General features: G+C 41.3%; 3 protein-coding genes across 3 annotated transcripts; 2 read left to right on the top strand and 1 right to left on the bottom strand.

Annotated features, from left to right (window-relative positions):
* Positions 1-30652: 30652 nt before the first annotated feature.
* LOC128209930 (ribosome-releasing factor 2, mitochondrial-like) lies at positions 30653-42894 on the top strand. Its single transcript, XM_052914197.1, has 10 exons — positions 30653-30954; positions 34244-34372; positions 34494-34574; positions 35903-36714; positions 36875-36986; positions 37119-37249; positions 37522-37644; positions 38001-38235; positions 38522-38688; positions 38974-42894. Exons 1-10 carry the CDS (start codon positions 30708-30710, stop codon positions 39244-39246), a joined length of 2310 nt encoding a protein of 769 aa, XP_052770157.1. The 5' UTR covers positions 30653-30707; the 3' UTR covers positions 39247-42894.
* A 2575-nt stretch (positions 42895-45469) lies between these two features.
* LOC128209424 (testis-specific expressed protein 55-like) lies at positions 45470-47589 on the top strand. Its single transcript, XM_052913449.1, has 2 exons — positions 45470-45734; positions 46435-47589. The coding sequence occupies exons 1-2, from the start codon at positions 45561-45563 to the stop codon at positions 46534-46536; spliced, it is 276 nt and encodes a 91-aa protein (XP_052769409.1). The 5' UTR covers positions 45470-45560; the 3' UTR covers positions 46537-47589.
* Positions 47590-48191: 602 nt separating this feature from the next.
* Positions 48192-71353, bottom strand: LOC128209285 (echinoderm microtubule-associated protein-like 6). The gene is made up of 37 exons (XM_052913256.1): positions 71075-71353; positions 70574-70733; positions 70284-70382; positions 69973-70081; positions 69593-69738; positions 69267-69402; positions 68735-68936; positions 68418-68555; positions 67385-67641; positions 66665-66877; positions 66266-66433; positions 65766-65982; positions 65371-65557; positions 64927-65032; positions 64639-64732; positions 64197-64297; positions 63775-63977; positions 63329-63568; positions 62786-62987; positions 62353-62445; positions 62031-62162; positions 61493-61758; positions 61002-61203; positions 60629-60749; positions 59304-59403; positions 58971-59100; positions 58200-58466; positions 57725-57945; positions 57207-57364; positions 56762-56879; positions 56296-56484; positions 53155-53324; positions 51824-51986; positions 51244-51347; positions 50869-51022; positions 49969-50069; positions 48192-49625 (listed from the first exon to the last, which is right to left on the bottom strand). Exons 1-37 carry the CDS (start codon positions 71269-71271, stop codon positions 49601-49603), a joined length of 5889 nt encoding a protein of 1962 aa, XP_052769216.1. The 5' UTR covers positions 71272-71353; the 3' UTR covers positions 48192-49600.
* Between the last annotated feature and the right edge of the window lie 736 nt (positions 71354-72089).

Raw genomic sequence — 72089 nt, 5'->3', positions numbered from 1 at the left:
TTTATATATATATTATATATATATATATATAATATATATATATATATATATATATTATATATATATATATATATATATATATATACATAGGGTATTACTGTTGTGAACATTTTCAGACCATAACTGTTTAAATTCATCGAGCACTCTATTCTTAAACACAATATGAAACTTGTCAAATTAACATAGTTTTGGTTTATCCACTCATACGAAAAAACAACATTTGACAAAGTCTTTACATCATTAAACCAATTATTACGATTAGCAAGACTGCCTAACATATCATTGTATAGCTTATTTATAATAATGCTATCTGAAATAGTCTTTCACCAAAAGTTTATTATTCTAGCATATCTATGTACATATAATGGATATCTACCTAATTCACCAGAAACGGCCATATTGCATGAGCTCATTTTAACCCCTTGTATGTTTGCCAAATATTAAGTGAATACGCTTCTTTTGATATGGAAAAACCCCACACTGCACATCCATAATTCAAGGTGATACTTACAAAGCGTCAAACAATTTGACCAAGGTAATAAAAAATATCAACCGTTTAAAGGTATTTATTGTCGTATAACCATTTTTTATTGTTACGTAGTTTCCTTAATACGAAAAGCCAAGACCTTTTTTATCTTAAATAACTTCTAGGCCCCATTTAACACAATATTCATGTAACGTAAAGTTATCAATGAAAAGGGCCAATAGTATTTGGGACATTAGCTCCCATTGCTTAAGGCCGACGGCACAATCAAAATATTCGGACAGCTTCATTTTTTACACATGAATTGACAATTGCATACATATTCTTATCAATTCCGAGCATTTTTCCATCAACTCCTGATCTACATGTATATAACTTTAACCAGAAGCTATTTAAGCTAGCACTTCAATGCGCGTTTCATATCAATGAAGGAAAAATCCAATCTTTGTTTATCAATTAACATATTTTGCACAATTGCATTGAAAACAAAAACTGCATCTGATGTAGACCGACCCTTGCGAAATCCAAATTGAGAATCGCTCAGTACGTCATGATTTTCTGCCCAAAATTATCCAGTTCCTCAAACCTGCGATTTAAGTTTTCAAAATCATGATTGTAAAATCGCCTGCTTCATAGTTTTCAGCAGAAGGTTTATCATTTTGCAATGATGAAAATAATTGTCAAAATCTCCCATACAAACATTTGTTATTTATATCCAAGCACGAGGCTTAGAATATCTTAGCCTTTTTATTTCTTAATTTTTATTTTCATATTGTCTACGTTTTCGCTTAACCAAACGCTAGTAGGATAGTCTGTAGTCTAACATAAAAAGCCTGTTATCATCATTTTTTGTTACAGTTTAGTACATTCAAAACATTTTTATACAAGGTTTTTGCCTCACTGCACTTTAAGTAAAACCAGTCAGACTATTTTTAAATGACTATTTTGTGGGCGGGTTATCTTAGGTCTGGTTGTGTCTTGTAATATGACTGGGAAAGATAAACAGGCACAGTTATTTTGATGCATGTCCCGAATAACATAATAAATTATGTCGTTTATATTTGTTTTCTAAAACATAATCGACTAATAGTATTTCCTTCTGTTGATCACAATCCCTTTCTGTAACAGGTATTAATTGTGATTATTCAATACAATTGCATTGAAATTAATTATTTTATTATAATAAATTAATGGCTTAAGTAACATGTGAATGGGCGTGTTTGTTTTACCAGAACCACTATTTCTAGATGTATTGTTCTGAAAGAAATTTCCAAGTTATTAAAAATCACTAATATCTGAAATGCAGGACAAAATGCGCATGGATAAAAGATAGAATACAACAAAATGAGGCATTACAAACATATTGGACATAATAGTACATATATTTTTTTCAGAGTTTCTAATACTTACTACATTTTTGAAACTTATTATTTCTGTTCAAACATTATTTACTTATGGAGGAGGACATAGTGTTACACTCTTAATGAATTTACATATTTATATGATTTTGTATTATCTTTTTCAATGTTTTTCATAATTTCTTTAAATTTCAAACCATTAGGATATTTCTATAATTTTCTCTCGATAAATCTTATTCTGTATTCTGTAAAAAGCTACATTCTAGTACATTATGGAATTCTTCACCAATACTGTTTTTATCACAATGTCCACATTTCCTTTCATTTAGTTGTATATTATTCCAGCTTCCTACTTCAGATTGTAGTCGATTATTTTTTTGTTTTCAACTTTACTAAATATTTCCAAAAAATGCAGTTTTTTTACTAAATATTCTTCCAATTGGAAGCGTTTTTATACAGTCTATAGCTACTTTCTTAATGTATTTAAAGTAGAATACCAATCATTTATTTATAAATCATATAGTTTCATTTGACCGGACCTTTGAATATGTATGTGAAAAATTACAGAAACAAGTTCAGTAGCCAAAATATTAATCATAAACCTCGTTTATTGGCGTAATGTGCTTGGGAATTTATGATTATCCCAAATATTAATCATACAACAGTTTCCAGATATATTTTTATGTGTTTTATCCATAGTTTTTTCTATCATCATGCATATACATGTATCTACTAAGCATACCAAAATATATCAACACTGGGAGTTGAGTATGGGTAATGTGGGACTATTAGCTTTGACCTATAACTGATCGTTTGTGTATCAATTTCCATTTGGTATCGCAATAAACCATACACTTTAGTATACTGCTTAACATATTCAATACATACTTAAAAAAATAACAGTACTTTTTCTAATATATGATTATTTCCGTAGCTACGCACTTCACATACATATACTGTAATCGTTTGTTCATTTTTCTTTAAAACATCATTTTGTAAGGCAATATATAGACATAATTGTTTTGCTTTTGTGAACAAACTTAACGTGGCTTTTTTAGCTTGCTTTGCACTATATTCTTAAGCTTTACAAAAAGAGCCAATTCTAGCAAATAACACTTCTAGGTACTTATATTCAGACTCTATCAACGTTAAAAATAGCATTACAAGAGTGAATTCGTGTCGAGAAAATCTACCTCTAAACTCAAAACTCTTGGTTTGAGAGGTAATAACTGTGAGTCTATTTTTCGTCTGTATCGTTGCGGGGGCCTTTCACTTAAGTCTCTTCATTGGCGTGAAGATACCTGAAAAGGGGTTTGTTTCTCACTGGGACGTCACTTATATTGGCAGAAAGTGTTGCATATCTGTTAGGCGTCGTGAATTCAAGGTCCTCCCGTGTGTTATATGTTCTTTTAGGCAACACGAGCGTATCACTTTCTGTGTCATTCCGTTTATTCCCAACTTATAGATTAAAGAGAACTATTTTGCATTTTTCTCTGCAATTTGGATTCAATTAAAATCATTTCATGACGGGGAATAAATATCTTCGACGTTCCTCTATTTCTGAAGGAAACTGCTCGTTAATGTAAAGTCCTATTCGACGTTGGTTGAGTCTTTCTCCTGCACCAGGCACAACCTCACGATCACTGTATCGCTCTAACTTTGCAGTATTGGGTCTCGGTTTTCCCTGTTCAAAACAAGACTGAGGATGTAAAAAATGATTTGTTTAATGTGATAGTTATAATAATAAGTGACGGATGAGATTAAATATTATTGTACGTTAATAAACATGGCAGATTGTATTCAATATGTCGGTCACATGGGAGTTGATTGAATGTTTTAAGTTTGCTAGTGTGAAAGCGCAAAATAAGTAGATTCACAAATCAATCACATGGCATAGTAGCAAGTCAGAAAGGGATTCACAGGGCAGTTGTCGCTCAATACAAGTGAATTCAAAATGGATCAACTGGTCTTTGACAAACATATTGAATACTACTAATCCGTGTGCATTCTAAGTCATGAAATTTAAAAAAATGCCATAAAGAGGCTAATATCAGTAATTTAAATGATCATTTCTATGGGTATGAAACAGTTTTATGGGGGATGGGGTCTCGGCCAAGGGCACTGACAATAAAAAATGAAAAAATGGTGTCCGCCTAATAACTTCAGTAAGAATTGATGGATAGTCTGAAAGTTGGAGTTATGAAGATTATGTGAAGAGCTAGCTTGGAACTGCTTTTGAGAGGCTTAAGGTCAAGGTCACTGTTACTGGAATTGGTTTCCGTACAATTGCTAAAGTATGTATTGATTGATAGTTGTTAAAGTTGGTTTGTAGGTAGCTTATGTGTTAAGCTAGCTTGGGATTGCTTTTGAGGAGCGGGGTGAGGTAAAACTGAAGAACACTGTAAAAATATAAAAAGTTTCCGCCCGATATCTTAAGTGAGAATTGATGGTTAGTCTTGAAAGTTGGTGTGTAGATAGAAAATGTAAAGAGCTAGCTTAAAAATGCTTTTGAGGGGATAAAGGTCAAGGACACTGTTACTGAAATTCGTTTCTGTCCAATGATTTAAGTAAAAAATTAAGGATAGTGATGAAAGTTGTTGTGTACGTAGCTATGTTAAGAGCTAGTTTGGGATTGTTAAGTAGGGGGTAAATGTAAAGGTCACTCTTACTAAAATAGAAGAAACCGATTTCCGCTCAATAACTTAAGTAAGAAGTGGATAGATAATAATGCAATTAATGTGTAGATAACTTTTGTGTTAAGCTAGATTGCTTTCAAGGGAGCGAGGTCAAGGTGAAGGTAACAGTTACTAAAAATTAAGGCATGGTTTCCGCCCCAAACTAAAGTAAGAAATGATGGATATTTATTGATCAGTTTAAGTGTAATGAAGGTTGATGTGTCGGTACATTATGTGACAAGCTCGCTTAGGATTGCCTTTGACGGGGTGGGGTCAGGGTCAGATTAAAAGTCACTGTAACTTAAGATAGAAAAAATGGTTTTTGCCCGATTGCTTTAGGTTAATTCATACAAGAAAATAATTAGCTATAAATAATGACCGCAGATATTAAAGTCTTGATATCGCATTGCGGCGTTTTAAGTTCAATAACAACATGGTTGGCCAACTAAACAAAAATATGTGTAGAATTATTTTTGTTTATGATTGTTTTTGGAAATATTGTTTCTTATTTATGGATGTTCAATAAGAAACATGACAGACATACGCTATGAACTATCCCGGGTAGGAAATGTCGTTTAGCGTTCATTGATGTCATATCCTGGATTACAACACGGTTTATGTGACAAAACACATATATCTATATATATATATATATATATATATATATATATATATATATATATATATATATATATATATATATCCATGTATAACGAAAGTCATAATGCATGTATGTATATTAATGTCAAAGTCTTTGAACTATCCGGGACTACGGCGATGATCTTTAGCGATCCATGATGTCATATCCCGGATTACAATGCTGATTTGTGATATCTACATATGTATACACTTGATGAAAGATTATTAATGACAGAGGCTTTGATAAATTACCGCTTCAAATGGCAAAATTCGGGAAATGATACTTACACATTTATAGCTTTACAAAATATTATTCTATTTATTTTATTTAATTTAAATAATTAATTAAATTTATGAAAATATGTACATAATTATCTGTGACACTAGTTTATAAACCTAAAAATAAAAGCTATGTTAGCTCATTCAAACTAAAAGTAAACATATTCGATACTCAACAATACTTCTTATCGAAAAAACCTTGTTCCCCTCAAAGTTACCACTATTTACTCTAAGGTACCTCTTATCCTAACCTAAATGTTACCCCTGTGTAGCCTCCGATGATACGGACATCTGCTAGCACTCAATAGTTTGGTCATAGTAAGATGCTTTAATATTGGGGATCATTAGATGCGATTTGGGGATCCCAAATTTCAATCTAAAAAGAATTTGAGGTAAATTTGGGGATTTTCTGTTTCTAAAAACTATATAATGCGACTGTTTCTGCTAAACAACTACTCTTTTGCTATTGTTTATTTTATTTTGGGCAATTTTTATTCGAAATTGGTGGACACACCCTCAAATACAAATCTGCGTCTAGGCTTCAAACCTGTTGTCTGCTAGCCGGTGTAAATCAATCTCCTACGCAGTATTCCCCCTTGACAAGCAGAAAAGATATCTGCTAGGGATGCAAACGAATGGCAAAATTGATATTCGAATATTCGGTTATTCTTTCGAACGAATATTCGATTATTTGATTACCAAAATATACCTTGTAAAAGTTGTTGTAAACTATTACAATATTCGCTAAAGTACTAGACGGGGCATTTCAGCTCTACTTTGTCGCAACCACTAAGCGCGGCGGACCCTGAATTTCACCAATTGAGCCTCTGAAATTCCTCATTTCAGAAAAATAAAAAGTAATACTTTATAAACAAAGAAAAACACAAAGAACTTTTAATTTATATTCCCCTGCCTTCATGTTTGTAAAAACGTGAACTAAGATGGATTTCTGGTCAATTGGCGTTATGCGCCAATCGATGGTCTTTCCGTACGACGAGCATCCTCGTTCTGGGCTTGACCTCTAATTAAAAAAAATGGAAAAACCAAACCAACTTGGGAATTAGTTTATTTTAGAAATTTTAATTGATAGAGGCAATTTATCGAAAATAATTGATTTTTTTTTTGTGTCAAGTGTCTTTCAGCCGGTTATTGTAAAGTTACGGGGACTTTTTATAGGACCCGACGATATGACGCGTGTTAAGTGTATTGTCATCATTTTCACACCTCTGGCATTATGGACCAATCGTAAAACAAGACAACCGAATCTTAAAAACAACAACAGCGTTGTAGGCAAAATATTCATTACTATATTTATTAAACAAAAAAAACACCTAACCGATTTTGACATTCGAATACCAAAAAAACCCCATCGAATATTCAAATATTCGAATATTCGTTTGCATCCCTAATATCTGCATAAAGCTGGAATTCAGCGACATACACCTTTCAAATGCTTTTTCTTCCCCCTTTTCTTCCCCCTTCATTTGGTAGTTTTGACCAACTTGCAATTAGCCAAAGGATTTAGTTTAACTACAGATAGAAATACATAATTTACAAATAATTTCATTTATCGAAAAAATATTCTATTTTTTGTCCTTGGTCACGGGATTTGCATAGTGTATGTTCAAACAATATAGCATTGCATAAAAAATGATAATATGTTTAATGTGGTCAAACCAAACTTTTTCGACCACAATAGCCCATGTGTGATTGAAGAAATTCCAAATGCCTACCAACCTTGGAAAGTGGCATTACCAATCATTGTTTTATATGTACGTGTCAATGCTTCGACTACTCAAAAGTAAGCTCCAGCGATCACATCGCCACCTTCTGGTCGTAACAGCCACCCAAAGTAGGTCCATGTGCTTGTTTTACCCAAATAGGGGGTCCTGGACGTTGGGGGTCAATTTTGGTCAAGCTCACCCCAAGATGGAAGTTATTGGGCGGTGCTAGGTGATAGCCCTGGATGTCCCCTACATGCCAGTACCCGGTCTTGGGGCGTCACATCGCCTCCTTCTGGTCGTAACAGCCACCCAAAGTAGGTCCATGTGCTTGTTTTACCCAAATAGGGGGTCCTGGACGTTGGGGGTCAATTTTGGTCAAGCTCACCCCAAGATGGAAGTTATTGGGCGGTGCTAGGTGATAGCCCTGGATGTCCCCTACATGCCAGTACCCGGTCTTGGGGCGTCACATCGCCTCCTTCTGGTCGTAACAGCCACCCAAAGTAGGTCCATGTGCTTGTTTTACCCAAATAGGGGGTCCTGGACGTTGGGGGTCAATTTTGTCAAGCTCACCCCAAGATGGAAGTTATTGGGCGGTGCTAGGTGATAGCCCTGGATGTCCCCTACATGCCAGTACCCGGTCTTGGGGCGTCACATCGCCTCCTTCTGGTCGTAACAGCCACCCAAAGTAGGTCCATGTGCTTGTTTTACCCAAATAGGGGGTCCTGGACGTTGGGGGTCAATTTTGGTCAAGCTCACCCCAAGATGGAAGTTATTGGGCGGTGCTAGGTGATAGCCCTGGATGTCCCCTACATGCCAGTACCCGGTCTTGGGGCGTCACATCGCCTCCTTCTGGTCGTAACAGCCACCCAAAGTAGGTCCATGTGCTTGTTTTACCCAAATAGGGGGTCCTGGACGTTGGGGGTCAATTTTGGTCAAGCTCACCCCAAGATGGAAGTTATTGGGCGGTGCTAGGTGATAGCCCTGGATGTCCCCTACATGCCAGTACCCGGTCTTGGGGCGTCACATCGCCTCCTTCTGGTCGTAACAGCCACCCAAAGTAGGTCCATGTGCTTGTTTTACCCAAATAGGGGGTCCTGGACGTTGGGGGTCAATTTTGGTCAAGCTCACCCCAAGATGGAAGTTATTGGGCGGTGCTAGGTGATAGCCCTGGATGTCCCCTACATGCCAGTACCCGGTCTTGGGGCGTCACATCGCCTCCTTCTGGTCGTAACAGCCACCCAAAGTAGGTCCATGTGCTTGTTTTACCCAAATAGGGGGTCCTGGACGTTGGGGGTCAATTTTGGTCAAGCTCACCCCAAGATGGAAGTTATTGGGCGGTGCTAGGTGATAGCCCTGGATGTCCCCTACATGCCAGTACCCGGTCTTGGGGCGTCACATCGCCTCCTTCTGGTCGTAACAGCCACCCAAAGTAGGTCCATGTGCTTGTTTTACCCAAATAGGGGGTCCTGGACGTTGGGGGTCAATTTTGGTCAAGCTCACCCCAAGATGGAAGTTATTGGGCGGTGCTAGGTGATAGCCCTGGATGTCCCCTACATGCCAGTACCCGGTCTTGGGGCGTCACATCGCCTCCTTCTGGTCGTAACAGCCACCCAAAGTAGGTCCATGTGCTTGTTTTACCCAAATAGGGGTCCTGGACGTTGGGGGTCAATTTTGGTCAAGCTCACCCCAAGATGGAAGTTATTGGGCGGTGCTAGGTGATAGCCCTGGATGTCCCCTACATGCCAGTACCCGGTCTTGGGGCGTCACATCGCCTCCTTCTGGTCGTAACAGCCACCCAAAGTAGGTCCATGTGCTTGTTTTACCCAAATAGGGGGTCCTGGACGTTGGGGGTCAATTTTGGTCAAGCTCACCCCAAGATGGAAGTTATTGGGCGGTGCTAGGTGATAGCCCTGGATGTCCCCTACATGCCAGTACCCGGTCTTGGGGCGTCACATCGCCTCCTTCTGGTCGTAACAGCCACCCAAAGTAGGTCCATGTGCTTGTTTTACCCAAATAGGGGGTCCTGGACGTTGGGGGTCAATTTTGGTCAAGCTCACCCCAAGATGGAAGTTATTGGGCGGTGCTAGGTGATAGCCCTGGATGTCCCCTACATGCCAGTACCCGGTCTTGGGGCGTCACATCGCCTCCTTCTGGTCGTAACAGCCACCCAAAGTAGGTCCATGTGCTTGTTTTACCCAAATAGGGGGTCCTGGACGTTGGGGGTCAATTTTGGTCAAGCTCACCCCAAGATGGAAGTTATTGGGCGGTGCTAGGTGATAGCCCTGGATGTCCCCTACATGCCAGTACCCGGTCTTGGGGCGTCACATCGCCTCCTTCTGGTCGTAACAGCCACCCAAAGTAGGTCCATGTGCTTGTTTTACCCAAATAGGGGGTCCTGGACGTTGGGGGTCAATTTTGGTCAAGCTCACCCCAAGATGGAAGTTATTGGGCGGTGCTAGGTGATAGCCCTGGATGTCCCCTACATGCCAGTACCCGGTCTTGGGGCGTCACATCGCCTCCTTCTGGTCGTAACAGCCACCCAAAGTAGGTCCATGTGCTTGTTTTACCCAAATAGGGGGTCCTGGACGTTGGGGGTCAATTTTGGTCAAGCTCACCCCAAGATGGAAGTTATTGGGCGGTGCTAGGTGATAGCCCTGGATGTCCCCTACATGCCAGTACCCGGTCTTGGGGCGTCACATCGCCTCCTTCTGGTCGTAACAGCCACCCAAAGTAGGTCCATGTGCTTGTTTTACCCAAATAGGGGGTCCTGGACGTTGGGGGTCAATTTTGGTCAAGCTCACCCCAAGATGGAAGTTATTGGGCGGTGCTAGGTGATAGCCCTGGATGTCCCCTACATGCCAGTACCCGGTCTTGGGGCGTCACATCGCCTCCTTCTGGTCGTAACAGCCACCCAAAGTAGGTCCATGTGCTTGTTTTACCCAAATAGGGGGTCCTGGACGTTGGGGGTCAATTTTGGTCAAGCTCACCCCAAGATGGAAGTTATTGGGCGGTGCTAGGTGATAGCCCTGGATGTCCCCTACATGCCAGTACCCGGTCTTGGGGCGTCACATCGCCTCCTTCTGGTCGTAACAGCCACCCAAAGTAGGTCCATGTGCTTGTTTTACCCAAATAGGGGGTCCTGGACGTTGGGGGTCAATTTTGGTCAAGCTCACCCCAAGATGGAAGTTATTGGGCGGTGCTAGGTGATAGCCCTGGATGTCCCCTACATGCCAGTACCCGGTCTTGGGGCGTCACATCGCCTCCTTCTGGTCGTAACAGCCACCCAAAGTAGGTCCATGTGCTTGTTTTACCCAAATAGGGGGTCCTGGACGTTGGGGGTCAATTTTGGTCAAGCTCACCCCAAGATGGAAGTTATTGGGCGGTGCTAGGTGATAGCCCTGGATGTCCCCTACATGCCAGTACCCGGTCTTGGGGCGTCACATCGCCTCCTTCTGGTCGTAACAGCCACCCAAAGTAGGTCCATGTGCTTGTTTTACCCAAATAGGGGGTCCTGGACGTTGGGGGTCAATTTTGGTCAAGCTCACCCCAAGATGGAAGTTATTGGGCGGTGCTAGGTGATAGCCCTGGATGTCCCCTACATGCCAGTACCCGGTCTTGGGGCGTCACATCGCCTCCTTCTGGTCGTAACAGCCACCCAAAGTAGGTCCATGTGCTTGTTTTACCCAAATAGGGGGTCCTGGACGTTGGGGGTCAATTTTGGTCAAGCTCACCCCAAGATGGAAGTTATTGGGCGGTGCTAGGTGATAGCCCTGGATGTCCCCTACATGCCAGTACCCGGTCTTGGGGCGTCACATCGCCTCCTTCTGGTCGTAACAGCCACCCAAAGTAGGTCCATGTGCTTGTTTTACCCAAATAGGGGGTCCTGGACGTTGGGGGTCAATTTTGGTCAAGCTCACCCCAAGATGGAAGTTATTGGGCGGTGCTAGGTGATAGCCCTGGATGTCCCCTACATGCCAGTACCCGGTCTTGGGGCGTCACATCGCCTCCTTCTGGTCGTAACAGCCACCCAAAGTAGGTCCATGTGCTTGTTTTACCCAAATAGGGGGTCCTGGACGTTGGGGGTCAATTTTGGTCAAGCTCACCCCAAGATGGAAGTTATTGGGCGGTGCTAGGTGATAGCCCTGGATGTCCCCTACATGCCAGTACCCGGTCTTGGGGCGTCACATCGCCTCCTTCTGGTCGTAACAGCCACCCAAAGTAGGTCCATGTGCTTGTTTTACCCAAATAGGGGGTCCTGGACGTTGGGGGTCAATTTTGGTCAAGCTCACCCCAAGATGGAAGTTATTGGGCGGTGCTAGGTGATAGCCCTGGATGTCCCCTACATGCCAGTACCCGGTCTTGGGGCGTCACATCGCCTCCTTCTGGTCGTAACAGCCACCCAAAGTAGGTCCATGTGCTTGTTTTACCCAAATAGGGGGTCCTGGACGTTGGGGGTCAATTTTGGTCAAGCTCACCCCAAGATGGAAGTTATTGGGCGGTGCTAGGTGATAGCCCTGGATGTCCCCTACATGCCAGTACCCGGTCTTGGGGCGTCACATCGCCTCCTTCTGGTCGTAACAGCCACCCAAAGTAGGTCCATGTGCTTGTTTTACCCAAATAGGGGGTCCTGGACGTTGGGGGTCAATTTTGGTCAAGCTCACCCCAAGATGGAAGTTATTGGGCGGTGCTAGGTGATAGCCCTGGATGTCCCCTACATGCCAGTACCCGGTCTTGGGGCGTCACATCGCCTCCTTCTGGTCGTAACAGCCACCCAAAGTAGGTCCATGTGCTTGTTTTACCCAAATAGGGGGTCCTGGACGTTGGGGGTCAATTTTGGTCAAGCTCACCCCAAGATGGAAGTTATTGGGCGGTGCTAGGTGATAGCCCTGGATGTCCCCTACATGCCAGTACCCGGTCTTGGGGCGTCACATCGCCTCCTTCTGGTCGTAACAGCCACCCAAAGTAGGTCCATGTGCTTGTTTTACCCAAATAGGGGGTCCTGGACGTTGGGGGTCAATTTTGGTCAAGCTCACCCCAAGATGGAAGTTATTGGGCGGTGCTAGGTGATAGCCCTGGATGTCCCCTACATGCCAGTACCCGGTCTTGGGGCGTCACATCGCCTCCTTCTGGTCGTAACAGCCACCCAAAGTAGGTCCATGTGCTTGTTTTACCCAAATAGGGGGTCCTGGACGTTGGGGGTCAATTTTGGTCAAGCTCACCCCAAGATGGAAGTTATTGGGCGGTGCTAGGTGATAGCCCTGGATGTCCCCTACATGCCAGTACCCGGTCTTGGGGCGTCACATCGCCTCCTTCTGGTCGTAACAGCCACCCAAAGTAGGTCCATGTGCTTGTTTTACCCAAATAGGGGGTCCTGGACGTTGGGGGTCAATTTTGGTCAAGCTCACCCCAAGATGGAAGTTATTGGGCGGTGCTAGGTGATAGCCCTGGATGTCCCCTACATGCCAGTACCCGGTCTTGGGGCGTCACATCGCCTCCTTCTGGTCGTAACAGCCACCCAAAGTAGGTCCATGTGCTTGTTTTACCCAAATAGGGGGTCCTGGACGTTGGGGGTCAATTTTGGTCAAGCTCACCCCAAGATGGAAGTTATTGGGCGGTGCTAGGTGATAGCCCTGGATGTCCCCTACATGCCAGTACCCGGTCTTGGGGCGTCACATCGCCTCCTTCTGGTCGTAACAGCCACCCAAAGTAGGTCCATGTGCTTGTTTTACCCAAATAGGGGGTCCTGGACGTTGGGGGTCAATTTTGGTCAAGCTCACCCCAAGATGGAAGTTATTGGGCGGTGCTAGGTGATAGCCCTGGATGTCCCCTACATGCCAGTACCCGGTCTTGGGGCGTCACATCGCCTCCTTCTGGTCGTAACAGCCACCCAAAGTAGGTCCATGTGCTTGTTTTACCCAAATAGGGGGTCCTGGACGTTGGGGGTCAATTTTGGTCAAGCTCACCCCAAGATGGAAGTTATTGGGCGGTGCTAGGTGATAGCCCTGGATGTCCCCTACATGCCAGTACCCGGTCTTGGGGCGTCACATCGCCTCCTTCTGGTCGTAACAGCCACCCAAAGTAGGTCCATGTGCTTGTTTTACCCAAATAGGGGGTCCTGGACGTTGGGGGTCAATTTTGGTCAAGCTCACCCCAAGATGGAAGTTATTGGGCGGTGCTAGGTGATAGCCCTGGATGTCCCCTACATGCCAGTACCCGGTCTTGGGGCGTCACATCGCCTCCTTCTGGTCGTAACAGCCACCCAAAGTAGGTCCATGTGCTTGTTTTACCCAAATAGGGGGTCCTGGACGTTGGGGGTCAATTTTGGTCAAGCTCACCCCAAGATGGAAGTTATTGGGCGGTGCTAGGTGATAGCCCTGGATGTCCCCTACATGCCAGTACCCGGTCTTGGGGCGTCACATCGCCTCCTTCTGGTCGTAACAGCCACCCAAAGTAGGTCCATGTGCTTGTTTTACCCAAATAGGGGGTCCTGGACGTTGGGGGTCAATTTTGGTCAAGCTCACCCCAAGATGGAAGTTATTGGGCGGTGCTAGGTGATAGCCCTGGATGTCCCCTACATGCCAGTACCCGGTCTTGGGGCGTCACATCGCCTCCTTCTGGTCGTAACAGCCACCCAAAGTAGGTCCATGTGCTTGTTTTACCCAAATAGGGGGTCCTGGACGTTGGGGGTCAATTTTGGTCAAGCTCACCCCAAGATGGAAGTTATTGGGCGGTGCTAGGTGATAGCCCTGGATGTCCCCTACATGCCAGTACCCGGTCTTGGGGCGTCACATCGCCTCCTTCTGGTCGTAACAGCCACCCAAAGTAGGTCCATGTGCTTGTTTTACCCAAATAGGGGGTCCTGGACGTTGGGGGTCAATTTTGGTCAAGCTCACCCCAAGATGGAAGTTATTGGGCGGTGCTAGGTGATAGCCCTGGATGTCCCCTACATGCCAGTACCCGGTCTTGGGGCGTCACATCGCCTCCTTCTGGTCGTAACAGCCACCCAAAGTAGGTCCATGTGCTTGTTTTACCCAAATAGGGGGTCCTGGACGTTGGGGGTCAATTTTGGTCAAGCTCACCCCAAGATGGAAGTTATTGGGCGGTGCTAGGTGATAGCCCTGGATGTCCCCTACATGCCAGTACCCGGTCTTGGGGCGTCACATCGCCTCCTTCTGGTCGTAACAGCCACCCAAAGTAGGTCCATGTGCTTGTTTTACCCAAATAGGGGGTCCTGGACGTTGGGGGTCAATTTTGGTCAAGCTCACCCCAAGATGGAAGTTATTGGGCGGTGCTAGGTGATAGCCCTGGATGTCCCCTACATGCCAGTACCCGGTCTTGGGGCGTCACATCGCCTCCTTCTGGTCGTAACAGCCACCCAAAGTAGGTCCATGTGCTTGTTTTACCCAAATAGGGGGTCCTGGACGTTGGGGGTCAATTTTGGTCAAGCTCACCCCAAGATGGAAGTTATTGGGCGGTGCTAGGTGATAGCCCTGGATGTCCCCTACATGCCAGTACCCGGTCTTGGGGCGTCACATCGCCTCCTTCTGGTCGTAACAGCCACCCAAAGTAGGTCCATGTGCTTGTTTTACCCAAATAGGGGGTCCTGGACGTTGGGGGTCAATTTTGGTCAAGCTCACCCCAAGATGGAAGTTATTGGGCGGTGCTAGGTGATAGCCCTGGATGTCCCCTACATGCCAGTACCCGGTCTTGGGGCGTCACATCGCCTCCTTCTGGTCGTAACAGCCACCCAAAGTAGGTCCATGTGCTTGTTTTACCCAAATAGGGGGTCCTGGACGTTGGGGGTCAATTTTGGTCAAGCTCACCCCAAGATGGAAGTTATTGGGCGGTGCTAGGTGATAGCCCTGGATGTCCCCTACATGCCAGTACCCGGTCTTGGGGCGTCACATCGCCTCCTTCTGGTCGTAACAGCCACCCAAAGTAGGTCCATGTGCTTGTTTTACCCAAATAGGGGGTCCTGGACGTTGGGGGTCAATTTTGGTCAAGCTCACCCCAAGATGGAAGTTATTGGGCGGTGCTAGGTGATAGCCCTGGATGTCCCCTACATGCCAGTACCCGGTCTTGGGGCGTCACATCGCCTCCTTCTGGTCGTAACAGCCACCCAAAGTAGGTCCATGTGCTTGTTTTACCCAAATAGGGGGTCCTGGACGTTGGGGGTCAATTTTGGTCAAGCTCACCCCAAGATGGAAGTTATTGGGCGGTGCTAGGTGATAGCCCTGGATGTCCCCTACATGCCAGTACCCGGTCTTGGGGCGTCACATCGCCTCCTTCTGGTCGTAACAGCCACCCAAAGTAGGTCCATGTGCTTGTTTTACCCAAATAGGGGGTCCTGGACGTTGGGGGTCAATTTTGGTCAAGCTCACCCCAAGATGGAAGTTATTGGGCGGTGCTAGGTGATAGCCCTGGATGTCCCCTACATGCCAGTACCCGGTCTTGGGGCGTCACATCGCCTCCTTCTGGTCGTAACAGCCACCCAAAGTAGGTCCATGTGCTTGTTTTACCCAAATAGGGGGTCCTGGACGTTGGGGGTCAATTTTGGTCAAGCTCACCCCAAGATGGAAGTTATTGGGCGGTGCTAGGTGATAGCCCTGGATGTCCCCTACATGCCAGTACCCGGTCTTGGGGCGTCACATCGCCTCCTTCTGGTCGTAACAGCCACCCAAAGTAGGTCCATGTGCTTGTTTTACCCAAATAGGGGGTCCTGGACGTTGGGGGTCAATTTTGGTCAAGCTCACCCCAAGATGGAAGTTATTGGGCGGTGCTAGGTGATAGCCCTGGATGTCCCCTACATGCCAGTACCCGGTCTTGGGGCGTCACATCGCCTCCTTCTGGTCGTAACAGCCACCCAAAGTAGGTCCATGTGCTTGTTTTACCCAAATAGGGGGTCCTGGACGTTGGGGGTCAATTTTGGTCAAGCTCACCCCAAGATGGAAGTTATTGGGCGGTGCTAGGTGATAGCCCTGGATGTCCCCTACATGCCAGTACCCGGTCTTGGGGCGTCACATCGCCTCCTTCTGGTCGTAACAGCCACCCAAAGTAGGTCCATGTGCTTGTTTTACCCAAATAGGGGGTCCTGGACGTTGGGGGTCAATTTTGGTCAAGCTCACCCCAAGATGGAAGTTATTGGGCGGTGCTAGGTGATAGCCCTGGATGTCCCCTACATGCCAGTACCCGGTCTTGGGGCGTCACATCGCCTCCTTCTGGTCGTAACAGCCACCCAAAGTAGGTCCATGTGCTTGTTTTACCCAAATAGGGGGTCCTGGACGTTGGGGGTCAATTTTGGTCAAGCTCACCCCAAGATGGAAGTTATTGGGCGGTGCTAGGTGATAGCCCTGGATGTCCCCTACATGCCAGTACCCGGTCTTGGGGCGTCACATCGCCTCCTTCTGGTCGTAACAGCCACCCAAAGTAGGTCCATGTGCTTGTTTTACCCAAATAGGGGGTCCTGGACGTTGGGGGTCAATTTTGGTCAAGCTCACCCCAAGATGGAAGTTATTGGGCGGTGCTAGGTGATAGCCCTGGATGTCCCCTACATGCCAGTACCCGGTCTTGGGGCGTCACATCGCCTCCTTCTGGTCGTAACAGCCACCCAAAGTAGGTCCATGTGCTTGTTTTACCCAAATAGGGGGTCCTGGACGTTGGGGGTCAATTTTGGTCAAGCTCACCCCAAGATGGAAGTTATTGGGCGGTGCTAGGTGATAGCCCTGGATGTCCCCTACATGCCAGTACCCGGTCTTGGGGCGTCACATCGCCTCCTTCTGGTCGTAACAGCCACCCAAAGTAGGTCCATGTGCTTGTTTTACCCAAATAGGGGGTCCTGGACGTTGGGGGTCAATTTTGGTCAAGCTCACCCCAAGATGGAAGTTATTGGGCGGTGCTAGGTGATAGCCCTGGATGTCCCCTACATGCCAGTACCCGGTCTTGGGGCGTCACATCGCCTCCTTCTGGTCGTAACAGCCACCCAAAGTAGGTCCATGTGCTTGTTTTACCCAAATAGGGGGTCCTGGACGTTGGGGGTCAATTTTGGTCAAGCTCACCCCAAGATGGAAGTTATTGGGCGGTGCTAGGTGATAGCCCTGGATGTCCCCTACATGCCAGTACCCGGTCTTGGGGCGTCACATCGCCTCCTTCTGGTCGTAACAGCCACCCAAAGTAGGTCCATGTGCTTGTTTTACCCAAATAGGGGGTCCTGGACGTTGGGGGTCAATTTTGGTCAAGCTCACCCCAAGATGGAAGTTATTGGGCGGTGCTAGGTGATAGCCCTGGATGTCCCCTACATGCCAGTACCCGGTCTTGGGGCGTCACATCGCCTCCTTCTGGTCGTAACAGCCACCCAAAGTAGGTCCATGTGCTTGTTTTACCCAAATAGGGGGTCCTGGACGTTGGGGGTCAATTTTGGTCAAGCTCACCCCAAGATGGAAGTTATTGGGCGGTGCTAGGTGATAGCCCTGGATGTCCCCTACATGCCAGTACCCGGTCTTGGGGCGTCACATCGCCTCCTTCTGGTCGTAACAGCCACCCAAAGTAGGTCCATGTGCTTGTTTTACCCAAATAGGGGGTCCTGGACGTTGGGGGTCAATTTTGGTCAAGCTCACCCCAAGATGGAAGTTATTGGGCGGTGCTAGGTGATAGCCCTGGATGTCCCCTACATGCCAGTACCCGGTCTTGGGGCGTCACATCGCCTCCTTCTGGTCGTAACAGCCACCCAAAGTAGGTCCATGTGCTTGTTTTACCCAAATAGGGGGTCCTGGACGTTGGGGGTCAATTTTGGTCAAGCTCACCCCAAGATGGAAGTTATTGGGCGGTGCTAGGTGATAGCCCTGGATGTCCCCTACATGCCAGTACCCGGTCTTGGGGCGTCACATCGCCTCCTTCTGGTCGTAACAGCCACCCAAAGTAGGTCCATGTGCTTGTTTTACCCAAATAGGGGGTCCTGGACGTTGGGGGTCAATTTTGGTCAAGCTCACCCCAAGATGGAAGTTATTGGGCGGTGCTAGGTGATAGCCCTGGATGTCCCCTACATGCCAGTACCCGGTCTTGGGGCGTCACATCGCCTCCTTCTGGTCGTAACAGCCACCCAAAGTAGGTCCATGTGCTTGTTTTACCCAAATAGGGGGTCCTGGACGTTGGGGGTCAATTTTGGTCAAGCTCACCCCAAGATGGAAGTTATTGGGCGGTGCTAGGTGATAGCCCTGGATGTCCCCTACATGCCAGTACCCGGTCTTGGGGCGTCACATCGCCTCCTTCTGGTCGTAACAGCCACCCAAAGTAGGTCCATGTGCTTGTTTTACCCAAATAGGGGGTCCTGGACGTTGGGGGTCAATTTTGGTCAAGCTCACCCCAAGATGGAAGTTATTGGGCGGTGCTAGGTGATAGCCCTGGATGTCCCCTACATGCCAGTACCCGGTCTTGGGGCGTCACATCGCCTCCTTCTGGTCGTAACAGCCACCCAAAGTAGGTCCATGTGCTTGTTTTACCCAAATAGGGGGTCCTGGACGTTGGGGGTCAATTTTGGTCAAGCTCACCCCAAGATGGAAGTTATTGGGCGGTGCTAGGTGATAGCCCTGGATGTCCCCTACATGCCAGTACCCGGTCTTGGGGCGTCACATCGCCTCCTTCTGGTCGTAACAGCCACCCAAAGTAGGTCCATGTGCTTGTTTTACCCAAATAGGGGGTCCTGGACGTTGGGGGTCAATTTTGGTCAAGCTCACCCCAAGATGGAAGTTATTGGGCGGTGCTAGGTGATAGCCCTGGATGTCCCCTACATGCCAGTACCCGGTCTTGGGGCGTCACATCGCCTCCTTCTGGTCGTAACAGCCACCCAAAGTAGGTCCATGTGCTTGTTTTACCCAAATAGGGGGTCCTGGACGTTGGGGGTCAATTTTGGTCAAGCTCACCCCAAGATGGAAGTTATTGGGCGGTGCTAGGTGATAGCCCTGGATGTCCCCTACATGCCAGTACCCGGTCTTGGGGCGTCACATCGCCTCCTTCTGGTCGTAACAGCCACCCAAAGTAGGTCCATGTGCTTGTTTTACCCAAATAGGGGGTCCTGGACGTTGGGGGTCAATTTTGGTCAAGCTCACCCCAAGATGGAAGTTATTGGGCGGTGCTAGGTGATAGCCCTGGATGTCCCCTACATGCCAGTACCCGGTCTTGGGGCGTCACATCGCCTCCTTCTGGTCGTAACAGCCACCCAAAGTAGGTCCATGTGCTTGTTTTACCCAAATAGGGGGTCCTGGACGTTGGGGGTCAATTTTGGTCAAGCTCACCCCAAGATGGAAGTTATTGGGCGGTGCTAGGTGATAGCCCTGGATGTCCCCTACATGCCAGTACCCGGTCTTGGGGCGTCACATCGCCTCCTTCTGGTCGTAACAGCCACCCAAAGTAGGTCCATGTGCTTGTTTTACCCAAATAGGGGGTCCTGGACGTTGGGGGTCAATTTTGGTCAAGCTCACCCCAAGATGGAAGTTATTGGGCGGTGCTAGGTGATAGCCCTGGATGTCCCCTACATGCCAGTACCCGGTCTTGGGGCGTCACATCGCCTCCTTCTGGTCGTAACAGCCACCCAAAGTAGGTCCATGTGCTTGTTTTACCCAAATAGGGGGTCCTGGACGTTGGGGGTCAATTTTGGTCAAGCTCACCCCAAGATGGAAGTTATTGGGCGGTGCTAGGTGATAGCCCTGGATGTCCCCTACATGCCAGTACCCGGTCTTGGGGCGTCACATCGCCTCCTTCTGGTCGTAACAGCCACCCAAAGTAGGTCCATGTGCTTGTTTTACCCAAATAGGGGGTCCTGGACGTTGGGGGTCAATTTTGGTCAAGCTCACCCCAAGATGGAAGTTATTGGGCGGTGCTAGGTGATAGCCCTGGATGTCCCCTACATGCCAGTACCCGGTCTTGGGGCGTCACATCGCCTCCTTCTGGTCGTAACAGCCACCCAAAGTAGGTCCATGTGCTTGTTTTACCCAAATAGGGGGTCCTGGACGTTGGGGGTCAATTTTGGTCAAGCTCACCCCAAGATGGAAGTTATTGGGCGGTGCTAGGTGATAGCCCTGGATGTCCCCTACATGCCAGTACCCGGTCTTGGGGCGTCACATCGCCTCCTTCTGGTCGTAACAGCCACCCAAAGTAGGTCCATGTGCTTGTTTTACCCAAATAGGGGGTCCTGGACGTTGGGGGTCAATTTTGGTCAAGCTCACCCCAAGATGGAAGTTATTGGGCGGTGCTAGGTGATAGCCCTGGATGTCCCCTACATGCCAGTACCCGGTCTTGGGGCGTCACATCGCCTCCTTCTGGTCGTAACAGCCACCCAAAGTAGGTCCATGTGCTTGTTTTACCCAAATAGGGGGTCCTGGACGTTGGGGGTCAATTTTGGTCAAGCTCACCCCAAGATGGAAGTTATTGGGCGGTGCTAGGTGATAGCCCTGGATGTCCCCTACATGCCAGTACCCGGTCTTGGGGCGTCACATCGCCTCCTTCTGGTCGTAACAGCCACCCAAAGTAGGTCCATGTGCTTGTTTTACCCAAATAGGGGGTCCTGGACGTTGGGGGTCAATTTTGGTCAAGCTCACCCCAAGATGGAAGTTATTGGGCGGTGCTAGGTGATAGCCCTGGATGTCCCCTACATGCCAGTACCCGGTCTTGGGGCGTCACATCGCCTCCTTCTGGTCGTAACAGCCACCCAAAGTAGGTCCATGTGCTTGTTTTACCCAAATAGGGGGTCCTGGACGTTGGGGGTCAATTTTGGTCAAGCTCACCCCAAGATGGAAGTTATTGGGCGGTGCTAGGTGATAGCCCTGGATGTCCCCTACATGCCAGTACCCGGTCTTGGGGCGTCACATCGCCTCCTTCTGGTCGTAACAGCCACCCAAAGTAGGTCCATGTGCTTGTTTTACCCAAATAGGGGGTCCTGGACGTTGGGGGTCAATTTTGGTCAAGCTCACCCCAAGATGGAAGTTATTGGGCGGTGCTAGGTGATAGCCCTGGATGTCCCCTACATGCCAGTACCCGGTCTTGGGGCGTCACATCGCCTCCTTCTGGTCGTAACAGCCACCCAAAGTAGGTCCATGTGCTTGTTTTACCCAAATAGGGGGTCCTGGACGTTGGGGGTCAATTTTGGTCAAGCTCACCCCAAGATGGAAGTTATTGGGCGGTGCTAGGTGATAGCCCTGGATGTCCCCTACATGCCAGTACCCGGTCTTGGGGCGTCACATCGCCTCCTTCTGGTCGTAACAGCCACCCAAAGTAGGTCCATGTGCTTGTTTTACCCAAATAGGGGGTCCTGGACGTTGGGGGTCAATTTTGGTCAAGCTCACCCCAAGATGGAAGTTATTGGGCGGTGCTAGGTGATAGCCCTGGATGTCCCCTACATGCCAGTACCCGGTCTTGGGGCGTCACATCGCCTCCTTCTGGTCGTAACAGCCACCCAAAGTAGGTCCATGTGCTTGTTTTACCCAAATAGGGGGTCCTGGACGTTGGGGGTCAATTTTGGTCAAGCTCACCCCAAGATGGAAGTTATTGGGCGGTGCTAGGTGATAGCCCTGGATGTCCCCTACATGCCAGTACCCGGTCTTGGGGCGTCACATCGCCTCCTTCTGGTCGTAACAGCCACCCAAAGTAGGTCCATGTGCTTGTTTTACCCAAATAGGGGGTCCTGGACGTTGGGGGTCAATTTTGGTCAAGCTCACCCCAAGATGGAAGTTATTGGGCGGTGCTAGGTGATAGCCCTGGATGTCCCCTACATGCCAGTACCCGGTCTTGGGGCGTCACATCGCCTCCTTCTGGTCGTAACAGCCACCCAAAGTAGGTCCATGTGCTTGTTTTACCCAAATAGGGGGTCCTGGACGTTGGGGGTCAATTTTGGTCAAGCTCACCCCAAGATGGAAGTTATTGGGCGGTGCTAGGTGATAGCCCTGGATGTCCCCTACATGCCAGTACCCGGTCTTGGGGCGTCACATCGCCTCCTTCTGGTCGTAACAGCCACCCAAAGTAGGTCCATGTGCTTGTTTTACCCAAATAGGGGGTCCTGGACGTTGGGGGTCAATTTTGGTCAAGCTCACCCCAAGATGGAAGTTATTGGGCGGTGCTAGGTGATAGCCCTGGATGTCCCCTACATGCCAGTACCCGGTCTTGGGGCGTCACATCGCCTCCTTCTGGTCGTAACAGCCACCCAAAGTAGGTCCATGTGCTTGTTTTACCCAAATAGGGGGTCCTGGACGTTGGGGGTCAATTTTGGTCAAGCTCACCCCAAGATGGAAGTTATTGGGCGGTGCTAGGTGATAGCCCTGGATGTCCCCTACATGCCAGTACCCGGTCTTGGGGCGTCACATCGCCTCCTTCTGGTCGTAACAGCCACCCAAAGTAGGTCCATGTGCTTGTTTTACCCAAATAGGGGGTCCTGGACGTTGGGGGTCAATTTTGGTCAAGCTCACCCCAAGATGGAAGTTATTGGGCGGTGCTAGGTGATAGCCCTGGATGTCCCCTACATGCCAGTACCCGGTCTTGGGGCGTCACATCGCCTCCTTCTGGTCGTAACAGCCACCCAAAGTAGGTCCATGTGCTTGTTTTACCCAAATAGGGGGTCCTGGACGTTGGGGGTCAATTTTGGTCAAGCTCACCCCAAGATGGAAGTTATTGGGCGGTGCTAGGTGATAGCCCTGGATGTCCCCTACATGCCAGTACCCGGTCTTGGGGCGTCACATCGCCTCCTTCTGGTCGTAACAGCCACCCAAAGTAGGTCCATGTGCTTGTTTTACCCAAATAGGGGGTCCTGGACGTTGGGGGTCAATTTTGGTCAAGCTCACCCCAAGATGGAAGTTATTGGGCGGTGCTAGGTGATAGCCCTGGATGTCCCCTACATGCCAGTACCCGGTCTTGGGGCGTCACATCGCCTCCTTCTGGTCGTAACAGCCACCCAAAGTAGGTCCATGTGCTTGTTTTACCCAAATAGGGGGTCCTGGACGTTGGGGGTCAATTTTGGTCAAGCTCACCCCAAGATGGAAGTTATTGGGCGGTGCTAGGTGATAGCCCTGGATGTCCCCTACATGCCAGTACCCGGTCTTGGGGCGTCACATCGCCTCCTTCTGGTCGTAACAGCCACCCAAAGTAGGTCCATGTGCTTGTTTTACCCAAATAGGGGGTCCTGGACGTTGGGGTCAATTTTGGTCAAGCTCACCCCAAGATGGAAGTTATTGGGCGGTGCTAGGTGATAGCCCTGGATGTCCCCTACATGCCAGTACCCGGTCTTGGGGCGTCACATCGCCTCCTTCTGGTCGTAACAGCCACCCAAAGTAGGTCCATGTGCTTGTTTTACCCAAATAGGGGGTCCTGGACGTTGGGGGTCAATTTTGGTCAAGCTCACCCCAAGATGGAAGTTATTGGGCGGTGCTAGGTGATAGCCCTGGATGTCCCCTACATGCCAGTACCCGGTCTTGGGGCGTCACATCGCCTCCTTCTGGTCGTAACAGCCACCCAAAGTAGGTCCATGTGCTTGTTTTACCCAAATAGGGGGTCCTGGACGTTGGGGGTCAATTTTGGTCAAGCTCACCCCAAGATGGAAGTTATTGGGCGGTGCTAGGTGATAGCCCTGGATGTCCCCTACATGCCAGTACCCGGTCTTGGGGCGTCACATCGCCTCCTTCTGGTCGTAACAGCCACCCAAAGTAGGTCCATGTGCTTGTTTTACCCAAATAGGGGGTCCTGGACGTTGGGGGTCAATTTTGGTCAAGCTCACCCCAAGATGGAAGTTATTGGGCGGTGCTAGGTGATAGCCCTGGATGTCCCCTACATGCCAGTACCCGGTCTTGGGGCGTCACATCGCCTCCTTCTGGTCGTAACAGCCACCCAAAGTAGGTCCATGTGCTTGTTTTACCCAAATAGGGGGTCCTGGACGTTGGGGGTCAATTTTGGTCAAGCTCACCCCAAGATGGAAGTTATTGGGCGGTGCTAGGTGATAGCCCTGGATGTCCCCTACATGCCAGTACCCGGTCTTGGGGCGTCACATCGCCTCCTTCTGGTCGTAACAGCCACCCAAAGTAGGTCCATGTGCTTGTTTTACCCAAATAGGGGGTCCTGGACGTTGGGGGTCAATTTTGGTCAAGCTCACCCCAAGATGGAAGTTATTGGGCGGTGCTAGGTGATAGCCCTGGATGTCCCCTACATGCCAGTACCCGGTCTTGGGGCGTCACATCGCCTCCTTCTGGTCGTAACAGCCACCCAAAGTAGGTCCATGTGCTTGTTTTACCCAAATAGGGGGTCCTGGACGTTGGGGGTCAATTTTGGTCAAGCTCACCCCAAGATGGAAGTTATTGGGCGGTGCTAGGTGATAGCCCTGGATGTCCCCTACATGCCAGTACCCGGTCTTGGGGCGTCACATCGCCTCCTTCTGGTCGTAACAGCCACCCAAAGTAGGTCCATGTGCTTGTTTTACCCAAATAGGGGGTCCTGGACGTTGGGGGTCAATTTTGGTCAAGCTCACCCCAAGATGGAAGTTATTGGGCGGTGCTAGGTGATAGCCCTGGATGTCCCCTACATGCCAGTACCCGGTCTTGGGGCGTCACATCGCCTCCTTCTGGTCGTAACAGCCACCCAAAGTAGGTCCATGTGCTTGTTTTACCCAAATAGGGGGTCCTGGACGTTGGGGGTCAATTTTGGTCAAGCTCACCCCAAGATGGAAGTTATTGGGCGGTGCTAGGTGATAGCCCTGGATGTCCCCTACATGCCAGTACCCGGTCTTGGGGCGTCACATCGCCTCCTTCTGGTCGTAACAGCCACCCAAAGTAGGTCCATGTGCTTGTTTTACCCAAATAGGGGGTCCTGGACGTTGGGGGTCAATTTTGGTCAAGCTCACCCCAAGATGGAAGTTATTGGGCGGTGCTAGGTGATAGCCCTGGATGTCCCCTACATGCCAGTACCCGGTCTTGGGGCGTCACATCGCCTCCTTCTGGTCGTAACAGCCACCCAAAGTAGGTCCATGTGCTTGTTTTACCCAAATAGGGGGTCCTGGACGTTGGGGGTCAATTTTGGTCAAGCTCACCCCAAGATGGAAGTTATTGGGCGGTGCTAGGTGATAGCCCTGGATGTCCCCTACATGCCAGTACCCGGTCTTGGGGCGTCACATCGCCTCCTTCTGGTCGTAACAGCCACCCAAAGTAGGTCCATGTGCTTGTTTTACCCAAATAGGGGGTCCTGGACGTTGGGGGTCAATTTTGGTCAAGCTCACCCCAAGATGGAAGTTATTGGGCGGTGCTAGGTGATAGCCCTGGATGTCCCCTACATGCCAGTACCCGGTCTTGGGGCGTCACATCGCCTCCTTCTGGTCGTAACAGCCACCCAAAGTAGGTCCATGTGCTTGTTTTACCCAAATAGGGGGTCCTGGACGTTGGGGGTCAATTTTGGTCAAGCTCACCCCAAGATGGAAGTTATTGGGCGGTGCTAGGTGATAGCCCTGGATGTCCCCTACATGCCAGTACCCGGTCTTGGGGCGTCACATCGCCTCCTTCTGGTCGTAACAGCCACCCAAAGTAGGTCCATGTGCTTGTTTTACCCAAATAGGGGGTCCTGGACGTTGGGGGTCAATTTTGGTCAAGCTCACCCCAAGATGGAAGTTATTGGGCGGTGCTAGGTGATAGCCCTGGATGTCCCCTACATGCCAGTACCCGGTCTTGGGGCGTCACATCGCCTCCTTCTGGTCGTAACAGCCACCCAAAGTAGGTCCATGTGCTTGTTTTACCCAAATAGGGGGTCCTGGACGTTGGGGGTCAATTTTGGTCAAGCTCACCCCAAGATGGAAGTTATTGGGCGGTGCTAGGTGATAGCCCTGGATGTCCCCTACATTCCAGTACCCGGTCTTGGGGCGTCACATCGCCTCCTTCTGGTCGTAACAGCCACCCAAAGTAGGTCCATGTGCTTGTTTTACCCAAATAGGGGGTCCTGGACGTTGGGGGTCAATTTTGGTCAAGCTCACCCCAAGATGGAAGTTATTGGGCGGTGCTAGGTGATAGCCCTGGATGTCCCCTACATGCCAGTACCCGGTCTTGGGGCGTCACATCGCCTCCTTCTGGTCGTAACAGCCACCCAAAGTAGGTCCATGTGCTTGTTTTACCCAAATAGGGGGTCCTGGACGTTGGGGGTCAATTTTGGTCAAGCTCACCCCAAGATGGAAGTTATTGGGCGGTGCTAGGTGATAGCCCTGGATGTCCCCTACATGCCAGTACCCGGTCTTGGGGCGTCACATCGCCTCCTTCTGGTCGTAACAGCCACCCAAAGTAGGTCCATGTGCTTGTTTTACCCAAATAGGGGGTCCTGGACGTTGGGGGTCAATTTTGGTCAAGCTCACCCCAAGATGGAAGTTATTGGGCGGTGCTAGGTGATAGCCCTGGATGTCCCCTACATGCCAGTACCCGGTCTTGGGGCGTCACATCGCCTCCTTCTGGTCGTAACAGCCACCCAAAGTAGGTCCATGTGCTTGTTTTACCCAAATAGGGGGTCCTGGACGTTGGGGGTCAATTTTGGTCAAGCTCACCCCAAGATGGAAGTTATTGGGCGGTGCTAGGTGATAGCCCTGGATGTCCCCTACATGCCAGTACCCGGTCTTGGGGCGTCACATCGCCTCCTTCTGGTCGTAACAGCCACCCAAAGTAGGTCCATGTGCTTGTTTTACCCAAATAGGGGGTCCTGGACGTTGGGGGTCAATTTTGGTCAAGCTCACCCCAAGATGGAAGTTATTGGGCGGTGCTAGGTGATAGCCCTGGATGTCCCCTACATGCCAGTACCCGGTCTTGGGGCGTCACATCGCCTCCTTCTGGTCGTAACAGCCACCCAAAGTAGGTCCATGTGCTTGTTTTACCCAAATAGGGGGTCCTGGACGTTGGGGGTCAATTTTGGTCAAGCTCACCCCAAGATGGAAGTTATTGGGCGGTGCTAGGTGATAGCCCTGGATGTCCCCTACATGCCAGTACCCGGTCTTGGGGCGTCACATCGCCTCCTTCTGGTCGTAACAGCCACCCAAAGTAGGTCCATGTGCTTGTTTTACCCAAATAGGGGGTCCTGGACGTTGGGGGTCAATTTTGGTCAAGCTCACCCCAAGATGGAAGTTATTGGGCGGTGCTAGGTGATAGCCCTGGATGTCCCCTACATGCCAGTACCCGGTCTTGGGGCGTCACATCGCCTCCTTCTGGTCGTAACAGCCACCAAAAGTAGGTCCATGTGCTTGTTTTACCCAAATAGGGGGTCCTGGACGTTGGGGGTCAATTTTGGTCAAGCTCACCCCAAGATGGAAGTTATTGGGCGGTGCTAGGTGATAGCCCTGGATGTCCCCTACATGCCAGTACCCGGTCTTGGGGCGTCACATCGCCTCCTTCTGGTCGTAACAGCCACCCAAAGTAGGTCCATGTGCTTGTTTTACCCAAATAGGGGGTCCTGGACGTTGGGGGTCAATTTTGGTCAAGCTCACCCCAAGATGGAAGTTATTGGGCGGTGCTAGGTGATAGCCCTGGATGTCCCCTACATGCCAGTACCCGGTCTTGGGGCGTCACATCGCCTCCTTCTGGTCGTAACAGCCACCCAAAGTAGGTCCATGTGCTTGTTTTACCCAAATAGGGGGTCCTGGACGTTGGGGGTCAATTTTGGTCAAGCTCACCCCAAGATGGAAGTTATTGGGCGGTGCTAGGTGATAGCCCTGGATGTCCCCTACATGCCAGTACCCGGTCTTGGGGCGTCACATCGCCTCCTTCTGGTCGTAACAGCCACCCAAGTTCCGTGATGTTTGGTTTCAATTGGTTAGGCTGTGGTGGCCTGTACGTCAAAACAGAGATTGATCATGATTGTATGTTTATTTAATTGTTCATTAATATTCATTTAATATTACATTTATTGCATCATACAGAATGTCCAGTCCTCGTTTATTGGTTACAAATACATCTATACAGCGATCTATGTTATTGATATCAAACCAGACTTGTTGTCTTCTTTAATTGATATTCTTTCATCATTTTATTTATTGCATTAAACTGAATTACGTCCAATTCTTATTCAGCGTTCACCAATAAATGTGTTTTATGTTTCCTTTTACTTCCACAATCTGGTGCATTTCAAGAATTTTCAGTGCAAATTTTATTACGGTTATTATTAAATTCCTTATTGGCTGCTGACTTAATGTATTTGGCAATTTTCTCTATTTCGTCGTATCTATTTCCGTAAGTCAACGCAAACACTTATTGGCTGCTAGCTATTGGCTGCTGGCTTGGCGTTAGCGAAAATTGCCGGTCCTTTGTAACTTAGCCGCTTACACCATTATCCGCTTTCTTGATCGGATTATTAAATAATAAACCGGTTCAACATTATGTGTCCTGTCAAATCAATGGAATTTGAAAGATACGATAAAATAAATATGTCATGCCGACTGAAAATAAAATTTGATTTGATTTAAAAACAAAAACAAAAAAAAAACATGTTCATTATTTTAAATGAAAAAATATATCTAGAGAGGCGTCTCTTAAGTAAGAAAATCTTAACAAGATACATGTCATCACAAGTCCACAACATTTTATTTTTAGTGCATTTTGCATAAAAAACACGTGCACAGTTATCTTAACAAGATAGAAGAATCTTTATTTAAAGACGGCTGAATGAATCAACATAAGCTCAATAAGCTATTTTCCGATTTGAATTTCAAACAAACATAATCCGACATAATCATAACCGAAAATACAAACCGAAATGTGGATTTTGTATTTGTTTTATCACGGACCTATAGGTTTATATGTCCGTGGTTTTATGTTATTAGTATGTGTTATATGACACCTGATAGCATTATTTTAACTTTGATAAAATATAATTATATGTCCTTTATATAATGTTTAAAGGAATGTTTATATTGCAAAATATAAATGTTATATGCTTCTAGTACAAATGCTTTGAGCACACGTGATGTAGCAATGTTTATTTATTATGCATTTGAAGAAAGAAAATATTTTATGGACGTTTGAGTTTGATATCATAACATGTCATTTTCACCATCTATCATGATTGCTTGATATATGAATGCTATTGTGTTTGTGTATGGGCCGGAGGCCTTTTGTACAATAAACTTTTGACCTTTGAACTTTATAATTAGTTACTGCGTATTGTACTTTCACTTTCTATGTGTATATGCTGCAGTAATATTGTGTGGGGTCATTGGGTTTAATCTTTATTCTGATTGTTTCCGTTTGGGGTATAAATAAAGAAAATACATCGCGGTTCTTCAGTTCTTTAGTTTGAACGAGTTGCGCGAATTGGATTGCTTTAGAACGAACTTTACAGACTTACAGAGAGTGACGGCAAGACAACTCATATGTTGGGTTTATCATTGTCTGACACCGTGATTCGTCTTTAGTACCTGAGAAGATTCCACAGTTTGAAGAATGTGAGTGAGTATATAGGAAAAAAACTTACTGAGCTAATGTTTCTTGTTAGCATACATTTATACCCGACTCAAGATTCTTGTAACTTGAAAGAAAAATGTGATTCAAAATATTAGAAAAAAATCTTCTTAGTGTTCAGGCAAAAAGAACAGCATTCCCAGAAGTACCATCATTCACAGTTGCGGTATGAATATGTGACTCAGAAAATTGCTTTTGACGAGCCATCTTTTTTTTTGTAGCTTGTAATCAGAAAATATACCACATGCATTATGGCGCTACTTCTTTTGCTATTAGTATTGGTCGTTTAGATTTATTTCAACGCATAAAACTCAACAAAGGTTTTAGAAAAAACGTCGTATTAAGATTTATTCCCAAAAATGTGCTTGAAATTGTTGCCGTAAAAGTGTGGCATACATTTAAATGTATTTGTATTTTCAACTTTCATAACCATATATCAATGTTTTGCCCCACCAGGGAGGAAGCGGGGATGTTGGGGTACACACAAGGAAGATAGACAACCTGAATCAGAATGCTTTTATATCTAAATTCCAACCTTATAAAAGGGAAATTATCAACATTCATGGGGTTGGTGGTGTTCCAGTCAATAATATATTTCGGAGCGACGGTCTCACCAGGCCTGTCATAATTCTGTCTGATTGGAATCATTCGCTGTTTAAAGTCCCCGATATACCCACAGTCCCATGCGATTAATAAATAATAGTTATATTATTTTTATAACTTACAAATGTACATATCCTGCTAAGCAATGATACTACAAATGTTGTATTCATACAGTAAACTATTGTATAGAGTAAGGCTATCCCGGTAATTATGTTTATTCATTTAAACCATTTAAATTTGTGACTTTAAACCATAAGTGTATGAAAATGTGGAAATATTTATATCGATGATAAAAAAAAATGACAACATAGTGATAAAGATAAGGGCATACATGTTAGGTGAAAAAATTGAGCAATCAGTGCGTTTGTGGTAGAGTGTAGCCTAAATTTAATCGATTAAAACAATTAGCCGCTTACATCCTTCATAAAAGAAATCGTCTGATTAACCAAGATTCAATGTCAACGCATGTATATGTTTATATATAATTTATACATTAAACTGTTAAAATGTTGCGCTTATGGAATGTCTATGGGCATGCGATCGACCGAACTTGTAGAGCCTACTTTCTAGGTTGTAAACAAAGTTTTGTTAAATTCTCAAAGCCAGTCTACATGTCTTCTACACAGAGTGAGGGAACTAAAGAAAATGATTTGAAATCCATTAGGAACATTGGGATTATGGCTCATATAGATGCTGGCAAGACCACAACTACAGAGAGAATGCTCTTTTACGCTGGGTTTTCTAGACATTTAGGTAAATATGGTGGTTGTTAGACAAATTCAATCCAGTTTAGATCACTGTCGGATATTGAACAATTTTGTCGTTATTTTTCAACATTGATGCCCTATATTACAATGTATTATTTCACCTGGTGTTAAATGGTAGAGAGTGCAGCTATTCGAGTATAACCCCAAAATAAATACCTCTAAACTTTCGCTTTCCTAAATGTCAATATTAAGTCACGTGGGGGATGACGTCACACAGCGCGAGCTTTTATATTGAGGTTCGACAGGGTTATCTTTAAACACTAGATCTACTATACAATGTTTATGACTTATCGTCAATCACGAAATACAATGCCAATTACATATAAAGTAAATAAATTGACGATGTCATTGTTTTGTGTTGTGCAGCATTTGATATGAAAGTGAAGCAAAATTGAAGCAGATTCGTACTTTCAACATTTTGCAAATTCGGACAAATTAGTAGTTCAGATACACCGTCAGAGAAGTATAAAATTTATATACAGGTTAAACATTTAATACCATAAATGACTGGGTATTAGACACACTTTTTTTCCTCAGATTTTGATGCAAAAAAATGCCTGCGTATAATACCCAGTAACAATTTTTTGAACTTTTTTTCTGAGGTCAATTTCAAGCCGAGAGTTTGTTTAGATTTATGTAGAAAGGCATGTTACTCGCGTCATATTGATCGAGAATATACGGGTTAAAACGGCAGTTGAAGATCGGGATACTGTATATCGTAAGACGTTTATAATTTCAACAAAAATATTTTTCGATTAAGGTTACCGTAATTCACCTAAGAGGTCGGACACTCTAAATATTTGGACACTCATAATTATTTCCCAAAATAATTTATTTTGCGTACCTAATTTTCGGACACCCAAAGGACATCAATCATAACTTTCATAGTTACCAAGTTTCACTGACGAAGATTATTGATTTTTATCTTTACAATGCATGGCTAGATTACCTAACCGTATACACCACTGTGACAATTTAATTAGTTACTACCCATCCTAAACGATTCATTGCCTGTTGAAAAGGAAGTGTGATATATTTATTTGAGGATTAAACAAACAACAAGGGCAATCAAGGGATTAAGAAAACATCGACATGGCATGTTTGTAAAACGATCTGCCAATAAGCTTTCAAACTTGTACCACACTTATAGACTATATGAAGCAATAATCGTACAGTTATACATTAATCCTGCATGGCAATGTCCATGCTCTCCACGAGATCCTCATGGGTATAACTGTAAGTTATGTGACGTCACACAGTGTGACTCTTTGATCTGAAGCCGATAGAATGTGTTTATTCAGTTCAGTGCATGTATAAAATGGTGTTTTAATTAACTTGAAGGATTTACACTTATAGGCGTAATAAATAAGTTTATGACCATTGATTACTACGGATAAATTGATAAGTGGTAAAAAGCAAACATGAAGAAAAAAGGCAGGTTAAACAAACATGTAAATAAAATGTGAAAATGATAATTTTCTATGTATTCGGAGAGCGAAAAAAAGAATTAATTTATGGTGTCCGAACTCTTGTGAATTACGGTATTCAATATTATTTTGAATAATAAATTGAATTAAACAATAATCAAACTTACATATAAAAAAGCAAAGTTGGGCACTGTCAAAATATTTTTTGCATAACATAACTTTTCATTCTCGACAGTATGGTTGTATGGTTTTAAAGATAACCATCGCCATTTTCACGGATTTTTATTTTTTTGTCACTGTCAACAAACATGGTGGTAGAAAATGCCGGACGATTTTGACATTTTTTCTATGCGTCTTTTAACCAAAAACATAGATTAAAAGTTTTTTTCTCGGACTTTTCACAGATTTTTTTCCCTGCGTCTAATACCCCCTATTGTCTTATACCCAGTCATTTACGGTACATGATTTTCATTTAAGTAGCATTTAAATGTTTGTATATTGACTTGATAATGTTTACTTTGTTCTTTGAAATAATCCAAATATTTAGGCACTGAATGCAGGTTTTTGGATGTCGTTTTTGCCCTTATTTCGTACTGAATATTATATTATAATTAATTGTTTTTTTTCTTTTGTTCTTTTTCCATTTTGGTTAATATAGGACCCAACATTTTTCTATTAAAATTTTATGCACTTATATTCCTTAATTATGACAGTATTTTAAGAAAACTTCACAATTGATCCGGAATTAGGCAACTGCCCAGTACAGTATTCTTTTGGAAGAAGTGTCGTTACAGTAACATCAATTTTAACATGGAACAATGTTAGACTGGGGTTGCTATGTAATGGTGAACAGGAATATTAGATCTACAACATGGTCATAGGTAAAGGCTATAGGTCTAATATTTTTGCTTAAAATGCCAATTATTCAATAAAGAAATACAGGCTACAGGTTTAGATTGGAATTTCGTCTTAAAAAAACATTTCAAAGACTTCTTTTCCTTGGCAGAAGAGACATTGACATCTATTTCAGATTGTACTCCTCTATTTTTATATCGGTCGGTCGGTCGGTCTGTCTGTCTGTCGGTCGGTCGGAATACCAAATGGTTTCCGATCAATAACTTGAGAACGCTTTGACCGAGGGACCTCATACTTGGTATGTGTATTGGTCATCACCAGCAGATGAACCCTATTGATTTTGAGGTCAGTGGGTCAAAGGTCAAGGTCAGTGTGACCTTTACATGAAAAACGGTTTCCGATCAATAACTTGAGAACGCTTTGACCCAGGAACCTCATAATCAATAGGTGTATTGGTCATGACCAGCAGATGAACCCTATTGATTTTGAGGTCAGTGGGTCAAAGGTCAAGGTCAGTGTGACCTTAACATGAAAAACGGTTTCCGATCAATAACTTGAGAACGCTTTGACCCAGGGACCTCATACTAGGTAGGCTTATTGGTCATGACCAGCAGATGAACCCTATTGATTTTGAGGTCAGTGGGTCAAAGGTCAAGGTCAGTGTGACTGTAAGCTGAAAAAAGGTTTTCTGATTGTCCATATTTTATTTAAGTGTCCAAATCCTACTAACAATTTGGCTCCCAAGGGGGCATAAATGTTTCACTAACATCTCTTGTTTAGGATCTAAAATGCACCACAGCTCTCAAATTATGAGGTTGATTTGATGTCTCTGCTACACACTTGCCTGCTTCATAACCTGCAACCAAGGCTGATGTCTGTCATAAATGTACATGTACCTTAGCTGCATTTGGCTGAGCTGAACATAATGAAATTTCCATATTATCTAATGATTAAAATAATGGAACTCTATTTGAAATATAATGACACTTGCAGGTGATGTGGATCATGGTGACACAGTGACAGACTATCTGGAAGAGGAACGTGAGAGGGGCATCACCATCGTGTCAGCGGCTGTCACTCTCTTTTGGAACAAACATAGAATTAACCTTATAGATACACCTGGTAAATGCAATTTAAATGTTTCTCTTGATTTGTCTGACAGGAGTACAGAATACTATTTCGCTGTAACAAGTAAGATATAATTTTCATGTACACAACATACACAAACTTACATACCTTGCAGGTCATGTGGACTTCACAGTGGAAGTAGAGAGAGCATTGAGGGTGCTAGATGGAGCAGTCACTGTTCTTGATGCTGCAGCAGGTGAATGCTTCATTCTTTTTATTTTTTATTTTTGTTATTTGATAAATTGGTGTTCTGTAGTCATTTGTTCCATACAATCACTGATAATCCATTGAATGTATATATTTTTTAACACTAAGAGGCAAGTAGCTTAATTTTGTAAACAATATACAATTTCATACTATTTTCTATTATTGTTCAATGTTGTGTATATATATATGCAACAAACAAGGTTTGTCAGACATGGAGCAGCAAGTCAGCACATGGTTAACGGTATAAATCAGCAAACTATTCTGCTGAACTGTGAACAATATCATTTGATGGTATGAATGGAAATCTTGAGATTTACTATTAATAGTTTTTTAAATATTTAGATATTAAACACATTTCTTTTCTACCATTTTCAGAAAGCTCTGAGAACTACTACTGTCAAAGTAGAATTTGACCCCATTGCACTCCTATATCAAAACCATAGTAAACAATGATATGACACTGAATTTCAGCTTATTTGTATTCTTTTAATTAAAAAAGCGGTAGGCTGATATCTCAAAATACCAGAATGACACTTAAAAAACACTTCAAACAGTGTCTGAGATATATTCTCCCAATGATAATGAAGTATGGATGTTCTGCCTTGCTGGTACAAGTATATTATTCAAAATCCTATTGTTATGCCCCCTTTTGAAAAAAGTGGGGTATATTGTTTTGCACATGTCGGTCGGTCTGTCTGTCTGTCGGTCGGTCGGAATACCAAATGGTTTCCGATCAATAACTTGAGAACACTTTGACCGAGGGACCTCATACTTGGTATGTGTATTGGTCATCACCAGCAGATGAACCCTATTGATTTTGAGGTCAGTGGGTCAAAGGTCAAGGTCAGTGTGACCTTTACATGAAAAACGGTTTCCGATCAATAACTTGAGAACGCTTTGACCCAGGAACCTCATACTTGGTAGGTGTATTGGTCATGACCAGCAGATGAACCCTATTGATTTTGAGGTCAGTGGGTCAAAGGTCAAGGTCAGTGTGACCTTAACATGAAAAACGGTTTCCGATCAATAACTTGAGAACGCTTTGACCCAGGGACCTCATACTAGGTAGGCTTATTGGTCATGACCAGCAGATGAACCCTATTGATTTTGAGGTCAGTGGGTCAAAGGTCAAGGTCAGTGTGACTGTAAGCTGAAAAAAGGTTTTCTGATTGTCCATATTTTATTTAAGTGTCCAAATCCTACTAACAATTTGGCTCCCAAGGGGGCATAAATGTTTCACTAACATCTCTTGTTTTGGTATTGCTAGGCATTTTACAAGAGAGTTAAATCTCTTTTATTTTGTACTTTGTTTTGCAGGTGTGGAAGCTCAGACATTAACAGTGTGGAAGCAGGCGAACAGATACAAAATCCCTAGAATTATCTTTTTAAACAAGATGGACAAGCTGGGTGCAAATTTCAATATGTGTTTAAAATCTATAAGAGAAAGGTTGCATGTAGAACCAATTCCTATCAACTTGCCAATTGGAAAAGAGAAAACTTTTACTGGAATAGTTGATCTCATATCTCTAGAACAGAAAATATGGGATTCTCAAAAGTCAAATGATGGTCGTTTGTTTGATAGCGAAAAAATAGACTTGCATAAAGATAATGTATCAACAAAACTTGTAATAAATGAACGTAATTCTTTCATTGGTAGTTTAGCTGAATATGATGAAACTATTGAAAATCATGTATTAAATGACACTAAAATAGAAGATATTCCAGTTATGGATATTCACAAAGCCTTAAGAGCAGTGACATTAAGTAACAAAGCTGTGATAGTTCTTTGTGGGAGTGCAAAAAAGAATGTTGGAATCCAGCCTCTTTTAGACGCTACAGTGCGCTACCTCCCTTCCCCTGCAGACATCCACCACAGTTTCTTGAGTTACTATGGCAACCACCTATGTGCATTGACATTCAAAATAGTGCATGATCGGCATAAAGGAGCACTAACATATGTGCGGATCTATTCAGGCTGGTTGAGAGAGGGGGAGAGTGTGTACAATGTGAACTTGAAGAAGACAGAGAAGGTTGGTAAACAGAACCTGTTTGAGGTGAACGCAGACAATTACCGGCTTGTGCGGGAAGTTGGGCCGGGAAACATCGCCTGTGTGTCTGGACTGCAGGAGGTAAGAAAATTTTATATTAAACATTTGAATGTTTGTAAAATAGAAATCAATTCATGTTTCTAGGTACAGTTTATGTACACATTGTTTTTTCATCTGTCTGAACAAAACATAAACTGTGAATCTTTCATAGAGGTGGTAGTTAATAAAGGTGCTTATTCAGGTTCGAAGTGGAGACACAATAACAGACAGCCAGAAATCAGCCAAGTATGCATCTGACCAGTATATGAAACTCCTGGAAGATGACCTTGACATGGATGAAAATGATCTTGAAGGTGAATATTTCTTGTAAATGATCCAGTTTGATGCATGCATCTCAGCATGTATTCAATGCATGAAATATTTATTTATGAACCTATGTATTTTATATGTAGCAGATTTAGAAGTATAGCTCTGCCTTCTTACAGGTCCAGTGTTAGCCGGCCTGAATGTTCCCCAGCCTGTGTTTTACTGCTCCATCGAGGCCCCTAGCAACTCCAAGCAGCGCGATATGGAACTAGCCCTGGAACAGATGCAGAGAGAAGATCCCAGCTTAATGGTGATTTATGATACCTTCAAGTTTCAGATTTGCTGATTTTAAAGTAATCATTAGCCACCAGTCTTCTGCATGAAAATTGAATGTAAAGTAAGTCCCACTACTCTTACTGTCATTTCGGATGTAAAGTCTGAGTACAGTTAAATGTGCTTTTCTGATAAAATGCAATTAAAGGTCTTTTAAAATTATTCCTAGGCATTTAATATAAAGAAAAACACCCTCTTTATATCAGTGTAAGATCGCAATACTTTTAACCTCCATTTTTATATGTGCAGGTTGAGATTGACAGTGAAACTGGTCAGACCATTCTAAAGGGAATGGGGGAGTTACACCTGGAGATAGTCAAACACCGTCTGGAGAGGGACTATGGTGTGGAACCATACCTGGGACCCCTACAGGTACAGGGATCAGTTCTTGGTGTATTTGGCTTGATACAATATGTATTAATGGGAGTAAAGTTTAAAAAATAGCAAAAGATGGGGGTGGGAATGAGTTCCAGACTCTGGGCATAAACTACATGCATATATTATGATATACATGAACATTTGCTTGAGGGACTGAACATGATGTTACAAAGTGTAAAATAATAAGGCTACCATATTTCAAAACAACCTAGCAAAATTCATACTTTCTCAGCAATAAACACCACATTGCTTGCATATTTACTGTTTAACTTTTTCTGCACTGACTGCTACTATTTAGTACAGTTAGTGGGAATATGGCTTGAAATCAACAAATGAATGGTTATTTGCAGATAAACTATCGAGAAAAAGTAACAAAAGCAATAGAACACACAGACAAGCTGGAAAATGTGATAGGCAAACAGAGGAACTCTGTCACCATGACGATGGTGATCGTCCCTGGAAATGCCCTGCCTCTCTTCAAGCAGGCAACATACCAAGGGGAAACTGTACCAAGTAATTTGAAGAATCCGAATCATCCTTTAACAAAAGCAATTAACAGGGGAATACAGTCTGCTTTAAGTTGTGGTAAGTTCTTCAATACATTTTGGGGGAGTTTCAACATAGGATTAAATAATTTCAACAGCAGTGTTTCCATCACACCTTTCTATGCATGATATAAATCTTTTATAAGGTTAATGTTAATAACGTCAGCTGTATCAAAATATGCCAAAATTATAAGTTCAAAGGCAAAAGTTTGATGAACAAAATCCGACTGAAAATACTAGTACAACTGTATAAGATAACTGTTTTTGAAGACTTGAGTACTGCCACTACATGTACATCAAACTTCAAACATTGCTCATTGTTTCAGGCCCTCTGTTGTCTAGTCAGGTGGTGGACGTGGAGGTGACTGTCACAAGTGTTCACATTGAGCCTGGTACATCACAGACGTTTGTAACCGCGGCCGCCGCTCATACAATCTCCCAGGCCCTTCTGCAGGCCGCATGCTGTCTCATGGAACCAGTCATGAGGATGGAGGTCTGTTGATATCCTTTACCATTTTGCACTATTGTCAGCACCTTGTAAATGCCAGTCATGAGGATGGAGGTCTGTTGATATCCTTTACCATTTTGCACTATTGTCAGCACCTTGTAGTGTTGTAAAAAACAAATAATTTGCAGAGACATTTGGCCAAAAAAATAGTTGAAATACTGTTATCATTAATTAACAGAGTTTCATGGTATAGAGATTTCTAGAATGATTCTTCTGTTTGTCGCCAAATGAACAATCTAACCCAACCACTTTTCATTGTTTTTTTTGCAGATTCACACTGACAATGAATATGCAGTGAAGATACAGAGTGACCTATTCCGGCGGAGGGGAGATGTGCTTGAGGACAGCATGCAGGGTGGCTACAGGATTCTCCATGCCCAGGCACCCCTTGCTAACCTAGTGGGATATTCCACTCACCTGCGAACACTCACCTCAGGGACAGCCTCATTCTCAATGGAGCTAGACCATTATAAGGAACTTTCTCCTGATGAAGAGAAAAAAGTGATTACTAAACAGTTTGGCGTGATTGGAGAAATGATGTGATAATCGCAGTATTTTATCATTTATTTTCCTTGTTAAAATTTATTTTCCTTGTTAAATTATGTGAATGTCTTCAACCATTAACTAAAATGTTAAAAAATACTGGTTGAAACTTGTGCTAATAATAAAAGTTTATAAAGCACTACATATAGGAAAAACATCTTAAACTTTTAACTGTGGACGTAGTTTTCGCAAGAACTTTGACTGTAACCCAAACCTAAAAGGGAACTTTAATGGTCCATGGGTCAAACCATTCCTAAGTTAATGTGTGTACAATTTTTTTTTAAGACTTGACAGTGGACTTTGACCTACTGAACTCAAAAAATAATAGAAGTCATGTACTGGTTATGGGCAATCTACCACCTACATTTAGTGGTCCTAAGCAAAGACTTTCTGAAGTTGTTTGGCAGTTTCCCTTAGCTTTTGAAACTGACCCCGATCTTTTAACTTACTGTCTGCAAAAATAATATGCGTCAACAGCTGGTCAGGGCAACCTACCACTTGAGTTTCAGGGTCAGACGTTAGGCTGTTCTTGAGTACTTGTGTGGACAAAGTATTCATTATACTGTTGACTGACCAGCTGACCATAAATTAATAGGGGACATGTAATGGTCAAGGGCAACCTACCACTGAAGTTTTATGGTCCTATGTCAAACCATTCTCCAGATATTGTGCGGATAAGACATGGTATATCTACCAACAGACCATCCCACCAACCAGCCTACAAACATTATTCAAATGATGTATGTGGTATATATTCTCGTACTTAATTTCTTGAACCTTTTTGGACAGTTTTGTTAAATTGAATTCTCTACAAAATCTAAAGCAAGCGATAACCAGTTTGATGCAATGTTACGACTTCTTTTATTACAATAAAATATGAATACAATATAAATGCAAAATGTTTTATAAAAAATATTTAACAAGTGCGCCAACTATCGCAAAATGTGTCCGTCCTCTTTTGGGGACATCGAAGTTTGGTGATAAGTGGCTGTACCTTAGGACAAATTTAAAGAGTGCTTGCTGTTAAAACTGTTTTTGCTAATTCAAGTGTCATAACTCTGGAGTAGTGGAGGGGTCATGGCTGGTTATAGAACCTGACCGAGAGATCCTGTCCTAAATTAGGTGATGATTGATCAAAAGTTTAAAGTTAATGATCAGAAAAGACTGCTTTTTGGTTATTTCTATAATTGAGGGCGATAATGCTTGTATGGCTGGTTAACAAACATATCATTCTTATGGTCAGTCTAAAATTAATGATAGGACAATATTGGACGCAGCCCACCCATATGTTGTGGGTGAATCTATCAAACTGTAGTACATGCCTACACCTACTGGACAAGATATGGCATTCAAATACCGGAAAAAAAATCAGCGGACATTTGGAAACAAGAGGGCCTTATTGGCCCTAAATCGCTCATCTGAGTAAAAGAGTTTAACCTTTGTAATAAATATAGCTTGATATTTGTTTTCAAAGAATATTGAAAAGCATACTGATCAAACATGTTGCCTGGATAATCAATGACAGGACTTGTCACAGTTGCCTGCACACTGACAGGGCTTGTCACAGTTTCCTGCACACTGACAGGACTTGGTGATTGACTGCACACTGACAGGATTTCGTTCAGTTGCCTGCACACTGACAGGACTTGATGATTGACTGCACACTGACAGAATTTGATTCTCATATATGCACACTGACAGGATTTTGTTCAGTTGCCTGCACACTGACAGGACTTGATAATTGACTGCACACTGACAGCACTTGGTACAGATACCTGCACACTGACAGGACTTTTTTCAGTTGCCTGCACACTGACAGGACTTTGTTCAATTGCCTGCACACATACAGGACTTCGTTCAATTGCCTGCACACTGACAAAACTATGTTAAATTGCTTGCACACTGAAATAATTTTTAGTATAGATAGACAAACAACAAACAGTGCACCATCCAATTAAATCAATAAACTGCCTTATGCACCAGTCAATTATTGTAACCACGCCCCGCCCCCCCCTCCCCATGTCCGGGGGTATACCAGGGATAGCCGGGGAAATGGGCGTTTTGTTTACCATCAGTTTGTCCCTGCAGGTCGGGGATTTTACCAGGGGTTGGCTGGACCGAAAGTCAAAGTCCCCGCTATTCCCCGGACCTGGGGGGCCGTGGTTACACTGGTGCATTAAGCTCTAATAATCAAATATCAGAACGCATTCAGCACCTTCCACTATTATCACTGCTTCTTCCATCTCTGTCAACATCACCTTCCTTCACATGTTCAGGATCATTTTTAGCTTGACTATTCGAAGAATAGGTGGGCTATACTACTCGCCCCAGTGTCGGCGTCGGCGTTCGGTTAAAGTTTTAGGGCAAGTTGGGATTTTCACTTATAAGTCCAATACCCTACATTCAATTGACTTAATACTTTACACAGTTGTTCAGGGCCATCATTTGATGAGGTTAGGTAACTCCATATTATTCTTTACACAGATTATGGCCCCTGATTGACTATGGAACTTAGGTTAAAGTTTTAGGGCAAGTTGGAATATTTATTAATAACTTCTTTATATCATTTGTTCAATTAACTTAATATAATACTTCACACAGTTGTTCAGGACCATCCCACAATGAGGTTACATACCTCCATATTATCCTAAATACAAGTTCTGGCCCCTGATTGACTTAGGTTAAAGTTTTAGGGCAAGTTGGGATTTTCACTTAAAACTCCAATACCATTCATTCAATTGACTTAATACTTCACACAGATGTTCAGAGCCATCACATTATGAGGTTAGATAACTCCATATTATCTTTTATACAAATTATGGCCCCTGATTGACTATGGAACTTAGGTTAAAGTTTTAGGGCAGGTTGGGATATTGTTTAATAACTTCTATACCCTTCATTCAATTGACTTAATACTTCACACAATTGTTCAGGACCATCACCCAATGAGGTTACATAACTCTATACCCTTAATACAAGTTATGGCCCCTGATTGAGTTAGTTTAAAGTTTTAGGCAAGTAAAAGTTAAGGGCAAGTTGGGATTTTAATAAAAAAAACTTCTATACCGTTCATTAAATGCACTTAATAAAATTCAAAATTATTTCTGACCATCTTACAACAAGAAACATAACTCCGTTTTAAGCCTAAATGCATGTTATGGCCCTTGATTTTTTTTTTAATTTCCTTTGAAAGGCATATTTGTATATTCTTAACCACATTTTCATAATGGGAATTCAAGTTATTTGAATGACTTGCTTCATTGTTTGGGCGGGCTGGTGGGAGGGCAGCATCAAAGTCACCTTATGTATCAAATAATGTTAGTTAGGTTTGACATAAAGAGACCAGACTTGGTATTATTACATCGTTATTGTATTCAAAGCGGTGTAGTCGAGCGTCTTACGCCGGCTCATGTTTTTTTTAAATTCACAAAGGCGTATTCACTTTCCACACAGAAGTTATTGTAGCTTAGAATAATCTACATGAAGTTCAATGTCAAAGTCTGATTATTAAATTTATTATTAAGTAAAAATGAAATTTCTTCTAAAGAATAAAGTGTATAATAATTATTTGAATCTATGAACCCAAAAAAATGAACAATAATTACCTTTAAGTGACTATGTTGAAGACTTAATAAAATTTAAAATCTATTTCCTTGTTACTAAAAATATAAAGTACAATGTAGTGGAATCTCCAACAAAAAGGGAGACCATATAGCAAGACTTGCTGCCCTTGCTTCAAAAGTAAACTTTACATAACTATCAGATTTTAACATTTTGAACATTTGTTGTTGTTGTTGTTGTTGATCATCATGACCTTTGGTGTATTTTTGTAGAGGGTCACCCAAGTAAGCTTTCTGGAAAGGTTAATTGAATTTGGACTGGTAGTTTTAGAGGAGATGTTTTTTTAAAGCAAAATAGGAAGTTGGCCATTTTGTGTTGTTGCTGTTGTTGTTGTTGTTGATGATCAATCGTGACCCCTTGTTGTATTTTTGTAGAGGGTCACCCAAGGAAGCTTCATGTGAAGTTTCATTGAATTTGGAGCGGTAGTTTCAGAGGAGATGTTTTTTTAAAGCAAAACAGGAAGTCAGCCATTTTGTTGTTGTTGCTGTTGTTGTTTTTGTTGATCAATCGTGACTCCTTGTTGTATTTTTGTAGATGTTCGCCCAAGGAAGAATCCTGTAAAGTTTCATTGAATTTGGACTGGTAGTTTCAGAGATGTTTTTTAAAGCAAAACAGGAAGTCGGCCATTTTGTTGTTGTTTTTGTTGTTGTTGTTGTTGATCAATCGTGACACCTTGTTGTATTGTTGTAGATGGTCACCCAAGGAAGCTTCCTGTGAAGTTTCATTGAATTTTGCCTAGTAGTTTCAGAGGAGAAGTTTTTTAAGCAATTGTTGACGGGCGGACGGACAGACGCCGGATAAAGACCGATCACAATAGCTCACCTTGAGCACTTCGTGCTCTGGTGAGCTAAAAACAACAAATAATCAAATTAAATAACAAGGGCTTATATCTTTTTATGATTGTTTCAAATTTATATAAGATCTGTCGAACACATACTACTACTTTCATTTTTGAGGGCAAGTATTTTGTTAACGGTGTTATGCATGTTATGACCTGGCACTTTCAATTTACATTCTTACTAAGTGGTAGGTGCTGATATTGTCAGGACAGTGGTCAGACAGAGGTTTGGATGGTTACCTGAAGGTAGGGATTTACCCGGGCAAATCATGGGATCAACAATGCCTTTGTACGCTACTGTTAATGATAATAACCGCAAAATCTAGTAGTATTTAAATTACATGATAAATATAATTTAATAATTAATAATTTAAATAAGCAATATTTTTCAAAGATTTTTCCTGTCAAGCTAGAATAATTATATCATATTTACCAACTACCAGTACATAAATGTATTTTGCTGTCATTTCCATGTATATAATGCTACTTACAATTTTGCTATTTAGATATATACGATTATCCGTTAAGTTATACTCCTGAAAGAACTAAACATGTATGTATGCGTGTGCGTGTGTGTGTGTGTGTGTTTCTTTAGACCTTGCGGTCAAGGATAACCCGTGAAAACGCAAGCACTTATTTCCAAAGGGGTCCTTTGTTTTTGCTGAAGGGAGAGCACGCTGAAGAGACAGTGGTGGGATACAAGAAAGTCCGGGTGCGATACCCTAGCTCTTTTTCGAAGAGACTCCTTGGTTCTTTTACGTGCTCGGTGTAAAGCACCGATACACGTGGTACAACTTTCCTGGGTTAAACCAGTACTGAGTACACCACTTTTCCAAGCACTACCCTTTAAATGCCGAGCGCCAGGCAAGGGAGCTACTTGTACCAACTTTTAACGTCTTTTGGTATGACGCGTCCAGGGATCGAACCCACGACCTCCCGCTCCGTTGGCGGATATAACCACTAGGCCACGGAGACGGTATTACATACATTTTACAGTAGAATGTCAACTAGCGGAACCGTGCGCGTGTGGATTGTCTGTACAACCGGGAAAACTAGTTGATGTTATCACTGTTTTCAATGCTCTGATCCAACTCACTTTTTGTAATTGTATGGATGAATATGATAACGAACAGCTTTTATAAGTAATCGTTCCAATATTTTTTCATTTTAACCTATATGCTATCCAGGTCACAAGCATTGTTATGTTTTTGATTTGTCATGTATGTTTGTTTATTCATGAAAATAGCTTGTTGAGCTAATGTCTCTTGTTAGCATATACCCGACTGTAAATGGAGATGCCTGTATCTTGTGGAAAACCTGGATGGAAAGGAGCACACGGTGTGGGACTCAAACCCACAACCACCTAAACACTAGCACAGCGCTTTAACCATCTGAGCTAAGTGGGCAGCTGGTTCTTACCCACACACAATACACTTCTCCGTCTATAAAAGTTTCAGGCTGATCCAGACACTCTTTTCTTCTACTTCTGACACCAGTAAAGCAAACCATGGAGGAAAAGTGCAACCAGTGTGGGGCTCGAACCTACGATCCCCGGAACACTAGCACAGCGCTCTTAGCAACTGAGCTTTCTTGGTGGTTGGTTCTTACTCACATACACTACAATACGACCCGTTATATAAACAGGCGTTTAAAAATGTTAAATGTCAGGGGAGATCACTGCCTCGGTACCGAATAATAGTGTTTAAATAATAGTTTAACGTAACCCTGATTTGCCTGACACCGGAAGTAAACAAATATGGCGGACACTGAGGCTGTCGTTGTTGATTCTGCATCGAAAACAGAGCAGAATCAGGATGAAATTCTAAAAGCAGCTCAAAATGAAATTTCTCAAGTAATGGCTACTGCAATGGGAAACCTTTCAGATCAAACCAAAGGCGAAGAACCATCAGATTTCTTGAATAAGCAAAAAGATGCTGTTGAAGATGCAGACTATGTCGAGCCCATGCAAGATCCATACAACAAAGCAATAACATATCTCGAAAACCATAACATTTTACAACTTTTTCAGGTAATATTCTGACTTTTTCTACAATAAAATTCAACACAGAAGCACTAAGACTGATTTATTCTTTTTAATTATATGCTTTTAAGTATCTAAAAAGAAACCCATGTAGGAAATCTGTCAGATGATTTATGCAGCACTGGAAAGGGATTACTTCTTCGCTCCAATTATTCCCTCAACCAGTTAAGCGTTTCTTTAGCAATTCCATTGTGACTGTTTGTCATACAGAAAATAGAAGGAAATAAAATATTTTTGTTGCAAGTCAGGAACACTTTTTGATATTTTTGTTAAATAATTATAGATACAATTTCTTAAGTGACCAAATTATTCGTTTTTAAAATGAACATACATTATAAATCTTACCAGATGGATTTTAAGATCAGTGGCACAACTTTCTCTCCTGTTGTTTCATTTGACAATATTTGGTATTTCTCAAGTTATTCAAGAAAAACCTCCATTTCTGGAGATTAAGTGGTCTTCCACCAGTAAGCTGGTCATTAAATAAATTGTTTGAAATACTTGTACCTCTGGTATAGCAGTTTTCATATAATCTATCCTCAAGAGTGTGTCTGCGAAAAAGGAGTGTATATGCTGCTATATTACTATTTATACTTTGCCGATGGATTCATCTCTTTAATATACTTCATGATTTACCAATGAAACTAGGTTAAATGCAACAATGACATGTATCTGTGCTCTTTTTCAGACACTCACAGCAGGCATCGTTTACCATAAACCAGAAAAACCACTGGAATATATGATGTTGGAGGTAGAGAAGATGAAGAAAGAAAAAGCCACAACCAAATAGAAAGCTTTCCAAAGAACATCTATATTTGAAAAATGATATAAAGCATTTATCATTTTAATGACATTTTTCATGTTATTTTTTCGAAATAAATATAGTGATTAAACCCTGATGACCTGGTAATTGAACTAGTCAGTTTTTTATTAGTTGTAATTTTACTTTAGGACATTTATGACAGTATTGGTCAGGGGACAGTAAATTCAACATATTTTTTTTCCTGATATTATGTCCTATGAAGGACACCTTTTGTTTCAAGATACAGGACATTTCTTTTATTCGTTTTTTCACAGAAACGTAATTTTCAATGGTCAAAACAAGAATTGGCCCGAAAGCCTTTCACTTTCATTGAGGACTTGGTTAAATTTTGGATTTTATATGGCAGGGCGTGTTAAATTTTTAACACTAGTGTAAGTAATCAGGCTAACATTTATGTGGATATTTTTTGTCTATAATGGTTTGACCTGGCAATAGATAACATTTTTTGAGCTTCAACCAACAAAGCTTCAAATATGATTCAAAAATTCACATTTCCGATGTAGTAAAATAAGACTTGCATTTGCTTCTATTCTAAAGCTTTGTTTCTTGTGTTAAGTTGACTGTTCTTGTCATTATTGTTTTACTAAACCCTAGCTTAAATTTGAATGCTTAATAATATTGTCATATAGTTTGATGAGCATTGATGCTCATTGATTTCCGCGCCATTGCCAAATTTTGTTACTAATATGGAAAGGAAAACAACAGTAGAACTATTTAGATAAAAATGTGCATAACATGAAAAAACTGAAGGATTCTAATCCTGGCTTCTTTTCTTTTTGATTTATCATCTTTTACATTCATCAGATTTGATAAAACCTGGGTTTGGGGTTTGGAAGATTTATTTTAATGGTTTATAAGACTTTTGAAATATTTCTTCTTGATTGTTTTATTGTCATGTATTTGTATATAGCATTATTTATTTCACTTTACTAATCTTGTTGTTGCAATCTTTGTCATCACTATGATATTAATGTATGACTTGTTGATTACTTACCTTACATTAAATTAACATGTTTTGTTTATGTTTGTTTAGCTTATTTTAAGTTCTGTTAAGAATGTGTTGAGTTACATGAATATTGGTTGAACACTTGGCTTATACAACATATTGAAAATCTGACCTCTTTAGTCTATAGAGACAGACTCAAGCTCGGAAAACCTGATCAAGTCATAGTTGACGAAGACAAGAATGAAATTGGACAGCACATTTCCACTATTAAAACACAACTTTTCTGAAATCAAACCGCGCACAGTAGTAGTAACTCCTAAATTCTATCACTCCCTTTTCTACAGAATGGACTGTCATGTATATGACCTTTTGTTCTCAAACTCAGGCCAGCAGTAGAAGAATAAGGGGCATACATTTTTCAGTGATGAACAAATATACTAGGGGTATTTGTTTAAAAACATTGTTTTGCTGCAGCATATTTTTTCTTGGTAATCTTGATCAAAAATTTTAATCAAGAGTTTCTTTGACATAATGCGCTTTTAAAAAGATTAAAAGCATGTACAATTTTTAAAAACTGTTGATGTTATTGGGTAGAATGAGTTGAAATTGAGATTGGAAGTGTTTTCGTGATATTGGGGCCTGATGCATGACCAAGAAAAATGAGACAACTCAAACATCACTAGTAATATTTTAATGTAAAATAACCTAAATTACATGATGTCTATCTATCTACATGTAAGTAAGTCAAAGCCATACTATCTTACTACAAGTCATGACTTATGCTGCCATATACACATCGGAGTCAATATGTGATATGATAAAATGCCTGAAAAAGGTCATAAGCACAACTTCAAGGCATATGGTTTTACTTGGGAGTTATTTCCTTAAACTGACAGTCATTCATGAGGGTACATGCATGAATCACATTCAAGGTTATAATGACAGGCAGAAAACCCTTAAATGATCGGCAGAATTCGCTATTCTTAAATGCACTTTGTTGTTTCAAACTTATATAGAAATTGAGAAAATGTCATCAGTAACAAAGAAGTTGCAAAATTGTCACAATCGTTGATCCTTAATAAAAACATTCAAACATTCATGTATAATGCATAATGTAAATTACATCTGTATAACCATAAGCACTAATTAATCAGAAAATTATATCATAATGAAAAAATCCAATATATATATAATGAGTATCACAGATAAAAAGAAGACAAATGTGCTTACAAAAATAAAAGATGGTCAAAAGAACATTTAATCAGTACAATACCTGAGCCCAATTTCCCCTAAAATCTTAAGCATAACAGGATTAGGTATCATATTTCAGTATTTTAGACAAATTACTAACTTCAACTTCATTTCATAAACAAAACATAGTTTATCATAATTGTCTGTGAAATGATTTCTTTTAAATGTTTCTAACCTTTTAAAAGAAGAACATTACACAAAGTATACAGAGACAAAATGTTTGCTTAGCTTGATCTTGTTAAGAGGGAGTTAAGAATGTTCGGGGAAATTGGGGCCACATTGTACAAATCCAAAATGAGCATGTATTTTCCCTGGAAGTAAACATGCTGCAAAACAACATGCATGTTATTGGAATGGAGTCATTCAGGCATTAATAAATTCAAAACAGTACGTAAAATTTTCATTGTTCAAACATTCAAATAATCAGTAACAGTCTCGTCTTAAACTATTATGAAAATATATTACATATTTTGTAAAATGGACGGATACAATAAATAAGACAAATTGAAAATACAACATAAACCTTAATGAAATGTCTATATTTGACATAGAAAAGTAACAAGATTTTAGTACATTTTTTCTATCAATTTTTACACATAATTGTTCAGTCAGATCTAAAATGATATTAATTCTAAACTTCTACTATGATGATATATTTTCCCACATTTTGTCATGTAAGGTCCACAATAAGACAAAGCTCTGCATCTACATCCCTGTAAAGACTCCTACACAGAAAAACTAAGCATCACAAACTACACCCTTTAAAGCATGATCCATTACATTCTGCTGATTCATTTCATTGTTCCTCCAACGACTCTGTGTTCACTCACAGTCCTAGATGCATTTCCAGACAAACACACTGAAAGTGAAAAAAGAAAATGTCTGATTAAAAGCAAATTACTTTTACCTTTGAGCACAATTAGATCCAATGTCAACGAAATTTATCAAAACACTGCATCCTCCTTTTTTCCATTTATCAATAGCATAACTCCAAACATGATGAGTGATGAGACTGCTACACACATGTGTAATGCCATCTTGGATGTTAACTGACTTTGACAGATGTATGTTAGCAACTACAAAGTTGATTACACTACAACTTATCAATTTGATGACAAAACCACAGGCAACTTTGTGGATTGAAGCAACAGTCTATACCTTTGATACCCAGGTCAAGTATATAACATGAGAGTGTAACCTACCAGCAGTCATCTCCACCTGTACTGACGAGGTACTTGTCATCTGCTGTGAACCTCACATTGGTCACATGGGCGGAGTGGCCACCATACATCTTATGAGGGGCCTGTAAATGTAATATAGTATATAACGAAATATGTCATAAACATGCATGTGACCATGTACATCATACTGATACAAATTGGTGGATCACTAATACACAGTATTGTTTTAGTCTATTTTTGTGTAAGGAACAGAAAATGTTTTATAGTTAATATTTACTGACTTTATTTTTCAAAACAAGTATCAAGGATAATTTATTTCAAATTAAAAAAGTAGTGACTTTCTTACCAGTACTACTTCTAACATTTAAAACATGCATTAAAGTATTTGAAGTTTACTAAGGTCTCCTCTTTCATTTTTTTTTGCTGTGCATACAATATCTTAAACTGTACATACTGTGCTAGCAAGCAGAGAAAATATGAAAACATTGAAGTGTTTACAAAGATCTACTTGGTGTGAGGAATACTTGATATGCATTTGCCAGAACTTACCACCTCCTGAACCGAAATTGAGAAAAAAGAAAAAAAATATAATTCACAACAGAATAAAGTCACTAAACTGTTGTATTGTAAAAATTATGTTTTCGCCAGTGAATATTTCATATACATGAAGCAGAAAAGAAAAGAAAGCAGTAAAAGAAGAAAAAGACATCAGATACAATTATTGTTTTAATTATAATATTTAAACAGTAGTAATTACAGTAGCAATTATTTACAATTACAAATATTGTTTGTTCAATCAATAACTTACACCAAAGAGTTTTAAACATGAGGAGAAAAAAAGACACTATTATTGATTATGACAGTTTCATAACTAGAACAGGGAAGACTTATCTATCATACAAAAACTGTTGGATGACTCACATATTTCTCTGCGCAAGGGAAGTTGAAGAGCTTAACATGGCCAGAGTCATCGCCAGTAGCAAATGCGGTGCCCGTGTGTGAGAGATGTGCACAGTTCACGTCCGCCTTGTCTGCATCACGCGGCCAGATACCCACCACCTCCTCTCCCAGAACACTACAAGGATGGATACATGTATAATGCAAGTTTTCTTCAATCAAGTTATCCCTAAAGTTTAGATGCATTTATTTTCTATCTTAAAAGATGAAGTATGAACAAAAAAGCATTATTTATTTAAAGCTTATTAACAAAAAACACATTATAACAGTGATAAACAGATAGTACATGTCTGAAACGCAAGATATGCCACAGTAAATGAGTTCCTCTATATATAATACCTAGTCCAAGATGCCCAGGTGATTTTGTCTACAATCTTCTTATCCTCCACCAGTGTTCCAGCAGGTACTGCAAACACCTGATGTACATATGCCCCTGTGCTCACCTGCAATACAGTGGTCATGTACATACAATCTTCATGTATAGTTATTAGATTACATGCAGCCTAGCCCTCACATTCAATGAATTATTATTACGGTATACAATAAATAATTCAAGAGAAATTTGACAAACCTGTATTTTATCCGTTGGTTTTTCTTTACATTTTGCCTACATGAACAGACCAATAAAGTCACTTAAATCCTTGTCTGCAGTCATCGAAGTTAGACTTTTGGATGAACAAGCCCGAATTCTTATACTATTGCTTGGTACCAAATTTTTTAACAAGCCCTGCTATATAAAATTTAGAATTTGAGCAAGCCCTGAAGACATTTTGCGGGCTTGTGCTAATTTCGACCACTGTGTCTGCTTCAAGCCTCGCAACAATATGCACCAGCTGAGACTTTAAAACCATGTTTACTGGTACAAAACCACAGTGAGAAAAGGAATTCATTTGGACATATCTAAACATTCCAAACCTACCCTGATATACTGGCTGTCTGCAGAGAAGTCGAGCTGTATGACAAAGCTTGGTATGCCCTTGCAGTAGCCGGTACGCTGGAGAGATGGGCCCTTACTGATGTCATAGAAATCCACACAACTGTCCTCTGACCCCACTGCCAGGTATTTGCCGTTCGGACTGAATCTGTGCATATATGGAACATGCAGTTAAATGTCTACATATAACCAGACAGTAGTATCATCAAAATAAAATGTAACTAGAAATGTGTCCATAGGACACGGATGCCCCCACTTCGATTTTTTGTCACAGAAAATAAGCCATAATGATTATTCAGGATAATCTGAGGGCCCTAACTCCTAAATGATTAAAGCGATTTCCATGGCTATCGAACTTGATCAAGATATTATGGTCACAAACATGTGTTAAAAGTTTGGTGAGGATTGGACAAACAGTTTTCAAGAATTAGATCGGAAACAATCTTCGGGACGTATTTTTCAAGTCTTTTTTTGCAAATAAAGGGCCGTAACTCCTAAATGACAAAAGCGATTTCCATGGCTATCGAACTTGATCAAGATATTATGGTCACAATCATGTATGTAAAGTTTGGTGAGGATTGGACACATACTTTTCAAGAATTAGATTGGAAACATATATTTTTGAAGTATTTTTGGCAAAAAAGGGCCGTAACTCCTAAATGACTAAAGCGATTTCCATGACTATCGAACTTGATCAAGATATTATGGTCACAAACATGTGTTTAAAGTTTGGTGAGGATTGGACAAACGGTTTTCAAGAATTAGATCGGAAACAATCTTCGGGAATTTTTGGCAAAAAAGGGCCGTAACTCCTAAATGACTAAAGCGATTTCCATGACTATCGAACTTGATCAAGATATTATGGTCACAAACATGTGTTTAAAGTTTGGTGAGGATTGGACAAACGGTTTTCAAGAATTAGATCGGAAACAATCTTCGGGACGTACGTACGTACGTACGTACGTACGTACGGACAAGGGCAACCCTATATGCCGCCACTTTGTGGGGGCAAAAGTGGCGGCATAATTATTCGGTGTCAACAGACAAAAATAACTGGAGGATCTATATGTCAATTCACAACAGCCGGAAGAATCAAAATAGCAGTTCAGTTTGATTGAAAGTGTTTACGGACTGATAGGGAAGTGCAACACTGTACATATCCCAAGCAATGGTTGAGTGGTGTTCTATTTCAAAGAATCACTAGGTTTATGTCTTCAATGATCCTGAGGGACCAGACAGAGAATAACTGCAGTGCACTGAGTATGAAGTAAAGGGTAACTTGGGTTAAGTATTCACTGTGTTGAAGTTTCCAGTACCTTATATCATTAATGGCGCCCGCCCTGTCTCGCCGTTTGCCCCACATCTTGAGCCCATTGGCCATCAGGACGAGAAACTCGCCATTCTTGAGGCCAACGGCAATCATCTCCCCATCTGGGCTGTATGACACACATCTTGCTGCTCCCACTGACAGCTTGGCAACTAATGCCTGGAAAGATCAAATCCAGCAATAAAGAACACCTAAACGAAAGTGGTTAATCCTAAAAAGCAAATGTTCATGCACATCTTTTAAAGGGAAGAGGCACCTGTTTAAATATAATTTAAGTAACAGAACTTTTGTTGTTCAGAAAAAAGAAAAATCCTCAAATATATGTGTACCCGGTGGCTCCACATCAAACAAGAGTATCATGTAGCAAATACCAATGCTCATCTGTTCTTTCTCCAATCGAAAAAACAAGCTTAACATGATAATTACTGTGAAATCATTAATATACGTGGGACATTCATGGTTTTTGTTGGTATGGTATTCCACGAATTAGAAATCTCAATGAAAATTGGACCTTTAATTATCAAATTATACTGCCTACATAAAAGGGTATTCACATGAAATATACATGGTTGCGGTATACAGTGCAAGTACTTTAATCATTGTTTATAGTACTATAAATATGTTTTATATTATTTAACTTCAATGATAATAAATTAAAAACAATTGTTTGCACTTTTTGGTATGACATTGAAGGAACATTAAAACAAGCTAATTATTAACATATGGCACAAGAGTATTTACATGTAAAATGTAGTGAATTTAATCTTGGGTGTTGGCACTTGGATTCTATGATCAAATATTTAATCAAATTATTTTCAAGCTGCACCCTTACTGTATTTACACAGTTCGCAAAATGCTAAATTGACATTCAATGGCTTCACTATTTTATATCCTTGATGTTGGTGCATTTATGACCATTAATTTACCAAGCAAGCGGCAGCGAATTCGCAAAAAATTTGGATTGCAGATCTTATCTATCAAAAAATCCAAATCCTGTATTTAAGTAGGTATCCCACAAAATTTTCTTTTTTTTTTAAGGCCACAAAAATCCATGCCTGCGGATAAATAAATGATTTCACAGGAACTAAACAAGAGCTGTCACAGTATGTGACGAATGCCCCCGAAAGTGACATTGACCTATGACAATGTCAGTACATGAACAGTTGATCTTACCTTTACGTGTCAAATACATACAGCAAGATATTTTAAATTGCCTCTGAAGATAAAAAAATAGCACCCATACTTGACAATCTACACTGTTATGTCCTTATATTTAGCATTACATTGTGAATAAACATTAAGTGTTTCTTTCACCTTAGCGGTAGGGACATGGGTCTTGTACGCGACTCGTTGCCTTGGTGTGTCAAACACATGTGGCAAGTTATTTTAAAATCTGTCCATACAAGGTAAAGTTACAGCCCGGACACGACAAACTATACTCTGTGTCCTTATATACAGCATTCCATTGTGAATAAACACCTAAGTGTGACCTTGAACTTAGAGGTAGGGACATGGGTCTTGCACGCAACACTTCGTCTTGGTATGTCAAACACATGTGGCAAGTCATTTTAAAATCTGTCCATACAAGAGAAAGTTACAGCCTGGACACGACAACCTATACTCTATGTCCTTATATTTGCAGCATTCAATTGTGAATAAACACCTAAGTGTGACCTTGACCTTAGAGGTAGGGACATGGGTCTTGTACACGACACCTCGTATTGGTATGTCACACAAATGTGGCAAGTAATTTTAAAATCTGTCCATACAAGAGAAAGTTACACGCCAAACTATACTCTTGTGTCCTTATTAGCAGCATTCCATTGCGAATAAACACTAAGTGTGACCTTGAACTTAGAGGTAGGGACACAGTTCTTGCACGCGACAAGTTGTCTTGGTATGTGGAACACATGTGGCAAGTTATTTTAAGATCTGTCCATACAAGGGAAAGTTACAGCCCGGACACGACAACCTATACTCTATGTCCTTATATGCAGCACTCCATTGTGGATAAACACCTAAGTGTGACCTTGACCTTAGAGGTAGGGACATGGGTCTTGCACGCGACACATCGTCTTGGTATGTGGAACACATGTGGCAAGTTATTTTATAGTCTGTCCATACAAGAGAAAGTTACAGCCCGGACACAACAACCTATACTCTATGTCTTTTTATGCAGCACTCCATTGTGAATAAACACTAAGTGTGACCCTGACCTTAGAGGTAGGGACATGGGTCTTGCACGCGACACGTTGTCTTGATTTGTGGAACACATGTGGCAAGTTATTTTAAAATCTGTCCTTAAAAGGGGAAGTTACAGCCCGGACACGACAACCTATACTCTATGTCTTTATATGCAGCATTCCATTGTGAATAAACACTAAGTGTGACCTTGAGCTTAGAGGTAGGGACACAATTCTTGCACGCGACACGTCATCTTGGTATGTCAAACACGTGTGGCAAGTTATTTTAAAATCTGTCCATACAAGGAAAAGTTACAGCCCGGACACGACAACCTATACTCTATGTCTTTATATGCAGCATTCCATTGTGAATAAACACCTAAGTGTGACCATGACCTTAGAGGTAGTGACACGGGTCTTGCACGCGACACGTCCTCTTAGTATGTGGAACACATGTGGCAAGTTATTTTAAAATCTGTCTATACAAGGGAAAGTTACAGCCCGGACACAATATGCAGCACTTCATTGTGAATAAACACTAAGTGTGACCTTGATCTAAGAGGTAGGACCACACGGGTCTTGCACGCGCCACATCGTCTTGGTATGTCGAACACATGTGGCAAGTTATTTTAAAATCTGTCCATGCAAGGGAAACTTACAGCCCGGACACGAGTAATTGAGCCGGAGAGACGGACGGACAGTGTGATTTTAATATGCCCACCTTCGGGGGCATAAAAATCATGGTTATGTGCTAATTGTTTCTGGCAACATGTGTATCAAACATTAGAATATCTTGAGCAGTTTTTGATTTAATGCCAAGGTTTTAGTTTTTGCACTAGAACTTTTGACAATACCTAGACTTACTGTAAAAGTGAAATTTTCAAGTAATTTAATTTCTTATGATCAATACAAATAGTTCAAGCCAGGATAATACATTGATCTCATACCTTGGTCTGAATGTCCCAGATCCTGACAGTGCCATCAAAGCTGGCTGTGATGACCTGTGGGAGGGTCGGGTGTCGGTCCAGTCCCCAGACTTCTCCTTCAGCATGACCGCCAACCAGCGTGTGGGCTGCTCCATTCTTCTCTCCGATCTCTATTACATCATTGTCCTTTGTGCCCACAAGAATCTTGCCCTAAAAGACATGAGCAGGCTATGCAGGAATCATACTGTACAATGAGGGAGTTAATGTCGCAAATTTCAGGTACAAGATTTGTACATGTACATGATGTTTAAAATGAAAACAATTGACCTCAACATTTTATATACACTTTAAATGTTTACGCATGAACGATAAGTTAAACAGACTAAGTACCAGCAGTCTATAGAAGTAGGTATAGTAGACAGAGCTACCTTTGTCAGGTTAGATTCTTGGAAATTATTATACCCCACCAATTCAATTTGGCCCAAACCTTTATTCTGCAGACAGACTTGACCACATCTGCCTTGGAACCGTGGTCTCGTAGAGGGAAGGCCCGGCATCTCTTCATCTCCTGATCCCATAGCTTCACAGGGCCATTGTCCTTGGATCTGCAAGTATTCAAGTACGGTAGTTTAGTTTTGTTTAAGTCTACAGGGGAAATAGATGTGCATGTACACAAGTTAACTTTAAACAGTGCAAGAGATTGATATCTTGTGTTTTCTGCTGAAACACCAAACAATCACAGACAAGTTTCATTATAAGTTTACAACACATAACAATAAACTAGGTCTTGACTGGTATCTGTTTAGTCTACAATATATTGTCTACTTAAATATATAGAAGTTTCAGTACAATCACTATAACACCTCATCCTAACAGATAATCTTGATACTTAATTCTGATCATTGAATAAGAACAGATCATTAGGTACATACGGCATTTCTTTTCCCCCGGTGACGATGAGCCCGTCACGTAGTGTAGTGAACATGGAGAAGACGGGGCCGCTGTGAGCCTTCTGGACAAGGCGCTGTAATATCTGATCCTTCCACACATACACATCACCACTCATAGCTCCCGTGTATGTCACATTGTTCTGCAAGAATACCAGGACAGGATGGTTGGGAAAAATACTATAAATGTTTATGTTGACTTGCATCAGCTTTCAAATTAGATTCTTTAGCATCAGCTTTCAAATTATGATACTTTAGCATCAGCTTTTGAATTAGATACTCAAGCATTAGATACTTTTGGATCAGCTTTCAAAATAATTTATGATACATTAATATATCAGTATCTGCAAAAATTATATGGTAAGTACATGAATATGTGTTAATTTATGTGTTAAAATGTATATAAAATCAAGTTCTGTCTTTAACGATAATTTTTACTTATAAATATGTTCGTAGCTGATTCTTTTCAATACAGTTACAGTCTAGGGTCAGAGCTAACTTACAGCTCCAAAGCCAATGGAGAGCATGGTCTGTAGTTTCTTGATATTGGTTCCCGCTCCAGCGTCAGTAAGCACGCCTCTCTTCCCAACAATCTGGTTCCCAGCTACAGTCCAGAACTTGACATGCTTTACGCCCACTGTCACAAACTGGCTGTCAGAGTCAGGCCGGAACTCAGCACGGAAGATTCTCTGGTTGTGGCCCTTGGCAGTGGCAAGCTTTTGACCTTGAAATTAATACCAAATCAATCCATAAATGTTATCCCTTGAATGAATGCTAAAGTATCCTACAAAACATTTATTTATACTAAGAAGTTTTAAACTACAGAAATAGAGTTGACATTTTAGTACTTCTTTACATACAGGCATTTAATTTTCATTGACAAAATTCAGTGGAAAGATTCTATTAAACATATTTCTATTGTTATTTAGGTCCAATATGGCCAACAAATGAAATTGACAACATGTACACCATACATACCATCCTGCCAGCGCCAGACGGTGACACTATGCTCCAGGCCAACAGAGACTACATACTTTCCGGTGCAGGAGAAGTCAACTGAGCACACCCCTTTAGAGTGCTCTCCCCTGAGTATAGACAGAGTCTCCTTGGTGGCTGTGCTCCAGATGTGGATACTGGGTGGATTACCAATCTGACCGGACGCTGCAATGTTCTTAAACTTGGGGTGCTGGTTCACAGCCAGGCAGATGATGTCATCTGTGTGCTTCAGGTAGAAAGACTGTGCACCTGTAATGAGACAGAAATATTGTGTACACTATGGTTAAGATATGAGAGATACCGAAAAAAGTAAATACAACACCCTTTTTGCAATCTTTATTTGGTATGAAACATATCATCTATGTGCAGGCAGCTTTAGCTTTTCTGTTCTCCTATTTTTGTCAATGTGGTAATGTTTGAGTTTTTTTATCCATTTATCCTGGTACTTATTCATGTAACAAGAGTGCTACAGCGTGAATGCCAATACCTGTCTGTTCTTATTTTATTCCGTCAAACAAAGGCATCACTCAATAATGATCTATTCCAGAGTTACAGGGCTTGCTGTACTTGTGTCAATTGTTTGTGGCACCTTGTGTACCAAGTTTCATTTGAACATCATGAACAGACTTTTAATTATGGCCAAGTTTTAAGCCTGATGCTGACAACGAAGCCAAGACGATCATAATAGCCTGATTAGTTTTCTTAAAAAAAACACCCAGACAATATAGAATTACAAATATCTACATAAATTACCTGATGAGAGATTTTTCACAATGCCAGCCCCAGCAGCGTGGTAGACAATATCAGCACCATCATTCACATAGTGCAGGTTGTTACGGGAGTCAAACCCTCGGTAACCATAGATGTACTCCAGCTGCAGGTCCTGGGTAGGATAAAGGAATACAAGGACTTAAATAATAAATATAACTATTTCATCTAATCTGAAACCAGAGAAGCTTGGTAATATCTTCACTTTTCAAAGAATTTGAGGGAAGTGAATCAAAATCAATTCAACATATAGCTCAAGGCAGACAAATATTTTATGATAATATTATGTATCCAGAATATACAAACTAATTCTCTTACATTGACCTGTGTGGTTTTCCTCCTCTTGCCTCCACTCGTGGCAGGGATCTCAGCTCTCTTCACCTTTGGAGGCTCAGGGGCATTTCTGCTCACCAGGGGCCTGGGAAAATAGAGAATTTCAAACCATTAGTACATCAAGTTAATTTTAAATATACTGTACCGTAAATCACAAATATTGGTGGGACATTAATTTTCATGGATTTCATGGGTTGGCTTATCCACAAATTCAAGATCCCAACAAAAAATTGACCTTTAATTCTAAAATCATACTGTCTTTGTAAAATATGTATACATGTATTCACATGAATATACATTGTCGCGGTATACAACTTGAAGTACCTGACTCATTGTTTATTTTACTGTTAATATGGTTTATATTATAATCTTATTTAACCTCAATGAAAATAAATAAAATTGAATTATTAGTACTTACATTCAGTTTTTTGTTTGTCATTGTCTGAACATTAAAACAATTTAATTATCAACCTTCTGTGCAGCACATATAAAATGTGCTGATTATTGACCTTGCGTGTTTGAGCGTCGTCACTTGATTTTGTTTCTATGATCAAATATTTAATCAATTATTTAATTAAACACCTCTGTTTACACAGTCTGCAAAACACATTCAATGGCTTTACTATATCATATCCTTGATGTGGGTGCATCTTTATTTATGACCCTTAATTTACTGATCAAGCGATAATAGACAAGGGTATCTGCACTAATTGACATATTGTTTCATTGTTGTGTCTGAAACTGTGTTACATAGATGAAACATAACAGGATATTGGCGCATGGTAATTTTGCAGACGATTTAGGATCGCAGATCCAAATATTTAAAAATAATAATGAAATCCAGGAATTTAAGAACTCACAAAATTGTCCTTTTTCGAAAAACCACAAAATTTCAAGCCCAGTACATGTATGATCATTTTGGAAATTGCATCAACATTTTTTCAGCTTTTGTGGATTTACACTAAACTTTGATGGAAGATAAATGATAAGGTAACATGTTTACACAGTCTGAGTTTATAGAGCTAAAATCCACAAATGATCTTTACCAACTCTTCAAAAGAATAAAATAATGTTTGTTAAATTGGTGTGAGAGGTTTAGTGGTTTAGGTGTCCACCTTCCACCAATGAGGTGATGGGTTCCAGCACTACCAGGGTCACATTCTCTAGGCTTCTAAAAGAATACACCAGTACTGTTTTCCACCAGATATATCTGCAATAATTATTCTAATATTATCAGCTTATAGCTGTCTTCACATTGCACTCACATTTATCAGTATAATCTACACTATATCATATATGTCTGCACATACTTGGCCTCCTGTGTGGATTCCTGCAAGTGAGGTTTAACCCCATCTTTTTCCTTGATTGGATTGGCGTAGATCTTTGATGTGTAGTCCATATTCTTTTCCCACTCAACATCACTGTCATAACCTGGATAAGACCAGACGTTTCATAATAAGTTTAATTGACCATCTCACTGCATACCGATAGCGACACCTTTTTAAATTATCATATATCTAATTTGTAGACATTTTGTCAATTGTTAGTTCCTCAATGGTACTTACACGTACAATGCCTGTATTGTGTTGGACACATAAGCAAGTCGGATGGAACTTTTCACTATAGTTTGTATGTATGACACCAATATAATAAATTGAGTTGCAGTGAACTTGCACAGCCTACCTCCCTCCTCTTCAGAGTCTGTGTCTGAGTCGTCGCTGTCCCCACATGCTGTTGTGCGTTCCTGGCCAGAGATGTGTGTCCAAACCATCACAGACGTGTCCGCTCCTCCTGTGGTAACTAGTTTCTTGTCCCCCGCTGAGAACATACAGTTGGTCACATGGGCACTGTGACCTACATACTTCTTGTACTTGGAGAATTTTCCCTGTAAAAACAGTTTGTTGTTTTAATTGTATACATAATGCAGGGTACACTGTTGTCGTTTGAATTGATAAAATGATGCTGGTTACACTGATGTTTGTCTATCAGTCTCTTTTATGTAATACCTATGTCCCTTTAAAAAAACTGTCAGCCAAGTGGTGATTAAATAAATCTTAAAGTGATTATTTGTTAATAAAACTGACAAAGCAAACACAGATCTCAACTATCATAGAAGTGTTTTGAAACATTGACATGTGTATTCCTTCGACCTAAGCTTTACAAACATAACTCACCTTGGCAGGATAGTTAAATAGCTTCACAAAGCCAAAGTCATCAGCAGTAGCAATGACAGACATGTCCTTAGTGGTACAGGTGGCGTTGATGTCAGTCACATCAGACTTTGGGGGCCAGAGACCCTCACAGGAGGCCCCACAAACAGACGTCCAGGTGTGCCAGCCAAACCTCTCAATCTCCTGGTTCTTCAGTGTGATCCGCCTCCCTCGAGGGGCCTCAAAGAACAACTGCTCCTTTGCACCAGAGTTCACGATCAACACCTTACCTTAAAAGCATTTGTATATTTTATATAAAATCTGCCTTTGAAAAAAGACTCCCTTCTCAATGTAATAATGATGCATGTTATTGTAATCTGTATGAAAGTCCACTTAATATCAAGCAAATTCAATTAAAATGTAGTTCTAGGGCTAAATGTAAGAGATGCAAGTACCAATATTAGCAGTTATTATGTGTTTTGGTATGAAAATGTGTCACATTTGCAAAACCAATAACACATTTAAGCAATACTAAAGCCAATTTAAACTCAGTACTATGTACCTTGTTTGTCCCAGTCTACATGTGTGATGTAGGAGGAAGCCCCCTTGCACGTTCCCACCCGCTTCTGACCCAGCACGTTGTAGATGTCCACAAAATTGTCATGGGAACCAACAGCAAGGTACTTTCCAGTGTCTTAAAGAGTGAAAGAAAATGTCAGCAATACTGTTATGGAAATACAAACAAAACATTCTTGTACTTAAAAGTCATTTAGGATTCATTTTGGCTATCTAAAATATGGTAAGGTATACTTAAATGCTATGGCAAAATTCTTCCATCACATATGAAATGGTGATTATATAATATATGTCACAATCCACCCTACCTGGTGAGAACTTGATATCAGCGATCTCCTCTTTCCTATGGTGCATGGAGACAACCTCGTTCATTGTGTCTGAGTTTACAACTGTGAAACTGCCTGCAAGGGAAGCATGCAGTCAGTTTTAAGTATACGATGCGTGTAGAAAGTTTAACATCAAAGTTATCATGTTTGCACTTGCAAAGTAATGACAGCAAAATAGATTTACAAATTATAGAACACTATACCTATCATAGGATTTGGTAAGAGCTGCACATAATTAATTGTTAAATAATGTAATGGGTAGATAGACAGACAGACAATCAGACAGTTGGATATGTTAGGTTATTAGAAATGTTTGCAGGTACAAAGCAAATATACAAGTTATTCTTATTTCTAAATAAGCATACACCACAATGATGATAACGTTCTATTAACTATTTCAATGCTAAACCCTTACCATCTCTTAATCCAACAGCTAGGAACTTTCCATCAGGAGAGAAGTCAACACACCTGGCCCCCTGAGGGAGCAGCTTGAAGTTGACAAGGCGATGGGCGTCTGTCATGTCCCAGACACGGAGAGTCTTGTCGTCACTGACTGTGGCACAGAAGTCCTTCACAGGGTGGACTGCCACACCCCACACCTCACCCTCCAGATGACCCTATGAGAGGTATTGGAGTTAAATATTTTAATAAGTTACCGTAGCATAAACTAAATTTATACACACACCCCTCCAAATCAAAGCATAATCTAAATTTATATACACATCCCTCCAAATCAAATCATTGCAGTAAGGGATGTTTGGATTTAAAAGTAGCAAAATTATTATTTGCAGATCTAGCTTTTACTAAACAGTAGGATGAGTGAGTGGAATTGTAGACTTATTCTAGTTATACTATTCTACAGTGAAAGCACAGATCATAATGCAATAACTTTTTCTTACATAAAAAGTACAGTGGATGTACATGTATAAGCTAAATAACTTGATATCACAATGCACACCTGAGTAAGTAAAGTGATGGGCCCAGACTTGTCCACCTCAAGGATTTCCCCATTTTTTGTTCCCACAAGTATTTTCCCGTGGCCAAGCACGATGGCACGCACAGCAGGAGAGTCGCGGAGGAGAACGCCGCGAGACTCCGCAGACAGGGTTTCCTGCTTGATGGCATAAGTCTTTAGACATCGTTCAAACTGGTCGTCCCATAGGCCGATAACTCCGTCCTTACCTCCAGTCACAAAACCCTGCAAAATTCATGTACATGTATAATGCAATTGTCATTGATTATGTTATATGAGATATACAATTCCATACATGGGCACAGATCACTGCAAGATTATATATTTATCACAACAAAAAGAAGCCTTTCTTGCAGCTCTTATTTCACACGATGGTGAAACCAAACTTGTTATATTTCACTTTTGGAATAGAATAGTATAATGACAACTACCTTATCTAGGGAATGCATAGCAAACAAAGGCCCTTCATGGGCTTTGACAGTTTTCTGAAGGTTCGTCCCTGCCCAGACAAACACATTGCCATCACTTCCTCCAGAGTACACAAGATCAGCTGTCTTGCCGAACGCGAGACACAGCATGTCACAGTTCTTTGCTATCTTCCCAAAGGTACCTCGACTGGAAGTGAAACCTCCACCTGAAGGAAAACAAAGTAGTTTAGTTTGCGCTTCATTGTACTAGTATATTATCTTGTTAATTATGTTCAAAATCTTGTCACATATGACTTGCAAATAACAAAATAATGGGAAACAGTTACAAAACCAAGGTTTCTTCAGTCAATGCAATATTAAATTGATGTATATTAACCAGAATATATTTGGGAGAAATAATGAAGAAGTAATAAATAGATTTTTACCTGCTTGTGTCCAGAACTTGATGTGTTTGATGCCTACAGAGATGAGCTTGTTAGGATCAAACGGGTTCCACTTCACCACAAATATCTTGTCCTTGTGACCCCTGAATAGAAATTAAAAGAATAGACTTGCAGGTTATTCCAACATTCCACGTAAAAATTGGGTTGAAAATAAAATACAGCTTACCTAGGTATCAATTTAATAAACTGCATTATTCAGTATTTCTTAACTCTAATTTTAAATCTATCAAGCTTGAATTATTTAATTGAAATTCATCATATAAAGCTTAACTGTATACCAGCTTTTAGCTTTCGATCATGTTCTTAAATATTTAGAATGTAATAAATGTTGTCACTTGTATATTTTCATAAAATTGATTTGTTTAAACCAACTGTATACCAATTCGAATAAAAGATATAATTGATTTACAAAAACAGAACTGACCTTGTGGTTGCTAGTTTTTCCCCCTTCCGCCAGTCCCAGATCACAATGGAGTGGTTATCATCAAGCCCCACTGACACCAGCTTCTTTCCATCTCCTGAGGCCATAAGAGAACATCTCTTGTCACAACATTAATCATATAATTTTAGTAATACATTCAATAGCACAGAATAATAACATTATTTTACAACACATTGTTAACTATTGAAAACTTCTTTTTATCAAACTATCATTTTGAATGGACTGTCTACAGCATGTTATTCTAGCAGCTAGAGTGTTAACTACACTCACCTGAGAAGTCTACAGCACACACTCCCCTCTCATGCTGGCCCTTGAGTACAGCCACCGTTTTCAGTGTCTCAACATCCCACACATGAACTGATGGGTCACGACCAACCTACAAACATCCACATACACATTTAAGTCATCTTTGTAAGCAGTCAAACAAAATGTGCCATGTAGGGTACAATGTAAAGCATATTTTATTTCTGTGGCTATCAACTAAGCTGTAAGATGCAAATAACACAATAGCAACACATGGTTTTGTGAATGCTATTCAATTACACATAACTTATTAAGTACAATACAAAGCCATTTTGAGTCCTAGAATTGAATGAATGTGTATTGTGAATGTGAATTCTTTGTTTAAAGAATAATTGTTTTGAGAAAAACATGAATTGACTTCGAATGAGTGTTGAAAGGGTCTCAAATATTGTACTTCTTTTTACACAATACCTGTCCAGTGGCTATCAAGTCCTTCAGTGGGTGTATAGACAGACAGAGGATGTCATCTGTGTGCTCAAGGTAGAAGCGCTGGGTGTTCTTTTCTCGGTTGTACACAATTCCCACAGCTGCTACGTGGTATATTATCTCCCCTGATTGGGCGTAGAACAGGTTGTTACGGCAGTCATACCCTCGGTACCTTATATGCAAAGGAGATTAACTAAAAATATATAATGTTGAACTCCAAAACAGAGGATTGAAATACTGTTTGACAAGGTGCTTTCATCTATCGATTTGATACAATTGAAATTATGTTACAGAAAGCATTTGTGTTAAGATTGAATAATAGCAACACATGCTTGAATAAACAATCATTGACCTACTATTGACCATACTGTACAGCTCACCCGTGCACAAACTCCAGTTTGAGACTGTTGGTAGGGGCAGTTTTCCTCTTTTTGCCGCCACCCAGCTCCTCCTTCATGAGTGCCTTCATCTTTATCAGATCCTCCCGATACACATTCCGCCCGTACGACACTTGCTTCTCCTGTTCCAGGTCCGAGTCCACCGCCCCAACATCGCTAAGATCAGAATCAGACTCCTCACTGTTTGAGTCAACAAAACCTGCCAACAACACAATATACTGTAACTAATTCATACATGCACATCATAGTATTAAGGTACATCATCTGTTAGAATATAATCTAACTGATAAATGGCACAAAAGCAATTCAATGCCCAAACAATTTCATTGATGGTGTTTTATTACTGCCAATCAATAGTTTTGAAATCAAAAGTAGCCTAACTAATATGGAGCTTTGAAAAAAAGCTTTTTAAATCATAACATTTTGATGCATTGCCCTTCAGAAACAGTAATTGCAAACACATGATGGTTGTTCTCACACACCTTGTTGTGGATCGCCTATGTCATTTTCTGTTGTTCCCTCTGCCAGGAACCGCCACTGGAACACAGCATGGTCACCGCCTCCTGTTGAAATAACGCGCTGCTTGTCTTGGGAAAACCGAACATTCGTCACATGGGCAGAGTGACCAACATACTTCCGGAACTTGGCTCCTACAGATAGGTAAAAATAAAGCAGCTTTATAATTTGAACAATATAATACATAAATCACACAAACATGATTGTAATGTTTTATAACTTTTTATCTTTAACCATTTTTAATAGATTGAAATTGAATGAATTCTTTTTTCTCTGAAAGATTGTCACTGGATGCTGTGTTGCTGTGATTTCCCAAAATATTTATAGGACAAAATATAAAATGAACAACATGTTAATGTTCTGACCTTTCTTTAAGCAAGGAAATTTGAAGAGCTTGACCAATCCAAAATCATCACCCGTAACTGCTACTTTGCCCTCATAGTTTGTATCTACGGCATTGACGTCATTAGTGTCTGTGTATTTCTCCCAGATACCGTTCACTTCCTGTCCGAGGACCCCTGTGAATGTGCTCCAGTGTATGGCACTCAGTTCATCCTTGTTTGTGGCCTGCTTGCCAGCTGCCAATGGATGAAACATTTGTGTAGTTAAACTTGCATGTAAAAAACACATACATACTAAATTTATAAATACCATTGATTCTGGTTGTTGAGTTAACGCACTTGATTCTTGTGAAGGCGACCCTGGCAAATCCAGGCCTGGGTGCATGTAAATTTGGTTGGTGGTCACTAATCCGGATAAGTGGGAGTTCTCCGGGTTGTACAGTTTCCTGCACAACATATGACCTCAGGCTTGCGCCAACAATAGCGACTTAGTATAAGTTAACACAACTTTATTCGCAATCATAAAATAAATAAAGTTGAAACTAACATTTAGACACTTTCAATGTGTCTGACAGTCAAATGTCAATGATTTATTTTGATAGATGGCCATTGAAATTTCTAGGATTTGTTAAAAACCAGAATAGTATGGCATTTATTAGATAGTAATCACTTCTTTATAATGTATGTTGCATAGAACGTTGCAAGGGAGAGCCCAAAAGAACATTCATATACACAATTATTTACTTGGCATTTTGAAGACCAGCCTTTCTGCAGCCCCACTGTTTGTCTGCAGGTACTTGCTGTCTTCAGACCAGTCAATGTGCGTAATGAAGCTCGAGTTTCCCGAGCAAGTGCCCACCCGCTTGTATCGCTGCTCAACAGAGTAGATGTCCACAAAATTGTCATTAGAGGCAACTGCCAGAAATTTCCCACATGGACTAAACTTCATCTCATGTAATACCTCCTTCCTGTCCTTGATATGGATCACTTCGGACAGGTCCCTGAAAATATTCAATACTTTTTAATCAACTCTAATCAAATTGACAGTTCATCACTGTAAAGGGCTTGTTTTGTAAAGTAGGCATTTATATTTGATGTTCCAGTCATTCTTTTATTATTGCATGGAGGTAAGACAATATTGGCTACAGGGTCTGAAACCTGAAAGTCAAAGACCCCTCCATGCTAATTTTCAACAGTTAAAATCTGGTATTAAAACATAAAAAAGAGAAAAACTGCTGATGTCTCCCCTAAAGACACTTGGGTGAGTAGTATAGCTTTCCTTATTCTTAGAACAGTCGAGCTAAAAATGACAATAACAGTATGGCTCCCCTTCAGTCAAAGACCGCAGATTCTATGCTGTAAGTACACATTTTTAGCAATAAATTGATACCATCCAGTCCCCTTATCTTTCATCAAAGCATTGGAAACCCAGTGACTGCAAGTAAGTTGGCAAATAAAAGCCATGTTTTTTCCAGCAGTGAGTAATCATTAGTTTTTTGACAATTAATACATGTCGATAATACACAGAAGTTATAACTTAACATGTATTGGACATGTCAACTTTGGGTCTATGCATCAAAATCAGAGAACTTGGGTCAATTTAAAGACCTGGGTTGAGGGAGTTTTAACAACAAAATATCCTGAAAATTGAGGTCTGGGCCCATATTCACTTACGTCTGAAACCTGAGCCAGAGTTTCAGTTTCTTTTATCCTGAGCCTGAAGATCAGACTTGAGACCTTAGTGAACAGTGTAAGTCAAGACTTATATGATCCCCACCTGGACTTCAGCACCATAAATGATCCATCCATCAAGCCAACGGCCAGCTGTCCTCCATCGTTGTCGAATGCACATGAGCGGATCTTCTGTTCCATTGTGGTCTTGGAGAGAATCTCAAAGTTGTTCATACTCCAGATGCTGAATTAATGAAATAACCAAACAATTAACAACCCTCAGCACGTTGTAAATGTATTCAACTCATGACAAGTGATAAAAATGTCACCAGATAGAATTTGTTGAAAATAACATAAACAATTCAACATTCTACATGTATTCATTTTGTTCAAAAACATAACTGCCAAGGGCTTATAGTTTACCGTAGTGTTTGGTCATCGCTGCCAGTAGCGAATACTGGTTTCCGTGGGTGAACAGCCAGGGCCCACAACTCCCCCTCAGCGTGGCCCTGCACGAGACAGCGGGGCATTTCCTGTCCGTGGGCTCCAACCTCGAATATTTCGCTATCCTGAGTCCCCACCAATACTCGCTCCCCACGCCAGCACACACTCCGCACACACAGACCTGCAGACAAACCAAGACATATATTCTGTAAGGTTCTTGTACAACTTAGTATTGAATATATAGAATGCCTTACATGTGAAAAGGAATACTAAACAACAAATGAATAAAGTGATTTATGTCACAAATCTGAATAGAAACATTAAAGCTGAACTAGACCTGAGAAAATATATTAGCACTGTAACATTACTTATCTGCTGAATTGGGATGTCTCACTTCAACTTTGTACTGACATTTCACACCAGTCTCAAGTATTCTGTGAAGATTTACCACAACAAACTATGACAGAAATAACCAAGCACTTAATACTGAATTCTTGACTCATTATCCTACCTTTGTATCCATCCTTAGAGGAAGAGAGGTTGATAGTGGCGATAGGCTTAAAGTCAAGGTCCCACAGTCTCACGGTCCCATCCTTCCCTCCAGAGCTGAAACCCTCGTCCGTCATGTCCAGAGTGTAAATGGCACCCTGGAATACAAAGAACATTTTAGTCTCACATACATATACATGTAGTTTTGAAGCCCAGAGAACATTTTTATCCATAATTAATTGGTTAACATTAATTCAATTTCTTTATATTTTTTCCTTTTAAAAACTGCTTATTGAGATATAAACAATGTTATGGATGATCATAAAATACTTATTGTATATTGCTTACCTTATGCGCTGCTTGGACAATTCTGTCAAGCCTATTACCCCTCCATATGTAGACATCACCACTGAGTGTCCCTGAGTAAGTTGTGTCATTACTGCCCGCACACACACAGAGGACAGTCTGAATCTCACCTTCCTTACCAAATATACCTGCAGAAAAACACAAGTATTAGCAGAGAGAACAAACTGTAATTCTGCATAGCATTAACCAATAATCTATTAGGACTGAAAACCAATTAGTGCTATTAACTTATAACAAGTGATGTTATAACAGGTGTTTACCATTGGTATATGTACCGGTTACGTAAAAACAACTTTGCATAAGTTCTAACTATGAATACTATCTTTATCAATCAAGATGGGAGAATATACAGATAGTCATACCTTTGCTAGCTGTAAGAGCATTTCCACACAAATTCCAGAATTTGATGTGCTTAACTCCACAGCTAACTATGAGGTTTTCTTGATATGGGCTGAATTTGATGTCAAACACCTGAAAAACATAATAAGTCAGCTTATTTCTTAAGATATGAAATTCAAGTTCCAGATAAAAATGACTGGTATAAGAAAAAATAGCTTACTTTAAGATTTATTTAGGTCCAATGGATCTATGAACTAGTTCATCATACAACAATTTATTTAATAATACAACTACACCAATAATGCTTGTACATATACAGATGAACATATATTACCCTGTCGGTGTGTCCTCGGACGGTGGCTATAACCTTGCCCTTCCTCCATTCCCAGACATGTATTGTGGCATGGGGGTCCAGACCTACCGATACTAGTCTCTGTAACAACACAAACAAACAACACTTAAGTTTGTTTGTTGACGGAAATCAACATTTTCATTATATAGATATTTTCTTTATATTCTCCATAACTGATTTCTTTACAAATAAACTTGTTTTGAAATTGTCAAATATGGTTTTTTTTCAGATTTTGAATATGACATTGTTGGTGAAAATGTGCAGTGTAATACCTGGCCTTCCCTATCAAATGACACAGCTCCTATACCATTCTTCGGCCCACCCTTAAGAATCGACTGTGTGGCTAGAGTGTTGCTGTCCCAGACACAAATGTATGGGTCTTTTCCTGTTTGCCCAGTAGCAACCTGGTTCTTATCTGGATGCAAAGTTAAGCTGAAATGCACAAAATATCAATTATTCAATACTATATGCTTATAATTTTGGCCAATACAAAAGTAAATTATGATGAAAAAAAGATAATCAACAAACTAAGACATGATTGTGATGATAACTTAGACTATATTTATCGTCTCCAACGATTTTAATACAACATTATTGAAGCAGAAAGGAAGACTGATTGCAGCAAATGCTCAGACAGCAAACCCAGAATTGATGCACTTTCACATAAGGCTTTGTTAAGAAATACCAACTATTGTATACCAACAATATTATATCAACTATCATGTGAAGCATTTATAGCCACTAAATATAGCAGAAACTCATCTGATACTGACCACAAAATATCATCATCGTGTCCAAGGAAGAATCTTTGCCGGTTCTCTCTTGGGTTATAAACTATGCCTACACCGGCCACGAAATAAACAATATCTTTGGCACCCGTATAAAACAAATTGTTGCGGCATTGGTGACCTCTATAACCATAAACCCACTCCAGTCGCAACTGGGAATTAGGTGCAGTCTTTTCTCCCATTGCACATTGGTTATTGCAGTGTAAATCGTCTAAAATTTGCAAAGATTCACGGAGAAATTCCTGAAAATACTTGTCGTAAACAACTTCGGATAACTCGTATTTTTTCCTTGAAACAATTGAAGGATACAGACTACCATTACTTCAACTTTTGCTGCAGTAAAGTATTGCATGAGTTACCTCTCCTGTTATCAAATCTCAATATTTGAAATTAATTCAACTGCCATAAAGCGTTGGTTTTATCCATTCGTAAGACAATATTTTTCACATTTTCGGTAATGTAACAATTTTTTTTCTGATTTTTAAGGTGATGCAATACAACAATCCCACACAATCATGCACTTGTTGTCAGACTGACTTTGAAATTGATAAAGTTTAATTAAGGTCGCGACGTCGTCGACGTTATTCCAACGTCGGACTCTTATAATTTTAGTTCTCCTGGTTCCATTGCGGATATGTACAAATCCGACCAGAGTTCGAACGCCGGTAACAATTATTTTTCGGCATACGTAATGGAAACACATCATCGACACTTCCCTTTTTTGACTAGCAGTTATTTGATATAATAGTCGAGGTCGTTTAACTCGTTCCTTAATTATGTATATGATCGTTATGTTTAGAAATAGCATTATCTAAATTGCATCAAATTATAGATTTTTTTCATAATTAATAGAATATAGATTTATATAGCCGTCATGTTTATTATAAACTTTTATTAAGAAATTGGCCAAAAATTACCTAAAATATCAAGTATGCATAAGCATTTTTATATTTGAATAAACATGTAATATTGATTGTCTTTTCTAACAACAAGTAAATAC

This window comes from Mya arenaria, chromosome 11 (assembly GCF_026914265.1).
Source record: "Mya arenaria isolate MELC-2E11 chromosome 11, ASM2691426v1".
Classification (NCBI taxonomy): Eukaryota; Metazoa; Mollusca; class Bivalvia; order Myida; family Myidae; genus Mya; species Mya arenaria.
This window is presented reverse-complemented; position numbering and strand designations above follow the sequence as displayed.

Bases quoted from the DNA above. Each gene is read 5' to 3' on its own strand.
- LOC128209285 (XM_052913256.1), bottom strand. From the start codon at position 71,271: ATGGGAGAAAAGACTGCACCTAATTCCCAGTTGCGACTGGAGTGGGTT. The intron at 65,983-66,265 runs GTGTGTGAGAAC...TGTTGTTGGCAG, and splicing joins CATAGGCGATCCACAACAAG to GTTTTGTTGACTCAAACAGT. The intron at 57,365-57,724 runs GTAAGTTAGCTC...GTATTCTTGCAG, and splicing joins TCTCCATTGGCTTTGGAGCT to AACAATGTGACATACACGGG.
- LOC128209424 (XM_052913449.1), top strand. From the start codon at position 45,561: ATGGCTACTGCAATGGGAAACCTTTCAGATCAAACCAAAGGCGAAGAA. The intron at 45,735-46,434 runs GTAATATTCTGA...GCTCTTTTTCAG, and splicing joins ACATTTTACAACTTTTTCAG to ACACTCACAGCAGGCATCGT.
- LOC128209930 (XM_052914197.1), top strand. From the start codon at position 30,708: ATGTTGCGCTTATGGAATGTCTATGGGCATGCGATCGACCGAACTTGT. The intron at 37,250-37,521 runs GTGATTTATGAT...TTATATGTGCAG, and splicing joins GAGAAGATCCCAGCTTAATG to GTTGAGATTGACAGTGAAAC. The intron at 37,645-38,000 runs GTACAGGGATCA...GGTTATTTGCAG, and splicing joins CATACCTGGGACCCCTACAG to ATAAACTATCGAGAAAAAGT.